This window comes from Bos indicus, chromosome 15 (genome assembly GCF_029378745.1).
Source record: "Bos indicus isolate NIAB-ARS_2022 breed Sahiwal x Tharparkar chromosome 15, NIAB-ARS_B.indTharparkar_mat_pri_1.0, whole genome shotgun sequence".
Lineage (NCBI taxonomy): Eukaryota > Metazoa > Chordata > Mammalia > Artiodactyla > Bovidae > Bos > Bos indicus.
In genome coordinates, this window is record NC_091774.1 from 50655872 (window position 1) to 50727960 (window position 72089).

General features: G+C 39.1%; 3 protein-coding genes and 1 pseudogene across 3 annotated transcripts; 1 reads left to right on the forward strand and 3 right to left on the reverse strand.

Annotated features, from left to right (window-relative positions):
- Positions 1–331: 331 nt before the first annotated feature.
- LOC139187165 (olfactory receptor 51H1-like) lies at positions 332–1288 on the reverse strand. Its single transcript, XM_070803175.1, has one exon. The coding sequence runs from the start codon at positions 1286–1288 to the stop codon at positions 332–334; it is 957 nt and encodes a 318-aa protein (XP_070659276.1).
- Positions 1289–27657: 26369 nt separating this feature from the next.
- On the forward strand, positions 27658–28626 carry LOC139187238 (olfactory receptor 51S1-like). The gene has a single exon (XM_070803250.1). The coding sequence runs from the start codon at positions 27658–27660 to the stop codon at positions 28624–28626; it is 969 nt and encodes a 322-aa protein (XP_070659351.1).
- A 6214-nt stretch (positions 28627–34840) lies between these two features.
- LOC139187166 (olfactory receptor 51A7-like) lies at positions 34841–35780 on the reverse strand (annotated as a pseudogene).
- A 10538-nt stretch (positions 35781–46318) lies between these two features.
- Positions 46319–47269, reverse strand: LOC139187167 (olfactory receptor 51F2-like). The gene has a single exon (XM_070803176.1). The coding sequence runs from the start codon at positions 47267–47269 to the stop codon at positions 46319–46321; it is 951 nt and encodes a 316-aa protein (XP_070659277.1).
- Between the last annotated feature and the right edge of the window lie 24820 nt (positions 47270–72089).

A 72089-nucleotide genomic window follows, 5' to 3' on the forward strand; every position in this document is an offset into this window, starting at 1 on the left:
TTTAATTTAAAAGACATTAAGCTTGTGGCTTATTTCTGCTCAGAAGAGTTATTACAGAATGGAATTAGTAATATTCCCCTTTCATTTGTTACGGGCCAACTCTAACGCAAGGCCACAGGAAAGTACATGGAATGGTTCTTATAAATGCCGCTCTTTATATACTGCACAAAGGATGATTTGGTGCAGGAAGAGGAAAGTATGTTCTGAGAGCAGGGAACTATCTCTGCCCAATTCAAATCACACTGAAAATGTGAAAAAATAAAAACTATTTTTTCCTAGTCATAATTGAGCCTTTACAGAAGAGATTTTTCCTCTCTTAAACTGGCAGACACTAACCCTCTGCAGTGACCTTGGCTGCAACAAACATCTGGATGAGTTTCCTCCGTATCTCTTTGGTCTTCATAGTATAGACAATGGGGTTTAGCACAGGGGGTATAAGAAGATAGGCATTAGCCATGAGGGCATGGGTCAGTGGTGAAACGTGCTTTCCAAAACGGTGAATGACAGACACCCCAATGAGCGGCACGTAGAAAATGAGAACAGCACAGATGTGGGAAACACAGGTGTTGAGTGCCTTCAGCCGGCCCTCCCCTGAGGCAATGGCCATCACTGTTCGAAGTAGGAATGCATAGGAGAGGAGGATGGAGAGGGAGTCAGAACCCTTGGTGAAGATAACCGCAATGAGGCCATAGAGACTGTTGACCTGGGTGCTGGCACAGGCAAGGCTCATGACATCTTGGTGGAGGCAGAAGGAGTGGGAGAGGATATTGGAGCGGTAGAAGGGGAGCCGCTTGATGAGGAAAGGCACTGGGAAGACCACACAGATGGCCCTTGTCCAGATGACTGCCCCTGTTCTGCAGACCACGCTATTGGTGAGGATGGTGCCGTACCTGAGGGGTTTCCAGATTGCCACAACCCGATCAAAGGCCATGGCCACCAGCACGCCAGATTCAATGGCTGAGAAGGTATGGATGAAGTACATCTGAACAAGGCAGGCATCAAAGGCGATGGACTTGTAGTTAAACCAAAATATGCCTAGCATGGAGGGCATAGTACAAAGGGCAAGTCCCGTGTCTGCCAGTGCCAGCATACACAGAAAGTAATACATGGGGATGTGCAGGGACAGTTCGGACTTAATGGTAGAGATGATGACACCATTGCCAAAGAGGGCAATGACATATATAGCACCCAGTGGGAATGCCATCCAGTAATACTTTAGTTCAAGCCCTGGAATCCCAGTTAAGACAAAGTAGAGGTGTTGGAAGTGAGAGTGGTTATTATCTGCCATGAAGTCAATGTAACACAGGAGGGAAAATTTGAGATCCTGATGTGTGTCTTCCTAAGAATGCAGTGACAAGTATTAACAATATATTAGAATCTGATCTTCCTCAGAGCAGAACCATTTTATTTTTACACGGATGAGAGAGAGTTTAAGGGAGGGCTGAGTCCCTGAAATTACTTTTCCAAGATATACCCTGTGGAGGAAACTTCTACTGTCCCAATGATAAAGTTTCACCAAGTCAAATAAGTCACATTCAGTTTAAAACACACTGCATTAGATAACATATTTTGCCTTCTCCAGTCCATTTCTCCCTCTTTCTCATCCATATCTTACAAGCTGTTGAGTCAGAGGCTGAGGACACAATAACTAAGACAGAATCGGTATAAAACAAAAATTAGTTGACTGCTCACAAAGGATGTCATTTCCACCCATCACTCTCCTTATTCCCAGTACTGGAACTCTCATGAAGGCAAAGGGTCTTGTATGTAAGGCAGGGATGGACATGCCCACGGCACATGCCTGTGCTTGCATCTGAGCATGACCACCTTCATTTCCCCTGAGCCTGGATGTGGACTCCATCATTCTCAACCCAGGAACCTCAGACAGCAACTTCTGATCATAGAAAATGAAATGTATTTGTCATCTCTAATCTAATGAAATCTAGAAAGGGGAGTAAGTTATATTTAGGAAAGCAAGAGCAGCAATTCTTTTTTAAGACTAACTCATTTTGTCCAAAAGGAAGTGAGGCTCCTCTGAAGCCTTTTTTAGAATCAGGATCATCTGGAAATTGTATTACTAAAGGCACAGTGATCATTCACATAATGCCATTTACTCTCTCAGAGAACCAGTATAGACGTCCTAGTAGAGATCTGGAAGAAACATGCTGATATTTCCGGAATCAGTAACTATGTTTTTTCTAAAATGCCTCCTGATGGGGTCATTCAACTTTAGACATGAATGCCAGATAGAGGTACTGCATACTTTCTTTGAGAAGCTCTCTCAACCTTAAGATGCACATCAGATGCCTTCATCAATTGAAGAGAACCAAGGTGACTAAAGGCAAGGTGATGTAAACTCCAGATCCACACATCTAATCAGATTCTGTTTTCCCTTGCTCCTCATATATGGCCTTATATACGTAGCACACGGACAATAATGCCTATGCTAACGGGCAGTGTCAGGCTTACAAAAGATCTTTCCATTCATAAAAAAGCAAAATATGTGCTTTTAATTATGAGAACTTGGAATAAAAAAGTTATCTTCACATGTTCTCAATATCAGTGTTGATATTGAGTTTTTTTAAAATTTTATTTTATTTTTAAACTTTACATAATTGTATTAGTTTTGCCAAATATCAAAATGAATCCACCACAGGTATACATGTGTTCCCCATCCTGAACCTTCCTCCCTCCTCCCTCCCCATACCATCCCTCTGGGTCGTCCCAGGTTTTTTTTTTTTTCGCTTGTTTTTTGTTTTGTCTCTCTGATTTGGATTTTTCAGCCAGAGATCTTTGCAGCTGATGGAAGTGAAATTGACAGATGCTCTTCTATCAGCAAGAATCACATTTAATTTTGTGTCTTTTATAGTCTTTGAATAATTTACCCTCTAACTCTGCAAACAGGTGTCTGAACCCCAGGCTATGCATACATCTCTGACTGATGCATACTCCTGATGAATCAAAAACATATTGTAGAGTTTTAAAATCTCTCTCCTCAAAGATCTTCTTTGAAAGATTTCTGACACAGATTCCCCCAGCCTTATTTAGGGAATATCCTCTGTTTCTGTAAAATATTCATGTCTTTTATTTTTTTCATTCATTTTTCCATTGCTCCTATGAAAGAAAGCTAGCATTTTGTTCAAAAGACTCTGGCTTTTTAGATAGCATATATTTTCTACTCTTTCAACAACCTTATTTTAGTTTTTTGTTTTTGGACTTTTGAGAAAGAAAATATTTATTAAGTTTTTCAAATAATTGTAATAGAATGGAAATTAAAGGAATTTTTAAGAGGTAAACGAAAGGAATAGAATATAAGATGAGAGAAAGAAGGTGAGAAAAGGAATGAAAAAAGAAAAGCATAAATCCAAAGAACAGCAGGCGCTTCCCAGGTGGCGCTAGTGGCAAACAGCCCACCTGCCAAAGCAGGAGACATAGGAGATGTGGGTTTGATCCCTGGGTTGAAAAGATCACCTGGAAGAGAGTATGGCAACCCACTCCAGTATTCTTACCTTGAGAAACCCATGGACTGAGGAACCTGGTGGGCCTAAGTCCATAGGGACACACAGATTTGGACACAACTGAAGTGATTTACACACACAAAGAAGAGCAGAAGTAAATGTTGAACTATTTCACATTTTACTATTAAAGAAATTGAAGCACAGATAAAGAAAATAACTTGCCCTGAGTTGAACACATAGTCAGTGGGAAAAAAAAAAAGAAACAGATGAGAAAAGGAGGGAAAGAAAGTTATAACTAAATATACTGGAAGCTTGAGGGTTTAGCTAGCAAAGACAAAGTTAAAAAGGCATCTCTTGGCTAGGTTGCTTATTCCTTAAAATGTGTCCTTGATTTTGTCCATAATTATATTTCCCAGGATGTACTAAACAGGTGAAGATCAGTTTCTTAGATCCCAAGTTCTTCTGAAAGTTTCACCTAACCTGACCCTCTGCTGCTGCTGCTGCTGCTAAGTCGCTTCAGTCGTGTCCGACTCTGTGCGACCCCATAGACAGCAGCCCACCAAGCTCCCCTATCCCTGGGATTCTCCAGGCAGGAACACTGGAGTGGGTTGCCATTTCCTTCTCCAATGTGCAAAAGTGAAAAGTGAAAGTGAAGTCGCTCATTCGTTTCCGACTCTTAGCGACCTCATGGCCTGCAGCCTACCAGGATCCTCCGTCCATGGGATTTTCCAGGCAAGAGCACTGGAGTGGGGTGCCATTACTGACCATGGAAGCTGCCTCATTTATGGAAAAAGATTGTGTAAGTGTTTTATATCTGCCCCTTAGGCTGCCACAAGTTATATGATCTCATTAGAGATCTTTGACTAGTGGACAATAAAATTGCAAAATTTCTCTATTGTGTGAGTAACAGCAGAAAAACAAAAACACTTCCATTTCACTAAGTACTAGAAAGTGGTTGGGGGACAATTGGAAACTTTAGTAACATTATCATAAGATATTCTGTTGATAGCACAACTTTAGCCTCTGATTTTGCTCTAAAACTTACCTTGTTGCTTAGGGTACCCCTAGCTGGAAGAGGATTCTCCAGCTGCCTGAGGCTCACTTGGCAAAACCATTTCTACTCACAAGAAGATTTTTATTTCCTGAGCTGCTCCCAAACTCCTCCCCATACCAGACCATGGAGAGTTTCACAGATCAGTAAACAGGGTTGTTCCCTGGGGCTCCCAAGATTGAGGTGGTCTCTCCAGGATTGTGAAATCAAGCCCTAGATTCTCATGTCTGAAAAATGAGATGGTATTGAGGATATTTTCAAAAAGTGCATGTGTGTGTGTATATTTGGGGTGGAGGATTCAGAGGCTGGTCAGTATTCAATCACATTCTCTTAGAGCCATCTTGGGTACCTCACTCTTCCATGCCCTGAAATGAATACTACTTGCCTTTATTTTTCTCAAAACACAGCAAAACTAATAAAACTCTCCCAAAGAAATATGGTTCTAAAGTTGAAATGATTCTCTAATGAATAAATTTTTCTTCATAATTCATCTGCATTTTTCAGTTTTCAATATCAAACTTATCATGCTCTGTGCAAAAGGAAAGCAAGAAGCCCTTCAGGGAGTCATTAATAAATGCAGGAGGCAATGAATATTCCAAAGTATGCAATTATCATCTTTAGAAAATGTTACTGTCTTTACCTGCCTCTGAATAACAATAATAGTATCATAAGTGGCATTAATAATAGTGATAATAGCATCTAATATTAATTCTGAGGATTATCAGTTGTATAATTTTATCACATTTTATCACATTTGCTTTACACTTCACCATTATAATCCTCATGACCTTAATACTCCTTTGAAAGGAGGCTCACACTGGGAATTGGCCCAGTAAGAATTTAACTGTAGAAATTACTCAGGTTAGAAATAACAGGGCAGGGACTCCTCACTGCCCCAGGTGATTCTGGACTTCCTGGATCCTGGAGGACAGCAGGACTAGGTAAGGGAGAAATGCTCATAGAGAACAAGATCAGGTACTAAGCTCTCAGTCACTGAACATATATCTACATGATAATCCTGGACTAAGTTAATATCAGTGCAGATTACTCTTCTAATACTATAGACTCTAAAAGTACTGAGTTCCTTGCTAAGTCGCTTCAGTCATGTCCGACTCTGTGTGACCCCCTAGACGGCATCCCATCAGGCTCCCCCATCCCTGGGATTCTCCAGGCAAGAACACTGGAGTGAGTTGCCATTTACTTCTCCAATGCATGAAAGTGAAAAGTCAAAGTAAAGTCTCTCAGTCGTGTCCAACTCTTAGCGACCCCATGGACTGCAGCCCACCAGGCTCCTCCATCCATGGGGATTTTCCAGACAAAAGTGGGGGTGCCATTGAGTTCCTTAACTCAGGTGAAATTCACCTCTAATTCATAATCATTCTTTTAATACTTTTGAAGTAGTTAAAATGTGAAATTGCTCTACTTTCAATAGCTTAACCTCCTCTTTAACCTTACTCCAGTGCTCACTATAAATGTTTCATCTTGCAGCTCAGTTTTTCTCCTATTTGTAATTTTCTTTCATATTGACAAATAGGGTTTTTGAGTAATTGAATCACTATAATTTCATTCCAGGTCCTCAGGTAACAGATTTTTGTTGTTGTTTTTGTTACTTATGCAGGTTGAATATTTACATTCCACATAGATTCTGATTTTCTGTCATAAACTGCCAGTGTGAGTATAAAACTAAACAAATGATACTATCTTTTTTTTTTAACATAAAAATAAAAGTATCTGACTCTTGTGGACTGTAGCCTGCCAGGCTCCTCTGTCCATGGGATTCTCCAGGCAAGAATACTGGAGTGGGTTGCCACTTCCTTCTCCAGGGAATCGTCCAGACCCAGGAATCAAACTCAAGTCTCCTGCATTGCAGGCATGTTCTTTACCAACTGAGCTCTGAGGGAAGCCCTATTTTTTAACATCAGATCAGATCAGTCGCTCAGTCGTGTCCAACTCTTTGCGACCCCATGAATCGCAGAAACCAGGCCTCCCTGTCCATCACCAACTCCCGGAGTTCACTGAGACTCACGTCCATCGAGTCAGTGATGCCATCCAGCCATCTCATCCTCTGTCGTCCCCTTCTCCTCCTGCCCCCAATCCCTCCCAGCATCAGAGTCTTTTCCAATGAGTCAACTCTTTGCATGAGGTGGCCAAAGTACTGGAGTTTCAGCTTTAGCATCATTCCTTCCAAAGAAATCCCAGGGCTGATCTCCTTCTGAATGGACTGGTTGGATCTCCTTGCAGTCCAAGGGACTCTCAAGAGTCTTCTCCAACACCACAGTTCAAAAGCATCAATTCTTCAGCGCTCAGCCTTCTTCACAGTCCAACTCTCACATCCATACATGACCACAGGAAAAACCATAGCCTTGACTAGACGAATCTTTGTTGGCAAAGTAATGTCTCTGCTTTTGAATATGCTATCTAGGTTGGTCATAACTTTCCTTCCAAGGAGTAAACGTCTTTTAATTTCATGGGTGCAGTCACCATCTGCAGTGATTTTGGAGCCCAGAAAAATAAAGTCTGACACTGTTTCCACTATTTCCCCATCTATTTCCCATGAAGTGATGGGACCAGATGCCATGATCTTCATTTTCTGAATGTTGAGCTTTAAGCCAACTTTTTCACTCTCCACTTTCACTTTCATCAAGAGGCTTTTGAGTTCCTCTTCACTTTCTGCCACAAGGGTGGTGTCATCTGCATATCTGAGGTTATTGATATTTCTCCCGGCAATCTTGATTCCAGCTTGTGTTTCTTCCAGTCCAGTGTTTCTCATGATGTACTCTGCATAGAAGTTAAATAAACAGGGTGACAATATACAGCCTTGACGTACTCCTTTTCCTATTTGGAACCAGTCTGTTGTTCCATGTCCAGTTCTAACTGTTGCTTCCTGACCTGCATACAGATTTCTCAAGAGGCAGGTCAGGTGGTCTGGTATTCCCATCTCTTTCAGAATTTTCCACAGTTTATTGTGATCCACACAGTCAAAGGCTGTGGCATAGTCAATAAAGCAGAAGTAGATGTTTTTCTGGAACTCTCTTGCTTTTTCCATGATCCAGAGGATGTTGGCAATCTGATCTCTGGTCCCTCTGCCTTTTCTAAAACCAGCTTGAACATCAGGAAGTTCACGGTCCACATATTGCTGAAGCCTGGCTTGGAGAAGTTTGAGCATTACTTTACTAGCGTGTGAGAAGAGTGCAATTGTGCGGTAGTTTGAGCATTCTTTGGCATTGCCTTTCTTTGGGATTGGAATGAAAACTGACCTTTTCCAGTCCTGTGGCCACTGCTGAGTTTTCCAAATTTGCTGGCATATTGAGTGCAGCACTTTCACAGCATCATCTTTCAGGATTTGGAATAGAACTGGAATTCTATCACCTCCACTAGCTTTGTTTGTAGTGATGCTTTCTAAGGCGCACTTGACTTCACATTCCAGGATGTCTGGCTCTAGGTCAGTGATCACGCCATAGTGATTATCTGGGTCGTGAAGATCAATGCTAAAAATGCAGAGGAGATTGATTATACAATAGATCAGACTCTATTGTCCTATATATTTAGAGAATCTATTTTTAATTAGTTTATTTTCCCTTGATTGGATACTAACCCCATTTTTATCAAAAGTCCTCCTCTCTTAGTGACTTCTTTTAAATTAATTAGTTAATTTAATGGAAAAAATGGCAACCCACTCCAGTGTTCTTGCCTGGAGAATCCCAAGGAAGGGGGAGCCTGGTGGGCTGCTGTCTATGGGGTCACACAGAGTCGGACACGACTGAAGCAACTTAGCAGCAGCAGCATAGTTGATTTACAATAGTGTATTATTTTCAGGTGTACATCATAATAATTCAGTATTTTTGCAGATTGCACTCTAAGTTACTAAAAGATAATGATTATAGTTCCCTGTGCTATACAATATATCCTTGTTGTTTATCTCTTAGCTACTTCTTGAAGTACATCCACACCCATCCTTTCCTTCTTAACATTTCAGTAAATTACCCCTTCCCAGGTTCAATAGTACCCCCGCTCACCATTCCCAGTGAAGTGACTCTCTTTCTCTCTTTCTCTCTCTCTAGTCATCGTTCAGTTGGTTAGTCGTGCCCTCTTCTTTGCGACCCCATGGACTGAAGCATGCCAGGCTTCCCTGTCCTTCACCATCTCCGGGAGTTTGCTCAAACTTATGTCCATTGAGTCGGTAAGGCCATCCAACCATCTCATCCTCTGTCCTCCCCTTCTCCTCCTGCCTTCAGTCTTTCTGAGCATCGGGCTCTTTTCTAGATGCTGGGTCTCTCTCTCTCTCCTTTCAGATCTACATCTCTGATACTCAGCCTTATGATGAGTTCCAGATAATAATATGTTATCTGCATGGTGGCCATTGGAGGAGTGGAAAACTTTTCCCTTCTTCCCTTCTAGATTATTTCACTGGCCTAATAATTAAATTGACATAAAACAAATTAAGAAGAGAAAAACATTTAATCTGCATGTATAGGAGTTCATAAAATAATATGAGACTCAAAGAATTGACCAAAGCAGACAACCTTTGTACCTTTTAGACAAGGATACCATGCATTTGTGAAGAATTGACAATACAGAGGGGATTTGGGCTTGGGTTAGTAAATTAGTAAAGTAACAAGGTTTAGGAAAATATAATCATCCAATAAGTCATAAGTCCCAATGATTTGACCTCTTAAATATTTCTATTATTGCTCTTTTCTTTCCATATGTAACAATATTATACAATTCCAGGGTCTCTATTTTTGCTATGTGGACTTCCTCAGTAACATTTTAAGTTTCTTATTCACATAAAAATAAATTACTTTGCTTCTTCTTTTTTCCCCCTGTTCCTTCTTTGTTTTACTTGGAATGAGAAATCACTTTCTCTTATGTCTTGCCAGCTTCTTTAGAAAATATTAGTCTAATAATATTTAGCACTAACCAAATTTGAATTACACAGATCTCTTATTACCTCTAGTTAAATGATTTAATTGCCACATAAATTTGATATTTATGAAAGTCATATGAAAAATCATAATCATAAACAGCCAAAGGTACATTTGAAATAATTTGCAAGCCTGTATAATACACATTGTCTATCCTTAAGCAGTTTTAATACTGTCAAGATAATTTTCAGCATTCATGAGTATGTTTTTCCCAAAACATATTCTTTCTTATTGACTCACTCTTAATATGTTTCTGAGGCCTTTCAAAAACTGGATTATTACAATGTGTCAAATACAGATCCTTCAGATCATAACCCAGGGCTAATATATATTGTATGGTCAGGGTTGATCAAGAAATATTTGTTGTATAGAAAAATGGCAGGATGGAAGGATAGAAGAAAAAAGAAAGGAAAGAAGCAGAAAACTCAAGAAAGAAGATATTATAATGAAAAAATGGGAGAAAAGACAGGGAAGATATAAGAAAAGAAGAATGAGCCTCACATAGGTACATTTTAAAGAAGTGAAACTGCTAAATGTTCATATAAGAGTTTATAGTTTTCATTTTTTTTAATTTTATTTTATTTTTAAACTTTACAAATTGTATTAGTTTTGCCAAATATCAAAATGAATCTGCCACAGGTATACATGTGTTCTCCATCCTGAACCCTCCTCCCTCCTCCCTCCCCATACCATCCCTCTGGGTCGTCCCAGTGCACTAGCCCCAAGCACCCAGTATCGTGCATCGAACCTGGACTGGCATCTCATTTCATACATGATATTATACATGTTTCAATGCCATTCTCCCAAATCTTCCCACCGTCTCCCTCTGCAACAGAGTTTTCAGATGCTTTTTAAATTTATGGGATTTTCCTGGTGGCTCAGATGGTAAAGAATCTGCCTGCAATACAGGAGACCTGGGTTTGATCCCTGGGTTGAGAAGATCCCCTGGAAAAGGGAATGGCAACCCACTCCAGTATTCTTGCCTGGAGAATTTGATGGACAGAGGATCCTGACAAGATACGGTCCATAGAGTCACAAAGAGTCAAGCATGACTGTGCAACTAACACTTTAAAATTATACTGAAAGTCACTTTCTTTTGTACAATTCTATGACTTTTGACAAACACAAAACCCATAGTCATGTAATCACTACCCTAATCCAGATACAAAGAAGTTCTATCAACCCAAAGCCCATTCTCATGCTACCACCCCTGTAGTCAACCTCTTCACTCATCAAAAGACCTAAGGCAACCACTAATCTGTTGTCTAACTCAATAATTATGGCTCATTATACAGTAACTAATCTTTCAAACTGAATTCTTTACTTAACATAATGTATTTGATATTTATCCTGTTATTGTTGTACAGTATTCCTTTGTATGGACATCCACTCTGTGGATATAGATGATGTTCTGTTTACCCATTCAGTAGTTGAAAGAACTTTAGTGTAGGTAAAGTTGCTGTAAGCTTTCAAGTATAGGATTTTATATGTTCATGTTTCATTTATTAGTTAAATACCTAGAAGTGAATTGCCCAGTCATATGTTAAGTATATGTTTAACTTCCTAAGAAAATAGCAAATTGTTTTTCAATGTATTTGTGCTATGTAGCATTTCCACTGTATGAACATTCTAGCTGTTTTGTATTCTGACCTCAAATTATCTTCTTATCATTCTAATAGGTATATAGTGGCATCTCATCATGGTACTTTTAATTTGTATCTCTGCAATGACTAACATGTAATGTTGAGCTTCTTATTTGCCATGCATACCTCTTCTTTGGTGAAGTTTTTGTCCATATTTCTTATTGGATTACTATTCTTTTCTTATTGTTAAATTTATAATGTTTTTATTTTAATACACATTCTGGATAAAAAACCTTTGTTAGTAATATTTTCTCTTAGTCTGTGTCTTGTCTTTTCATTCTATTAACAATGTCTTTCATCAAACATTAAAAAATATCTTTTGATGAAATCTAATTTATCTTTCTTATCCTTTTGTATGTTATGTTTTTGGTGTCTAAGAATTATTTGTATAACAAAAATTTTCAAAGACATTCTCATATGTTCTCATCTAAAAGTTTTATAGTATCATGATTTACTTTTACGTTTATGTGTTTTTTGGTTCAAAAATCATCTGGACATACTTATGTAGGTTTATTTCTAGATACAGATTTATGCATCTATCCCCTTGCAAAAACCATATCCTCTTGATTAGTGTAGCTTTCTAAGAAATCTAAAAGTCATTTATTGTGGGCCTTTGAAATTTACTCATCTATTTCAAAATTGTTTTGTCTGTATTAGTTCCTTTGGCTTTTCATATACATTTTAGAATTGGCTAGTCTATATCTACAAAAAAGAACTGCAGGAATTTTGATTGAAATGGCATTAAATCTTTAGAACCACTTGGGTAGAACTGACATCTTAAGAATGAGTCATAATTCATTCTCTCCATTTTTAGATCATCTTTGATTTCTTTTAGAAATGCTTTATAGTTTTGACATAATAATCTGCACAAACTGTGTTAGATATATACCTGAATGACTCATTTTGATGCTCTTTTTTAAATGGTACTTTAAAAAATTTCCAGTTTCCAATTATCCATTGCTAAGGTATAGAAATATCACAGATTTTTGTATATTGACTTTGTTTCCTATGATCTTGCCAAGATCACCTTTAAATTCTAAGAACATTTTGTAGATTTCTTGGAACTTTCTGCATAGACTCTCATGCTAATTGTGAACAGACAGTTCAATTTCTTTCATTTCAATCTATATCAATATGTCTCCATCTTCTTTTTTTTTTTTTTCTACTTTCACTGACTAAGACTTTTGGTACAATGTTGTATAAGAGTGTTGAAAGACAGGCTCTTGCCTTTTTTTCCTAATCTCAAAGAGAAAGCATAAGTCTTTCATCATTAAGAAAGATGTTACAGGAAGCTTTCTGCAGATGTCCTTTATGAAATTAGGAAAATTCCTGTTGTATTCCTAATGTCCTGGGAACTTTTGCCATGAATGCCAACGTGTCATTGCTGGATTTGAAGATGAAGGAGACTACCTGCAGGGGTCTAGGATACGATAGTGATCCCCAACCACTAGCTAACAATAAATTGGGGAGCATGCAGACTGAGTCTGGTTTGCCCTTTCTATCATGAAGCTCTCTTAGCTTAAAAGAAGCTCTTTTATGAGCAGAAATATTGAATTCCATTGCCATACATATTTCAGGGGATATTAGCTAGTAGGGAACTAGAAAAATTACCAATAGTGTATACCAACATATTTTCTCACTCTTGTATTGGTGTATTCTAAATCTAAGGATATACAATGAAACCTGGAGTGAATCATTCCTCTCAGTGCTATGTTTCTAAAACAACATTGGCAGCGGGCAAAAATGACATTTACTGAATCTTTCTATTTTGGGGGGTGGGGGGGAACAATTTTCTAGTCAAATCTTCAAGTTGCTTCACAAATTGGAAATTTCCTTCTTGAGTTTCAGCCTAGGGAGTTTAGAGTAAATATTGTTTCAAAAGAAGAGAGAATGGTATCCAGATTGCTTAGGCAGCATTGTCTGTCATGGTCATACCCACTTTAACTCCATCGTTTTTCTTCTTCTGGGGTTATTCTTTCTTTCTCATTGTTATTCTGGGGAATTTCACACAGAACATCCCTGAATGGAAGAAAGACTCCAAATTCTCAAGAAAGGTAATTGTAACTTCTCTTTTCTTTTTCTTTTCCTTTCATTTTGAATTTGACTTTTGTCCCTTTTCTTGGGGGTCTTTCACTCCTAGTATGCACAAGATGCAAATTTTGTTTGTTACCTAGCTGTTAATTCTCCTTTAAAATAATTTTCAACCATTTTGTTTGCATTTAAAGCATTTAAGCATTTAAGCAGCATTTAAAGGCAAAGTGACAGGCACTCTGACTTCTGTTGTGAGTCACACTTTCCCTATCTGACGATCTGATATAACCAACCTGCCAACAAAAGCAGCAATTGCTTTCCCACCATCTTCCTCCCAGAGAGCAAAAAGCCATGTTGAAGGAAAAGGTGAAGTCAATGTTCTAGAACAGAAAGGCAAAACTGTACTTTATATCCTTTCTTCTGTATTTTCATCTGGAAATATTTAATGACTCTGCCAAATCCCCTAACTGGATTGTTCTTTACTATTAGGTAAGGAGACAGTTTGTAGTCAAAAGGAACATACACTCCAAAGAGTAAATATTAAGCTACTTTATCTTTTATGAATACTTTTGCTAAATTGAAATGATTTGTTTTTCTGACTTGCAGTTATCTTGCTTAAAATGCTTGAATGATAAATTTTAGGTATGTCTTTCTGTCATTATTTAGCATCTGCATTGCATTATCAGGTCTATATTGGTCAAAAACACTGAAAAACAAGATATATTAAACTTGTGGGTTATCTAGTTATTAATATCTCTGTCCCATTGCACTGAGAAATTAAAGATAATAATCCTGTGTATAAATAGACTATACTATTTCTTTTTCATTAATACTGACTCCACTGTGTGGGTACCAATGGAATAAAAACAGAACTTTGTGTTTTTGCAACTATATCATATGTTTGTTTTGTTTGTTCAGTTTTGATTTATTTTAGCAGATATTTTTCCAAGCTCTTCATTTCATTTGTGTAAAACAAATTAACATTGGGTTAAATTTTGTTTTCAAAAGCTTTCTATATAACCATGTGTAACTTGACCTTTCATCCACCAAATTGTTTAAGACTTTTTAAAAGATATGTATATATAGAAAAAAATATGATCAAGAGTAACTATTGATCTCTTTAAGGATAAAATCTTTATCTTTGAGTATCTATATGGAATATGTCATGAGTTTCTTCTTAAATCAGTGACTAAACTTCAGATATTTAATCCTATAATTTTCATTTCTCAGGAAAAAGATGCATTTTAATGTATTGTTAATAAACATGAACATCACTAAAAATACTAGCCCTTTTAATACTGTAATTCTCATATGAGGTATCAAAAGTAGTCAAAATCATATAAACAGAAAGTAGAATGGTGCTTACCTGGAGCTTTAGGAGAGGAAAAATGAAGCTACTGTTTAATGGTTATAGAGTTTCATATTCAGAAGACAAAATGTTATGGAAATCTATTTCACAACAATGGGAATATACTTAGTATCACTAAATTATACACTTAAAAGTGGTTAGCATGGTAGATTTCCTTATATGTTTTCTATCAAAATAATAGATTTAGAAATGAAATATTGAAATACATATAAGAAAAGTTAAATGTGTTATGTACTGTAGAAGGAGCGCAAACCAAGATAAGGCATTTAAAATCATGAGGATCACTGTTAGTTGGTAGGGAGTGGGGAAGACAGAGAAAATTTAATGTATGAAGCAAAATTTAATTTAATAGTGGGTGTATGTTAACCCCCAAACTCCTAATTTATCTCTCCCCCAACATTTTTCCCTTTGGTAAACAAATATATATATATATGTATCAGATCAGATGAGTCGCTCAGTCGTGTCCGACTCTTTGTGACCCCATGAATCGCAGCACACCAGACCTCCCTGTCCATCACCAACTCCTGGAGTTCACTCAGACTCATGTTCATGTCCATCGAGTCAGTGATGCCATCCAGCCATCTCATCCTCTGTCGTCCACTTCTCCTCCTGCCCCCAATCCCTCCCAGCATCAGAGTCTTTTCCAATGAGTCAACTCTTTGCATGAGGTGGCCAAAGTACTGGAGTTTCAGCTTTAGCATCATTTCTTCCAAAGAAATCCCAGGGCTGATCTCCTTCACAATGGACTGGTTAGATCTCCTTGCAGTCTAAGGGACTCTCAAGAGTCTTCTCCAACATCACAGTTCAAAAGCATCAATTCTTCGGCGCTCAGCCTTCTTCACAGTCCAACTCTCACATCCATACCTGACCACAGGAAAAACCATACCCTTGACTAGATGAACCTTTGTTGGCAATGTCTCTGCTTTTGAACATGCTGTCTAGGTTAGTCATAACTTTCTTTCCAAGGAGTAAGCGTCTTTTAATTTCATGGCTGCAGTCACCATCTGCAGTGATTTTGGAGCCCAGAAAAATAAAGTCTGACACTGTTTCCCCATCTATTTCCCAAGAGGTGATGGGACCGGACGCCATGATCTTCGTTTTCTGAATGTTAAGCTTTAAGCCAACTTTTTCACTCTCCACTTTCACTTTCATCAAGAGGCTTTTGAGTTCCTCTTCACTTTCTGCCATAAGGTGGTGTCATCTGCATGTCTGAGGTTATTGATATTTCTCCCGGCAATCTTGATTCTAGCTTGTGTTTCTTCCAGTCCAGCGTTTCTCATGATGTACTCTGCATATAAGTTAAATAAACAGGGTGACAATATACAGCCTTGACGTACTCCTTTTCCTATTTGGAACCAATCTGTTGTTCCATGTCCAGTTCTAACTGTTGCTCCCTGACCTGCATACAAATTTCTCAAGAGACAGGTCAGGTGGTCTGGTATTCCAATCTCTTTCAGAATTTTGCACAGTTTATTGTGATCCACACAGTCAAAGGCTTTGGCATAGTCAATAAAGCAGAAATAGATACTTTTCTGGAACTCTCTTGCTTTTTCTATGATCCAGAGGATGTTGGCAATTTGATCTCTGGTTCCTCTGCCTTTTCGAAAACCAGCTTGAACATCAGGAAGTTCATGGTTCACATATTGCTGAAGCCTGGCTTGGAGAATTTTGAGCATTACTTTACCAGCGTGTGAGATGAGTGCAATTGTGCAGTAGTTTGAGCATTCTTTGCATTGTCTTTCTTTGGGATTGGAATGAAAACTGACCTTTTCCAGTCCTGTGGCCACTGCTGAGTTTTCCAAATTTGCTGGCATATTGAGTGCAGCACTTTCACAACATCATCTTTCAGGATTTGGAATAGTTCAACTGGAATTCTGTCACCTCCACTAGCTTTGTTCATAGTGATGCTTTCTAAGGCCCACTTGACTTCACATTCCAGGATATCTTGCTTTAGGTCAGTGATCACACCATTGTGATTATCTGGGTCGTGAAGATCTTTTTTGTACATTTTTTCTGTGTATCCTTGCCATCTCTTCTTAATATCTTCTGCTTCTGTTAGGTCCATACCATTTCTATCCTTTATCAAGCTCATCTTTGCATGAAACATTCCTTTGGTATCTCTGATTTTCTTGAAGAGATCCCTAGTCTTTCCCATTCTGTTGTTTTCCTCTATTTCTTTGCATTGATCTCTGAGGAAGGCTTTCTTATCTCTTCTTGCTATTCTTTGGAACTCTGCATTCAGATGTTTATATCTTTCCTTTTCTCCTTTGCTTTTCACTTCTCTTCTTTTCACAGCTATTTGTAAGGCCTCCCCAGACAGCCATTTTGCTTTTTTGCATTTCTTTTCTATGGGAATGATCTTGATCCTTGTCTCCTGTACAATGTCATGAACCTCATCCCATAGTATCCAGGAATGGTTTAATTCTGTCCCTTCCTCCAACCTATTAGGTGAGAGTCACTTATCACATTAGAAAATAGTTATCCTGAACATTAGGAAGACCAGAGTACAGAGGTATGGGACCATTTCTATGGTTTAGAGATGAGAGAAGAGACAACCCTGGATCCCAAAGGCATGAAAGTATAGGGAATGGCACATTGAATTGAACAGGGAACCTATTACAGGACTGGCTATGGGACTGTGGGTGTTCTGAGGAGGTAAAACTGACTTTATCAAGGTCCTAGTTCCAATCCCCAGGGATTAAAAAAAAGCTTCAGTCCGGAGAGTTTGAGGGCAGCCTCCAGGTCCAATAGATCATACCTACTGGAATTTTCTGGAAGAAAATTAGAGGAAGGATGCAGTAACTTGAGTCTAGAAGAAATTTAGTTGTACCTTGGGGATAAAGACATTAACGTACAATATCTTCAAGAGGAGTAAAAGTAACAAGGATGAGCCAGTATAAACCCATAAGCTGGAATCTGGTTACCCAGGTCTGCCTTAAGGATTATAGGAACAAAAACATCCCTGAAAGTCCTCAGGTAGGGGAGGAGCAGTGGGTGGCATGACACACATGAGTCCCTAGGTTCTTTACAGAGATTTGGGCTAATTATGTCCAAGGTGTGAAGGAAAAGCCACAAGCTGGTGTGGGGAGTGGGAGTGTCTGATACTTGATCCACCAGACAACAGGACATTTGTGAAGAATGAGAAATGGCAGAGAGAATGAGAAAGGGCAAATATAGGGAAGAGAGTGTAAAAGAGTGAGCCCAAATGACTTGATTTGGGCCAGAGGAGGGGGATCCAGTCAAACTCACTGCTGTATTTCAGAGAGATCTGACTTTATGTGTAGCAGAGTGAGTGTGGTTGGGGACGAGCATCAAACCATAACAAGGATAAAAGGTCATTCAACAGCCCTCTTTGAATGGATTATTTGAATTGATTCAGCCCTTAGCCTGAAGTTACAAAGCAAAGTAAGTTATCTTTGTAGAGATGGAATCTGTACAGCCATTAGCACCCTGTGGTACTCCACTGAGCTCATGGCAATTAGTAAAAACAAAGACAAGCAACAAATCCAGAAGGTGCCCCTATGGACTAAACCTGGGATACTCTCTGGGGCTCATTATCTGCTCTTTGAAAAAAAAAAGCTTGGGAGAGGTTGTAAACTGCCAAAGAGCAGAAAGGCCAGGACAAAATAGGGCATCAGAACCTAGTGGGTCTATGAGCTCAGAGTTAGTGTGAGGTGGGAAGAGACTTGTTTTACAGGCTGTGAGAGCAGGACTTGATGCTGGGGATGGAAGGATTCTTCCATTCCAGCTACAGTTCAAAAGTTATCATGATACTTCCTCTAGACAGAACCACAGACCCTTAACTAACTACAGCATTCTCAGGATCCCCATGGGGCTCTGGCAACAACAGACTGGACACTTGTGCTCTACTTTCCTGTACCCCACATGCCACCCACTCCTCCAGAAGCTGTACAACAAGGACAGTATAAAGAATACATCTGAGGCCATCCAATAGAACCCCAAAGTGTATGAGGGTCACTGGGAGGACCAAGTGAGTGAACTGCACAAAGGGAGAAGCAGGTGTGAAAAAGGACCATAAGGCTCGAGGTAAGAGTGATAAAGTAAATGGGGAGAGGGTAGTAACTGGGGAGATGAAACAAGAATGAGGAAAGCAGAAGGAGAAATAGGTGTGAAAGTTACTGTTTCTGAGCCTGAGAGGGCAAAAAGAAGATAGCTTAAAGAATTTGACCACTTGTAGAAAGTCACTTTCATATTTGGAGCATGGAAATGTAGATTTGGGTTGGAGAATTGGAATGGAACAGTAGAAAGGTTAGAAAAGCACAATGGCATTTATAAGGAGCTATGGGCTCAGAATCTGGACAATGAGAGCAATTTTTATATAAGCAGACTGTAAAACAGCTCATGGAATTCAACAAATATATTTCATGTATAATGGAAAGATACCATTATTATAGGAGTGAAAAACATAAAAGATGATATGTCTTTATACAGCTCACAGAGTAGCAGGAAGGCATGGAAAGTGTTATAATAGTGCACTAGTTTATGCTAGAGGGATGAGTAAAGTTAAGAGAATAATAAGTGATTTGTTTGCAGTGAGTAATATATTAACATTAGCAGGTCTATGGGAACTGGTAGCAGATGAGTTCTTGTAAGAATAAATTGTTTCCTGAGATGGATAATGGAATGAAGATAGAAATCACTGTCCATGCATAGACATGGATTCTGAACCAGCATGCAGTATTCAGGATTGGGTTAAAGTCTTGGAGACTAGGCATAAAGGACTCTAACAGTTACCACCATACTTTAGAGATAGGAAGTCACTTGAAGCAGACTTTGAAGACCAAATATATCACTGAGAGATGTCTTAAAATTAATATAGTATAGTTCTTAAAATGTATAACCCACAAGGACCTACTATACAACACAGGAAACTCTGCTCAATATTATGTGTCAGGCTGGATGGGAGGGGAGTTTGGGGGAAAATGGATACCTGTACAGGTATGGCTGAGTCTCTTTGCTATCCACCTGAAACTATCACAACATTGTTAATCAGCTATACTCCAATAGAAACTAAAAAGTTATTGCAAAAATTAATGTGGTATAGTTCTAAGCTTACTGGTGGCCAAAATCTGGATGGTGGAGCTTGGGGAATCTTGAAAATTCAGTAGTAGTATCTACTATTCCCTATATGTGGGCTGGCTTTCTGCCTACCTTACACTCCTGATAAGATTTGCAGGGGTCCTTTTCCCCAGATTCTTCAGAGCAAAGCTAAATCCCATGGGTGTCCTCATAAAGACATAGTGTGAGAAAGAATCTGAATATAGTCTGAATATACGGAGTAGCAGAACTGATCCCCGCCTTCTATTCCAACTAGCCACAGATTTGAGACCAAAAACAGAGAGCTTATTACTAAAAGTTAGACCCTATAATTTACCAAATCATTTTTGTTCCCTGGACTGTTTTATTTCTCAATCCCACATGTGACACCCTTTTTAAAATGTTTCTTATATGCCTAGGTCTCTTGCATATTCAAATTTCATAACGTATCTGATTTGATCTCTTACTTTGTCATACGGATATACCACCAGCCTCCAGCAGATTCATTAGTTCTTGGCCCTGAAAATATCTCTTTCAGTACAGTCAAGGTTAATATGGAGACAAAGGGAGGTCTCTCAGGAAATGGAGGGACAATCATCACCTTGGAGAAAAGTCCAATCCCTTAGCCATTTCTTCCTACTGTGATTTATCCCCTGTTACCTAACTTAACAGTTTCTCAAATTGGCCACTTCTAATTCTGTAGCATTCATCTGCAACTGAAGACCCTGTCTGACATAAATTTTTCAATACTGGCCTGGTAAGTAGCAAGGAGAATTTTACTGAGAACCCTATAGCCAGTCTTGGTCTGGATGCAACTGTAAATTGAGAAGATTTGTTCATAATACTCTGCCATCTCTGTATGGCTGTGCCAATCTCTCCATTGGGCCAGCCTCAAATCTCCCCTATAACCAAATATCCCATACTCTATCTCTTTAGTAGCCTGCTGCTGCTGCTGCTGCTGCCAAGTCGCTCCAGTCATGTCCAACTCTGTGCGACCCTATAGACAGCAGCCCATCAGGCTCCACTGTCCCTGGGATTTTCCAGGCAAGAACACTGGAGCGGGTTGCCATGTCCTTCTCCAATGCATGAAAGTGAAAAGTAAAAGTGAAGTCACTCAGTCGTGTCCGACTCTTAGCGACCCCATGGACTGCAGCCTACCAGGCTCCTCCATCCATGGGATTTTCCAGGCAAAAGTACTGGAGTGGGGTGCCATTGCCTTCTCCGTTAGTAGCCTGAGCCACTTGTATTTCAAATGGCAGGGAACTAAGCTGGTAATGAGTGAAACTTGTCCTCTCCCAGAAAACATCGTTAAGTATTTATACACGTCTTTTGTTGATAATGTCCCCACTTTCAGTTTTGAATCACAGAAATAAATCTATAGAAAGCAAGATTTCAGTATGAGAAAAATGGAACTTATACTTGTCTTTGTAGTAATCTATCAGATATTTGAAGTAAAATATGGATAAAAAATGCCCTAAGTAAAATATTTATAAAAATGAGTGATGTGAGATGTGATTATTAGATACGTGTTTATGACACTGCATTTCTGATGGGTGCAGATGTTTGTTTGTGTGCTGCATACTAAGGGAAGTTTCTGAACATCTGAGGAATATGTGTATGTGAAGAGGTAGACTTATTCATTGTCTGCAGATGTGTTTATGGAAAATGATTGAGTCTTTGTATTTACTTGGCTCTGATGGTGTAAAGCAGCAAAAGATTGGTTAAGGGCACTTGCCATTCACAATCTGTGGAGATGAGTGTATGTATGATAACAATATACTAATATGTGGATGTACGGGTGCTTTTGTTCCACATGTATTTTCATGTGAATATGTGTATACATATCAGTACATATTCAGAAGTGCTTCCATCTTAGGGAATGAGCATTTTGTATATCTCTTCATTGTTGAGTGTTTGCATGAGTATGCATTACATTTTGTTTAAATATCTGCTAATTTAATATGCATCAGCCTCAAAAATACCTCTGTCCATGAATAAACTTTTTTTTACATGAGTATATGAAAGTGTATGTGTTTCCGTATATCAGTATGAATAAACATGTATGAGTGCATGTGTATATGTCTGTGTTATGTGGGGGCATGCACATTGATTACCAGATGTGAGTGTCCTTTTGTGTGTGAATAGTGTAAATGGGAGATGATATAAGTGCTTCTTGTATACTTGCTAGGTATGTATGAGAAGACTTTCACAATTCTGAAAAGTTCAGCTGGTAAAGAATTCGCCTGCAATATGGGAGACCTGGGTTCAACCCCTGGGTTGGAAAGATCCCCTGGAGAAGGGAACAGCTTCCCACTCCAGTATTCTGGCCTGGAGAATTCCATGGACTATATATAAAGTCCATGGGGTGGCAAAGAGTCGAACACGACTGAGCAACTTTCACTTACTTTCATTCCTCAGTGGATTTGACAAATATGGTGACTTAAATATCCCCACAACAGAAACATGTCCCAAGCATATTTCTACCTTACATCTATCAAGTGTTACCCATTACCTGAACTGTTTTAATGAACAGGGATGTTCCGTAAAATGTATGGTATATATCAGGAAGCTTCATTCTCCTGATTGCAAGCCGTGATACTTGGAAGCTCCATCTAGTGGATAGAGAGGCAGAGAACCCAAGAAACAGGAAGGGAAGGTGTGAACTAGAAATAGGTTGGGAAGAAAGCACTCCACTGCAGGAAAGAATAACATTTTGGAGAAACTTAGTTCTGCATGAGGAGTGGATAGGAAGATTTTGAGAAAGATGATAATTATGGAATAATAAAATCAAGTGGGCATTTCAGAAAGAGTGATCAAATCCAGAAGAAAATTTAGAGAAACAGAATTGCAGAAGTGCAAAATAGTAGTATAAGACTTATGAATCAAATTTATTTGCAGCTTAATATAAACTATTAATAGAAGGGCTCCATAGGTGGCACAGTGGTAAAGAATTCACCTGTCAATGCAGGAGACACTAGAGATGTGGGTTTGATCCCTTAGTTGTGAAGATCCCCTGGAGGAGGAAATGACAGAAGCCTACTCCAGTATTCCTGCCTGTAAAATTCCATGGACAAAGGAGCCTGGTAAGCTACAGTCCATGGGGTCGCAGAGTTGGACACGATTGAGTACACTGAACACCCACAAGTAAGTTAGAAACTGGAATTGCTATAATGAATAAAATAACCAGATTATCTTGAGGAAGTAAGGGTTCATTGAGAAGGAAAGCATAGAAAGAAATATTAATAACTGAGAATGTTGGGAATACCAGACCACCTGACCTGCCTCTTGAGAAACCTATATGCAGGTCAGGAAGCAACAGTTAGAACTGGACATGGAACAACAAACTGGTTCCAGATAGAAAAAGGAGTACGTCAAGGCTGTATATTGTCACCCTGCTTATTTAACTTCTATGCAGAGTACATCATGAGAAATGCTGGGCTGCAAGAAGCACAAGCTGGAATCAAGATTACCAGGAGAAATATCAATAACCACAGATATGCAGATGACACCACCCTTATGGCAGAAAGTGAAGAGGAACTAAAGAGCCTCTTGATAAAAATGAGAGAGGAGAGTGAAAAAGTCGGCTTAAAGCTCAACATTCAGAAAACGAAGATCATGGCATCTGATCCCGTCACTTCATGGGAAATAGATGGGGAAACAGTGGAAACAGTGTCAGACTTTATTTTTCTGGGCTCCAAAATCACTGCAGATGGTAATTGCAGTTCTGAAATTAAAAGATGCTTACTCCTTGGAAGGAAAGTTATGACCAACCTAGATAGTATATTCAAAAGCAGAGACATTACTTTGCCAACAAAGGTCCATCTAGTCAAGGCTATGGTTTTCCCAGTAGTCATGTATGGATGTGAGAGTTGGACTGTGAAGAAAGCTGAGCACCGAAGAATTGATGCTTTTGAACTGTGGTGTTGGAGAAGACTCTTAAGAGTCCCCTGGACTGCAAGGAGATCCAACCAGTCCATTCTAAAGGAGATCAGTCCTGTGTGTTCTTTGGAAGGACTGATGCTGAAGCTGAAACTCCAGTACTTTGGCCACTTAATGCAAAGAGTTGACTCATTGGAAAAGACTCTGATGGTGGGAGAGATTGGGGGCAGGAGGAGAAGTGGACGACAGAGGATGAGATGGCTGGATGGCATCACCGACCTGACTGATGGACATGAGTTTGAGTGAAGTCCTGGAGTTGGTGATGGACAGGGAGGCCTGGCATGCTGCAATTCATGGGGTCACCAAGAATTGGATACGACTGAGCAACTCAACTGAACTGAACTGAGAATGTTAGAGACTGTATTAGGAAATGTGCCAGAGTGTGACAGGAGAGGGTAAGTAATCTATCCCGGATCCTGGGAGAAAAGGTGGTCTCCAGGGTTCCAGGGGAGAGAGGAACAGTATCTGTGTTGGAACTTCATGATATATATGAGGCATGATGATAGAGAGAGAGAAGAAAATTGCACTTATGTATTGTATTTTTGAAGGTGTGAAAGTCAGTGACATACCTGAGGAGTCCCAGTAGGGCTGGAAGGCTAAAACGGATGAGTAGAAATAGAATTGGATTAAACAGTAAACGTTGTTTGGGGCCAGATGGTAAAGCAGTTTTGGACTCTGTTTGAAAGCAGGAGAAAACCAGATGGATTTGAGGAAAGACATCACAGCCACATTATCAGACAGCAAATTGGAAATAACACTGTGGGATTTGTATGGTGGAAGGATTAAAAAGAAGAATTGGTAGTAGGGAAACCAATGGAGATAATGCAAATATAAGCCTCAGCAAAGACCACAACATTGTTGATGAGTGAATGAATTGGATTAGGGAGAAATATTTGATATGAAACAATGGAGCTTGCCGAGTAATTGACACTCATTTGATAAAAGAATCTATCTGAAAAAATAAAATATTAGGCTTAAGGCCAAAGTCATCTTTGAATTCCTATCCTCCATCCAGTATTAGTCCCCTTTCCACAGCTGTTACTACTCTAATCAAATCAATTGAATGCAAATCCTTCCACAGCTTCTAGGCATTTAAGTACAAATGTAGCTATCAGGGAGACAGAGTACTTTAAGAGGGTTTTAAACTGATGCCATTGTATAGAAATCACTATACATTTTTTAACTCAACAATATATTTTCTTTCTTAACTATTAAGATTATTACTCACCATGACCATCTCCCTGATTAATTAGTTATCGGAACTAAGTAATTAAAGAATTATAAAGAACTCTGCTTTTTTCCTTTTGCAAACAAAAATCTTTTTTATGCCTCCTTATGCATATGAGAGTTGTTCTGTCTGGTTAGTATATCAAAAACTAGAACTGCCAAATAAAGTTCTTGTTTTAATGAATTCTGCCAAATTGCTCTCAAAAGGGCTACACAGTTTTACAGTCTTACAGCCTTGATTAAGAGCCAGGCCCTTAATCTTTTCCAGAATATAATTTTATCAGATTTTATGATTTATTCCATGTGATGTGTAGGAAAAGTTTTATTATTTTGAAAATGTGTATTATTTTTGTGACCACTGGGACTGATTTTATTGTACATTTGTTCGGCATTCGTATTTATTTTTATAAGAAAAAAATCATATTTTGCCAAATTTGGAGTTAGATTACTCATCTCTCTTATTTATTTGTAGTTTTTTAATGTATTTCAAATTCTAAACCTCATTCAGTAATGTAAGCTGCAAATATTGTTCCATTTAGGGACACTCTGTTCCATTGTTCCCCTAATCTTTTAACCTCATATAAAATACCATGGTTATATTAGATTTTGTTGTTGTTGTTGTTGTGGAATTTTTTATTTTAAGATGAATCATGACATCTAACCTCTTGAAATTTTAAGTTGGTAACTGTAGGCACAATGTTGTACAGAAGATTTCCAGAACCTGTCATCTTGCATAACTGAAACTTTTTATTCATTAAACAGAATTTTGCCCCTCTCCCAGCAACCACCGTTCTCCTCTTTGTTTCTATGAGTTTGACTACTTATATACTTCGTATAAGTGGACTCATGCAGTATTTGTCCTTCTGTGACAGGCTTATTTCACTTAGCATACTGTCTCCAGGTCCATCCATGTTGTTGTATATAGCAAGTCATCCTTCATTCTTAAGGCTGAATAGCCTTCCTTGTGGGCTTCCCTAATGACCCAGTGGTTAAAAAAAAAATCTGCCTGCTATGCAGGAGACACAGGGTTCCATCCCTGCATCAAGAAAATCCCCTGGAGAAGGAAATGGTTAACTGCTCCAGTATTCTTGCCTGGGAAAACCCATGGACAGAGGAACCTGGCCGGCTACAGTCCACGGGGTCGCAAAAAGTCAGACACGACTCAGTGACTAAATAACAACAATGGAAACAGCCTTCCTTGCGTGTTTACCATATTTTCTTTATTCATTTATCCACTGATTGACATTTAGGTTGTTTCCAATATATTGACTATTGTGAATAGTGCTCCAAGGAACATGGGGATGCAGATATCCTTTGAGATTCTGATCTCAATATTTTTGAATGTATACCCCAAAACAGATTTATGGATCATTTAGCAATTTTATTTCTAATTTTTTGAGGAACACTGTACTGTTTTCCTTGGTGACTGCACCATTTCACATTCCCAGTAACAGTGTACAGGGTTTTCAATTTCTTCATATACTTACCAACTCCTATCTTTTTTTAAAAAAATTATAGTCATCTTAACAAGTGTGAGGTTATTATATAATTAAGATTTTATTTACATTTCCTTGATTATTACTGATGTTGAGTATCTTTTCATGTACCTGTTGACCATTTGTATGTAATCTTGGGAGACTCATTTCCCGTTTTTAAAATGGAGTTATTCCTTTTTTTCTGTTGAGCTGTAGAAACTATGTATTTTAGATATCAGATATATCAGATATATGGTTTAAAAATACCCTCTTCCATTTTATAGGTTACCTTTCTACCCCACTGATTGTTTCCTTCACTACACGGGAGTTTTTCAGTTAACGTAATGCCGCTTTTCAATTTTGCTTTTGTCACATGTGCTTTCAGTGTCATACTCAAGAAATTATCACCAATTCCTATGTCATGAAGCTTTCCCCTTATATTTTCATCTAGTAGTTCCAGGTCTTACGTTTAAATCTCTAAACCTTTGTGAGTTGATTTTTGTTTGTAGTATAAAAACCAAGTACAATTTAATATTTTGTATCTGAATACATTTGTTAAGATCTGATTTGGATTATTTGAATTTAAAATGCTTATGACATCTAAGTAGAGATTTGGGTGAGTAAATATAGAATGATCTGGGGATATATTTATGATTCATCAATTTATAAAATTTAGTTGAAGTCCGGAGGAATGTCACTGAGGAAAAAGGAAATAGCCAAATAAAGATTCTCAAAAATACCAGTGTATAAATTGGATGGGAAAGGGCATGGAGAACTAAGAATATAATTTCTGAGAGGTAGAATTAAAAAGAAAAGGAAAAAGTGTTTCATAAGAGCCAAAGCTCATTGAGAAATACATCAGTTTAGGAAATTTAAGTGCCCCTAGATTTAGTAACAAAGGAGTAATGGATGACTAATGAGAGCAGTTAAAGTGAATTGAAATGTGTGTTGAGGCAGCACAGAAGTCAGATTGCCTGGGCCTCGGAGGAGTAGAATACATGTTTAGGGACTTCCCTGGTGTCCAGTGGCTAACACTCCATACTCACAATGCAGGGAGCCTGGGGTTCAATCCCTGGTCAGAGAACTAGATCCCACACGCTGCAACTAAGATCCTGCATAGCCGAATGTATTTAAAAAGGAAAAAAAGAAAACGTGCTCATAGGAGTATAGACCCCCCTTATGGGTGTTTTCCGTTAAAGGAGGGAGCAAATTAGGAAAAAAGCTACAGTGAAAAACAGAGTTGAGGAAAATGGGAAAATAATTTAAAGAGAGAATCAGAGCTTTGTGGACAGCTATAGAAAACGCTCCAAGGCAAGGGATGACTGTGGCATAGATACTAGAATGAGTATGTGTACGTGTGCCTGGGGCAGGAGAGGGAGGGCCAGGCAGTTTTAGAAAGCCTTATGCAAATGTGTCATAAGGTTAAATAAATCTTTCTAATCCGTTTTCAGTTTCCAGAGTTCAAAGTGGGATCCTGAAGTATGTCAACATTCCTCACCCACTCAACTCTGAATGCCAGCACTTCGATGGCCCCCACCTTCCTGTTGGTGGGACTGCCAGGCCTATCAGCTGTACCTTCCTGGTGGGCAGTACCCCTCATCACTGTCTACCTTCTGTCTGCCCTGGGCAATGGTGCTATCCTCTGGATCATTGCCCTGGAGCCCACATTGCACCGCCCAATGTACTTCTTCCTCTTCCTGCTCAGCGTGTCTGATGTTGGCTTGTCCACAGCCCTGATGCCCACCCTGCTGGGTCTTGCCTTTGCAAATACTCATGCTGTCTCTGCCTCTGCCTGCCTCCTCCAGATGTTCTTTGTCCATGTCTTTTCTGTCATGGAGTCCTCTGTCTTACTCGCCATGGCCTTGGATCGGGCACTGGCCATTTGCTTCCCTCTCCACTACCCAACACTCCTCACCAATGGTGTCATCAGCAAGATCTGTGTGGCCATTGCTTTCCGATGCCTGGGTCTCCACCTGCCCCTGCCATTCCTCCTGGCCCACATGCCTTACTGCCGTCCACAGGTCCTGACCCATTCTTACTGCTTGCACCCGGATATAGCCCGTTTGGCCTGCCCTGGAGGTGGGGGAGCAGTCTACAGCCTCTTTGTGGTCCTGTCTGCCATGGGCTTGGATCCTCTGCTTATTTTATTCTCCTATGGCCTAATTGGCAGGGTGTTGCAAGGTTTGGGATCCAGTGAGAATCGCTGGAAGGCTGGCCAAACCTGTGCTGCCCACTTCTCTGCTGTGCTTCTCTTCTATGTGCCAATGGTCCTCCTGGCTCTCATTGATCATCTCAGGATGCCAATCCCTCAGCCTGCCCGTACTCTTCTCTCCTATGTCCACTTCCTGCTTCCCCCATTGATAAACCCTATTCTCTATAGTGTCAAGATGAAGGAGATTAGAGAGAGAATCCACAAGAGATTGAAGCCCAGGAAGGTGGGTTGTGCTTAGTGAGAAGGATGTGTCCTCCATATTTGTTGGTTACCTGACACAAAGGTTTCCATGACTGAGAACTCAGTTTATCATGCATAAAATGTCATTCAGGTACACAAAAGTCCATGTACATGGATGTACATTTCTGTCCCTTGAAGTGTTCATGTGCATATTGATCAAAGTTTATGAGCCCTAGAGAAGGGGAGTGGTCTATTGTGAGCCCCTATTAACATCACATCCATGGCCCAGAAACAGTCAGAATCTAAGTCTTGTCACAACCATTCAGGTTGTTAGGAGTGTACGTTTTCTGCATGTCCACCAGAATTCCGTTACCATTATTCTCAAATTTTCATCAATTTTATTAGTGATGAATTTTACTTTACATCAGATTTTCCTAATAGAAACAGTGTCTTTCACATATCTGTAGGCTATTTTGTTTCTTCCTCTATGAATAGTCTCTTTAAATAGCCTTCATCCATTTTTCTACTGGATTGTTTATGGTTTTAAAAACAAATGTGCAAGAAATCCTTCATATAAAATCCTTTTTATACCTTTGCCAATATAATATTTGCCTTTTTCATTATTTAAGCAACCAAATCTCAAGTAAATACAGTTTTACATGATCAAATCCACTTTTATATATCTTTATAATTTTTGTTTTTCATGTGTTGCTTTTAAAACAAGTGTCTTTAACTTGTTCTGCACATATTCTCTTAAGCCTGTTTTAAAAGAACTGTTATAATGACTTTTCTTTCTAAGTCCAATTTTATGTTAACAAGGTAATTATGTACTCGTAGTAGCATCATCTATTACATACATTCTCTTTTTCTCACTGAAATAAAAAACTATGTATGTCATATTTTTGGATTCCCTGGTGGGTCAGATGGTAAAGAATCTACCTGTAGTGCAGGTGAGCTGGTTCGATCCCTGGATTGGGAATATTCCCTGGTAAAGGGAATGGCAACCCACTCCAGGATTCTTGCCTAGAGAATCCCATGAATAGAGGAGCTTAGAAGACTATAGTCCATGGGGTCGCAAAGACTCAGACATGACTGACTAAGCAGCATATATGTCATATTTTAGGTGTGTGTATGGATATGGACTTTGCTTTAGAAATCTTCTTATGGAGTATGATATATATATGTGAAAAAGCTGGCTTAAAACTCAACATTCAAAAAAATGAAGATCTTGGCATCTGGTCCCTTCACTTCTTGGCAAATAGATGGGGAAACAATGGAAACAGTGAGAGACTTTCTTTCCTTGGGCTCCAAAATCACTGCAGATGTGACTGCAGCTATGAAATTATAAGACGCTTGCTCTTTGGAAGAAAAGCTATGGCAAACCTAAACAGCATATTACAAAGCAGAGACACCACTTTGCTGACAAGGGTCTATATAGTCAAAGCTATTGTTTTTCCAGTATCATGTATGGATGTGAGAGTTGGACCATAAAGAAGGCTGAGCACTAAAAAATGGATGCTTTCAAACCGTGGTGCTAGAGAAGACTCTTGAGAGTCCCTCAGACAGCAAAGGAGGTCAAACCAGTCAATTTTAAAGGAAATCAACCCTGAATATTCATTGGAAGGACTGATGCTGAAGCTCCAGTACTTTGGCCACCTGATGCAAAGAGCTGACTCTTTGAAAAAGACTCTGATACTGAGAAAGGGATGACAGAGGATGAGATGGTTGGATGGCATCATCAACTCAATGGACATGAGTTTGAGCAAACTCTAGGAGTTGGTGATGGACAGGGAGGCCTGGTGTGCTGCAGTCCATGGGGTCACAGAGTCGGACAAACCTGAGCAACTGAACAACAATATATATATATATGTGTCAAATATGTTCACATATCACTGATCTATTAGACCAGCCTCATAGTGTGATTTGGTTAATATGTGGTGTAAAGTGATCCTCTTTCAAAAGCAATTAAAAACTCTGAAATTCTAACAAGAACTACATTTTTAGTAGATTAAATATAAACAAATCAGCATTCATGATTAATTTCCACATCCAACAATTTATGTATTTCATTTATTAAGAACATTTCTACACTTTTCAATAAAATTATTCACTTTATTTAAGTCTATTTCTATGTAGTTTTTAAAATGTATGATTGTGTTGCTATTATAAATAAAACATTACCCCATTTCTCTGTGTGTGTGTGTGTGTGTGTGTGTGCTCAGTCATACTCAAGGACTATAGCCTGCCAGGCTTCTCTCTCCATGGGTTTCCCCAGGCAGGAATACTGGAGTGGGTTGTCATTTCCTTCTCCAGGGGATCTTCCCCACCCAGGAATCAAACCCATGTCTCTCGAGTCTCCTCCATTGGCAAGCAGGTTCTTTACCACTAGCACCACCTAGGAAGCCCTTAATATATAATCACCTTGGGTAGTAAGGAGGAAAACTTTCTGTGGCCTGCACGGGGATTGAACCCAGGACCTCGGTGTTAATAGCACCAAACTCTAATCAACTGAGATAACCGGCCATTTCTATCTCCACATATATATTGCTAGATTTAGAAAAACATTTTTTTATCTTGCATTAGTATGTACTTTACCAAATTATCACAAAATTTTAGGACCATTTAAAAATTTTTGTATTTTATTTGTATTTATTAATAGCATTCATAAGTAAAAATAGATGATAGGTAATGTTCCCCTAATATTCATATAAATTATTTTATTTTCTTATTTTATTAAATTCATTGGAATCTCCAACCTGTTATGAAAGTTTAAGAGTGAACAAAAAATGTTGTTTCTCATTTTATTTAAATGGCATTAGTGTTTCACTTACTGGCACTGCTAGATGGTTGACTGCTAGATCTTTGAATAAACTTTATAACACTTAAATAGTTCATTTATGTTGCATTTTTAAAAAATTTTTAATAAGCTTACTTAATGAATCCTATCGGAGAAGGCAATGGCATCCCACTCCAGTACTCTTTCCTAGAAAATGGATGGAGGAAATGAAAATGCTCCTCCTGCCATGAATGGAGGAGCCTGGTAGGCTGCAGTCCATGGGGTTGCTAAGAGTCAGACACGACTGAGCGACTTCACTTTCACTTTTCACTTTCATGCATTGGAGGAGGAAATGGCAACCCACTCCAGTGTTCTTGCCTGGAGAATCCCAGGGACGGGGGAGCCTGGTGCGCTGCCGTTTATGGGGTCGCACAAAGTTGGACGCGACTGAATCGACTTAGCAGCAGCAGTAGTAGCAATGAATCCTATTAAATGCATTTTCAGCATTCACTAACACAATAATAATTCTCTACTTTAATATGTTGAGCAGTTGAAACATCCTTGTTACTTGTGATTACAGAAGAACACGTTTTAAATGAAAAGTGAAAAAATCAAATTTTCAGATCAAATCCATTTAGTAACAAGATAAGAATACACAGTGATATATTAGAACATATTTTAGGAATACAGAAACAGTTTATAGCCTCATATTTTATCAAACTATTCTTTAAGATATACTATATATTCTCTTAGTAAACTAATTAGATGTCAGTCTCTCAATTTCATGGAGAAGGCAATGGCACCCCACTCCAGTACTCTCGCCTGGAAAATCCCGTGGACGGAGGAGCCTGGTAGGCTACAGTCCACGGGGTCACAAAGAGTTGGGCACAACTGAGCGACTTCACTTTCACGTTTCACTTTCATACATTGGAGAAGGAAATGGCAACCCACTCCAGTATTCTTGCCTGGAAAGTCCCAGGGACAGAGGAGCCTGGTGGGCTGCCATCTCTGGGGTCGCACAGAGTCAGACACGACTGATACGACCTAGCAGCAGCAGCAGCAGCAGCTCTCAATTTCATGAATGAGAATACTGAGGGTGAGATTTTAAGAATGCCCCAGGTCTATAAAATTAGTTACTAAACAGAATTTATTTTCAGATTTGCCTTAATTCAAAACCCTTGCTACAAAATACTCTTTTAAAATTATTGAATGGAGAAATAGCTTGGTCTTGAAGAACAATGATGAGGTCTCTGAGAAACTTTTTTTTTTTTCCCCCAAAGCCCATTCTTTCCTCCTCCCTGGAACACCAACCTCCATCTTCCCATTTCTTTACCGAGAGTAGAATGTTGGATATAAAGAATGTGGAGTCACATTGGCCTGGCTGAGTCCTCAGTCCATTATTCCTGAGTGATTTGGCACTAGCTGTTCCATGTTTGTAAAAGAGGTGCAATAAGGATTTCATGCAGTCCAGTCTCTTTATCATAGTGTCTGAACATATAAAATATTCAATAAATGATAGTTTTGTGGAATTAATCATGGAAATTAAAATAACTATATTTAAACTTCGTATGAATATTTAATCTGAATAAAGAACTTTACAGTTGGAAGTTTCTTTAAGTTCCTACCACCTCATTGTATACACGAAACTACTGAAAGCATTTGAATGGCCTTTTGTAACTTGGTGGTAGATGAGCTAAATGCAGAATCACTGACTGCCTCCATGTTTTTATTACTTTACTAAGAGATGGATAGAACAGGCTTTGGACTCTGTGGGAGAGGGAGAGGGTGGGAAGATTTGGGAGAATGGCATTGAAACATGTGAAATGTCATGTATGAAACGAGATGCCAGTCCAGGTTCAAGCACGATGCTGGATGCTTGGGGCTGGTGCACTGGGACGACCCAGAGGGATGGTATGGGGAGGGAGGAGGGAGGAGGGTTCAGGATGGGGAACACATGTTTTAAAATTATTAAATTAAAAAGAAAAAGAAAAAGAAAAAAAAGAGATGGGACGGAGAAGGCAATGGCACCCCACTCCAGTACTCTTGCCTGAAAAATCCCATGGATGGAGGAGCCTGGTAGGCTGCAGTCCATGGGGTGGCTAAGAGTTGGACACAACTGAGCAACTTCACTTTCACTTTTCACTTTCACGCATTGGAGAAGGAAATGGCAACCCACTCCAGTGTTCTTGCCTGGAGAATCCCAGGGATGGCAGAGCCTGGTGGGCTGCCATCTATGGAGTCGCACAGTCGGACACGACTGAAGCAACTTAGAGAGAGAGAGAAGAGATGGGAGCAAAGAGCTCTTCATTTCACAGCAGGGCCTCAACTGCTGTCCCCTGGCTCTCACTCTCTCCTCACCACTGGCCACACCCACATCAATCCTGTAACATCTTTGGTTTTCAGGGCTCACTATTACTGTTCATAGCACCGTTCTCTCTCTGAAAATCATTCCACACCAACCTGAATGATAAGTTTCAGGAAGAACTTAAATGTTCTTTGTCCTCTCAACAGCACATATGGGGATAGAGATATTAATAACTTCTGGAACCATAATTTGTTCTCTAATGTTTATTACACTTCTTATGCTAGCCATTTTACCCACACCCTTCCATTTAGATGATTCTTTTAGTTCAAATTGAGATACACCTGCCAAGCATATACAATGGATGAAGTATGTCATCTTGAAGAGACTTTTAAATTTGAATCATTCATAACTCTTTCCTTGTGTAAATTCACAAGGCATCAATGAGAGAGACGTATGAATGTTGATGATGTATATAGGTCTCCATCTTTTGTGCCCCAAGGATTTCCTCCTATACTTTCCCTCCAAATTGGCTTTGGCAAAAGACACACTCTCTAGGTTTCCTTTTCACATTATCCCAGGAAAGTATTTTGTATTTTTCAGTCATTAATGTACACACCAACCACCTAGAATCTTGTTAAAAGACAGATTCTGACTTAGTAGGCTTGAAGAAGGATGAGATCCTATGATTCTTATTATTTCCCAGATGCTGCTGAGGCATATCAGTGCACCACCCTTTGGTTAGCAAGGAAGAAAACTTACTTAGACAAACCTAATCACATTGGAAAGGATTTAATGTAAATCACAAGGAGGAATCAAATGCCAAGAGGCAAATATAAAGATGCTAAATGGTCCAGAACCTTGCAGAATTCTCCCAATTATAGTTGAACTCCTACTTACAAGCTTCTCTGAGGTTAGATGTCTTCTTTACTCTTTTACCTGAGGATAGATGGCCTCAGTCTCCCCCAACAACAACAACAGGATCACTACCTACTTTATAAATTGTAAGCCTCTTCTTCCTTAATATCAGAAGCTGTGGTGTGTGATATCCATGATAGATATTAATTGATTACTTAATTAATTAACTAATTAAGGACTCTAAAGTAAATGGAAGCAGCTCCTATTTGAAAGAAACATTGTCCTACTCCTGAGACAATTTGATGTAGAGAAAATGGAACTTCCACCTTTGCCTCATCATTTAGACTTCAGACCCAGTTTTTCCAATTTTTCCAGAACCTTCACTCTAATCTGCTGAGTTTTTACACAATACAAGATGGGATTCATCAAGGGTGGTACCAGCAAGAATGCATCAGCCATCAGAATCATAGCCACAGGGGGTGTATGCTTGGGAAAGCGATGCATGAGAGCCAAGGTGATGATGGGCACATAGAAGATGAGCACAGCGCAGATGTGGGACACACAGGTGTTAAGAGCTTTAAGCCATTCCCTGTGAGATGCAATACCCAGTACAGTCTTCAGAATAAACACATAGGAGACAACAATTAACATACTGTCTGACATCATACAGAGCGCAACAAACAGACCGTAGTAGAAGTTAACTCTATTGTTAGAGCATGCCAGCTTCATGACGTCCTGGTGGAGGCAGTAGGAGTGGGATAACAGGCGTTTATTACAGTATCTGAGTCTCTTTAAAGTGAAAGGGAGGGGAAGAACTAGGAGAATGCTTTTAAAAGCAAATGCTAACCCAATGTGCAAAACTCTGGAGCTAGTAAGGATGGAGCGGTATCTCAGGGGGTTGCAAATTGCTACAAAGCGATCAAAAGACATGATCAGGAGTACCGAGGACTCCATGTCTGTGAATCCATGGATGAAAAATTCTTGAGCAATGCAGGCATCAACAGAAATCCCCATGGCATTGAACAAAAAGATCCTCAGCATGGTGGGAAGAGAAGAGAAGGACAGGCCCAGGTCCGATAATGCCAGCATGGAGAGGAAATGGTACATGGGCTCATGCAGAGAAGGCTCTGTCCTGATGACAAATAGAATGGTGGTTTCCCAGGATAGCCATGAGGTACATGAGGCAGATAGGGATGGAGATCCAAATGTGCACACCCTCAAGCCCTGGGATCCCAATCAACAGGAATGTGGAGACTGCAGCTTCTGAGGCATTGAGAGGAAGCATCATAAATAGGTCTCTTACATACTGCTCCTGGTAGATAAATAATCAAATTATTATTCTCAGTTATGTTTACTGAACACAACTCACTTTAGTTGTCAGTTAAATTAAACACAGTTCACATTTAGGTATCAAGAAATAATGTTATATAACTTTTTCTATATAAAGAAAAATAAGGAGTAAATTTAAATAGATTCATTTTTATCTAAGACCTTTATACCCTTCAAGTTTATCTTTATTCCTTATATACTTATAAACAACTCTATAGAAGTGTGTCTGTGCACGCTAGGTCTCTTCAGTCATGTCCGACTCTTGGCAACCCTATGGACAGTAGCATGCCAGGGTCCTCTGTCCATGGAATTCTCCAGGTAAGAATACTGGAGTGGGTTACCATGCCCTTCTCCAGAGGATCTTCCCAATCCAAGGACTAAACCAGAGGGTCTTCTGTCTCTTTCATTGGCAGGTGGGTTCTTTACCACTAGTGCCATCTAGGAAGCCGGTCTATAGAACTAGTAGAGTGCTTTAATAACTTTTCTTTTTTCTTCTTTTTAAGCCACCATGTTTGGAGGCTTATGAATCAAGTAAACTAAATTGTGGAAAATTGTGAAAGAGATGGGAATACCAGACCACCTGACCTTCCTCTTGAGAAATCTGTATGCAGGTCAGGAAGCAACAGTTAGAACTGGACATTGAACAGACTGGTTCCAAATAGGAAAAGGAGTACATCAAGGCTGGATATTGTCACCCTGCTTATTTAACTTCTATGCAGAGTACATCATGAGAAACGCTGGGCTGGAAGAAGCACAAGCTGGAATCAAGATTGCTGGGAGAAATATCAATAACTGCAGATATGCAGATGACACCACCCTTATGGCAGAAAGTGAAGAAGAACTAAAGAGCCTCTTGATGAAAGTGAAAAGGGGTAGTGAAAAAACTGGCTTCAAGCTCAACATTCAGAAAACTAAGATCATGGCATCCAGTCCCATCACTTCATGGAAAATAGATGGGGAAACAATGGAAACAGTGGCTGACTTTATTTTGGGGGGCTCTAAAATCACTGCAGATGGTGACTGCAGCCATGAAATTGAAAGACGCTTACTCCTTGGAAGGAAAGTTATGACCAACCTAGATAGCACATTCAAAAGCAGAGACATTACTTTGCCAACAAAGGTCTGTCTGGTCAAGACTATGATTTTTCCAGTAGTCATGTATGGATGTGAGAGTTGGACTATAAAAAAAAGCTGAGCACTGAAGAATTGATGCTTTTGAATTGTGATATTGGAGAAGACTCTTGAGAGTCCCTTGGACTGCAAGGATATTCAACCAGTCCATCCTAAAGGAGATCAGTCCTGGGTGTTCATTGGAGGGACTGATGTTGAAGCTGAAACTCCAATACTTTGGCCACCTCATGCAAAAAGTTGACTCATTTGAAAAGACTCTGATGCTGGGAAAGATTGAGGGCAGGAGGAAAAGGGGAGGACAACAGAGGTGGTTCGATGGCGTCACTGACTCAATGGACATGAGTTTGGATGAACTCCAGGTGTTGGTGAGGGACAGGGAGGCCTGGCATGCTGTGGTTCATGGGGTCGCAAAGAGTCAGACATGACTGAGTGACTGAACTGAATTGAAAACTAAATTGGAATATATTGCAATCTGGAAAAGCTATAACATCATGGATGTGGTCAATGGTCATGTACTCAAACAAACCACAGATGTTATAGTAACAGGAGTTAAAGGAGACCTAAATCTTATAGTACTGTTCATGGAACATGTGTATGAAAATATAAAATCAATCTACCACAGTCCTGAGTGTGCACTGTATCTCAGCCTTTCTGGTGTGGTTAGTGTTCCCTTGGCATGCAGCACATACCACAGTCGTTATTTGTTATTGCCTAAAGCCTCACATCCTCTCATGCAATTGCTACTGGTCCTGCTCGTAAAAGCCACAGATACTGCTCTTTTCTCCCTCTTCCAAGTTCTTTTCCCATTGTTATTGGCTTTTCTGTGAATGCCCTTAGATTGGTGACTTGAAACTCAGGTTCTTATCTCTGCTATTTAGACTTGGCCCTGCTCACACCCCTGGCATCAACATCACCAAAACCTTGGGTGACTCTCCTTTTAACAACTCTATACCAGAGAAGCCCCAGTGGTGCCGCTGACAGTCTGTCTTTGTGGGTGAATGAAATTCAGAGCCAGAGAAAAAAAGATAACCCCTTGTCCATTCTTACTCAATGAGTCCCTTCAAAATGGGTCATTTCCAAAGTTCCATGTCTGAGGTTTTTATTGACAAGCTTCCAACCTAATTCAGGTAACTAAATAAATGAGCTACTGTTGATAATATCATTTTTTCAACTCTTCATAATGCAAATACAAAAATGTACCCTGTCCCACTTATAGACCCTAATCTTTTCAGCCATCAACACTGTCCCAAACATAGCTTGATCCCTTGGCTGGAGAACCTATGAAACATGTTTATCTCTAGCCCTCTGAAAGGTATTGGGTTGATACCTATAAATTGCAGAGTTTTCCTTGGAAAACATAAAATCATCTTAAGGAAGTTTAGTTTGAGTCTTCAGGACACCTACCAGGCTCCTGGTCACCTTATCCCAGAACAAGGGTGGCAAGGTTTCAGATTATTCAGGTTCGGCAGCTTCTTTGCTCCAGCGCCTGCTGGGAATTGCATCCTTTTTTATGCTCTCATATACATCTCTAGGAAGCACAGGCACATCCTCATGAGAATGAACAGATACTATGCCCCTGGGAATACTGACTTCACTCGCTTGATCACTGTCTGTCAATAATGACCTCTCCTAAGAAAATGCAGAGAGCAAGTTTCTGTCTCACAGTCAGATTTAACTCCTGTTAAATCTGTGACCCTGTTCCCACATCAGGTGCAGGCTTTGGGAATGCCAGTCTCAGATGTTGGTAAGGCAGCCCATATCCAGCTGTAGCTCCAAGATAAAGTATGTACCTTAGCAGACTCAATGTGAGACTATTACAGACCTTATGTAGAGTTCTGTCCACAAAACTCTATTTGGTCATCACAATGTTTAGTTTTAATGCTAATGCATTTAAGTAGCTTATGAACTCTCAAATTTATCACAGATTCCCCCTTTTTTCATTGTCTTTACATTTACTGGCAACCAAAGGCATTTAATCTCACAGAGCAGAAAGCCAAGGGTCACAAGTAGTCCTGGTATCTTGGACCCTCAAATTTAGAAGAGAAAATCAATTTTTATCAAGCCCTCAACTTTGAAGATTGAAAGTAAATAAAAGGTGTAATTTTGATAATATTTTATGGGATGACATGATTTTTCAGGCAGAGAGTAAAAAATAAGATCTAGTAAAACATCTTACTCTTGAAAAAGTAAGAAGAGATAAATGAATCGGTTTTGATGAGCCAACAATGATGACCCTGTCTCCAGGTTAGTAGAAGAGGGAATGTGCTGGGGATGGGGCTACAGTCATCAAATCAGGTCAGGAAGGAAACTGAAGAAAAGATGCCTATAGACTAGTAATCTTGGTTTTCCACTCCCCTCCAAAAATGCTTACTCCAGTTAAAGTACTAAATAAAGTAATATAAATGTCTAACCTTGATATACATATCACTCTAGGATCATAATGCAATTATACAGCTCAAGTTCAACTATGTTACTTCTTCCATCACTTTTTGTCAGGTATCTGCATTGTTTTGAGTTGAAAATCCATTGGTGTCCAGATAACAAAATGGGATCAGGAGGAAAAGCAGCTGGAACCAAAAAAAAAGGAAAAAAATGTGTTTTGTTTACTTGTTTGTTTTTTCAGGAAGGAAGGCAGGAGAACTCTGGACCTATAGGGTCTATATTTAAGTAAAAGGTACATTTATCTAAGTAAATTTAGGTAAAGTCAGGTAAAATATAAAATAAAATATTATTTTCTTCTTCCAATTCAAATTGCTGCCTAATCTCTGCCACTTTCATTTATTTTCCCCTTGTTCCTTTTTTTCTTATTGTTAATATTATTATTTTAACGGAAAAGGCCATGAATTTAACAACAAATATTTTTGATAAAAGGGATTGCTCTGAGTGGTCTTTCTGAGACCACTTCTGTCTACATCATGTACTCATTGCACTTTCCCCATTGCCCTGGAGCTACTTTCATTCTTTTTAAAGCATGTTGCCTATGAAAACCTTTTTCTGGATCATTTTTCTTCTCTGAGGTTTAAAATATAAAGGAACAGAGTTTATAACTATATGACCCTAACTGACTTATAGGGCTTCCCTGGTGACTTAGCGATAAATAATCTTCCTGCCAATACAGGAGACAAGGGTTTGATCCCTGGGTCAGGAAAATCCACTGGAGGAGGAAATGGCAACCCACTCCATTATTTTTGCCTGGAAAATCCTATGGAAAGAGGAGCCTGGAGGGCTCATACAGGACTGAGCAACAAAACAACAATTGACTTATGGGGATTTAAAGGGGAAATACAACTTGCACAAAAAAAAAAAAAAAATGATTAAGGGTAACTTTACAGTACAACAGGCAGGATGGCCCAAACCTTACTCTGAGACAACCACATCTTTCAACCTACGAACTCTCCAGGCTAGAATATCACGATCTGAGTTTGCCTTAGAAGTCGGTTTTTTACAGTGTACCATTCAAATCATTCAGCCCCATTGTCTAGTCACTGGTGCAGTAAGCAGCCCCATCATTCATTTATTTCACACAGAGAAAACAAGATATTAGACAGCTTTAGGCCTGCACCATGCACCTCTTGCTTCTTGCCCCAGGGCTGACACTGAGGAGTGAGACTTTCACAAGTACTATTAGGTGTTCATGCTGCAGTCCATAAGGTCACAAAGAGTCATACATGACTGAGTGACTGAGCTGAACTGAACTAGGTGTTCATGAGGGCTTCCCTGGTGGCTCAGCAGTAAAGACTCTGCCTGCTAATGCAGGAGATGCAGGTTTGATCCCTGGGTCCAGAAGATCCCCTGGAGAAGGAAATGGCAACCCACTCCAGTATTCTTGCCTGGGAAATCCCATGGACAGAGGAGCCTGGAAGGCTATAGCCCATGGGGTCACAAAAGAGTTTAACACAACTTAGCAACTAAACCACAACAATAACTAAGTGTTCACGAATCTGCAACCCAGAAGTACGGGACAATCAACAACAAATAGGGTCAGTTTTGACCAAATAGGATCCAATGGAGAAATCTTCCCCACTTTATTTTCCTGGATAGAGTATCATAAGGCTTATTTGATAAGGCTTCAGAGATGGATCTGCAGGATTTGCAATAGTCACCCATAATGGTATCTGGCTTATTACTGATTCATCATCTCTCAGCTCCAGATTTCTTTTTGCCTGCTCCATGATGACGGTGTTGGATTCTGTGACTATTTCTCTTCTGTCACTTGGCACAATGTTAAGACTTGTCACTAGAGGGTGGTAGGAGAACACCAGAGCAAGAGGGGTTTTCTCTCCCTGCTTTCTGTGTTGCTTGCAGGCCAGACTCACAGAACATGTCATTTCCCCATTGCCTGGCACCGTGCGGTTTCTTCAGTGCTCAGCTCCAGCAGTGCATAGCTCCCTCCAGCATTCACACACTGAGCTTGTTCTCCAGCTCTCCAGTGGAACAGCAAGGGTATAACCAGGGGCCCAGCCAGAATGGACCAGCACCCCAGCTGAAACAGCTTCCCTACATCTTCTCCTTAGCCTTGGCTATGTGGCTGTACAGGGTGAGCTGTCTAACAACCTTGACATCGAAACCTCCTCCCAGAAAGCCAGCCTGGAACTACCTCAGGCTGAGCCTTAGGCAGCCTCCCCATATTCTAGTTCAAGTGGCACCTAACAGTTATAGGCTTCTCTGGCATCTAGAGTTCGGAGTGTCAACTAAAAAAAAATATATAACAATCTAAAAGTTTGAGAGTTGTGGGGATTTTTTCAGCAGACATACTGAGGACTTCAAACCCATGAGACAGCATCTCAAGTAATAGAAAACTGCTCTGAGGAGTTGTGGAGGGGTACCTAGGATATATAGGAATTTTGCAACAAAGGCAGGTAGTCAGATCAAAAGATTACTGTTAAAAACAGACTAGTTATCTCAAGTTACAGAATTTAATAGTTTTCTATATACAGGAAGATACAAGAGTCCGGGTATGTACATCTCAAGTATCTGGGACCATGTCTTGGGTTTTCTCATCCTGAATTCCCTTAGGGCTCACCCCTGTGAGTGGCTGTGAGTGGCTGCAGTGTGGTAGCTGCTAGATGGCAAGTATTCTTTGTTTCCTTTCTGAGTTCTCACTGCTGACTGTGAAATCCTTTGTTTGCTGTTCTGGCAGGAAATATTTTATTTTTCAAGAGGCTTGGCAACTTCCTATAGAAGCCCTTCCTTGACCTTCCCAGAGGGCAGATTTTTGGCAAGGCTCCCAAATAAGTCACTTTAGTAAACTCACAGGCTTAAATAAAAGAGAGGAAGGTTCTTCCTTGGATGCCCCACCTCAATTCTAGAAGTAGTGATTACTCTTTATATCTTCTCTCATAAGTTCTTTATATTTCTCTTTTAACTTTTACTAGCCAATTTCCCCACTAGTATACTTTTTAATAGCAGAATTCTTTATATTAAATTTTCCCTTTTCAAATCATTATGTGGTCTCTGTCTCCTGTTGGATCCTTAACAACACAGCATTCAATTTAAAATAAATTTATTACCCTTCTCTTTGACTTCAGTTGTTTCTCATGTATGTTTGCTGACATCACATTATCAATAACATGGTCAGTTTATAACCAAGAATCTATTGCCGGTGGTCAATGGACTGACAATGATTTCCGAAATGCAACAGTATCACCATTACTAAGACTCTCACTCGTGGTTGATTGGATGAGATTCAGGTGGAAGGTGCAATGTTAAGTTACATGGTGACTGTAGTCTCCCATTTTTATCAAAAAACATTTGCTATCAAGATTATGGAATGAACTGACTGTTGTATCTTCACTGAAAACCTTAGGTAGGAAAATTATTCAATTAGGACAGCCACTGACAATTCAAGACGTGTGGAAGTCAGAGGGCTGCTATAGGAACCTTTAAGCTTCCTTTATCTTATCTCCTTAATCTCCTGCACCCAAAGATCATAAGTTCTAAAAATATCCAGCAGATGATGTAACTGAAAGAGTAACAGAATTTCAAGGCAGCCTGAATGTTCACTTTTGATACATTGTCTTTCATTAAGTCAGAACACTGAAAAATACAGGGAATTAAAAACTGAGGAAGTAATATGATCTTCACTCCCAGAATGTGGACCTTTGCATGAATAAGCCCCAAAATCTCAAAATCTTTTAAGATTTCACACCAGAAGAAAGAATTCTATTCTCATTTTACAGAGGATAATTATTTTATCATGTCTGGACACCTCACAAAACCAAGCCTGAGTACAGTGCCTTACAACATGGTGCTTCTCCCATGCAAGGTCTGCCCCCATCATTTCTCACTGTACCCAAGCCAATAAGCAATCATATCTCAGCAAAGCATGAACAGGGTAATGTTATTGAAGTTTTGGGAGAAAATGGCTTAACCACTGACGTCACTACAGAATCTACCTAAACGTACTAGCTGAAACACTTGTAAACCTGGATCTTGAAAGTGTTAGATTTGAGACAGCAGAGGAAGTGACTGGTGACATAAGTTGACATAGAGAATAATTTATTGACATGAGGACACTCATACATGATTGGAGTTCACCATTACATCAAAGAAGCCTGCACACTATCATAATGCACTGCTGAGATGGTTGTTTGAAACTTTAACATGATGATTTATCTATAGAAAATTTGGTAGAGATGCCATATCTGCTTGGCAAAATATATAGATATCTAAAGGAGGTGAAAATATTAGAATGGATTTATCATGTAGGACCAGATAATTTATCACATGATTATTTTCTCTGGGAGGAAAGAAAGGATATTCCCTCACTGAGGCAATAAAGAATGTGTCTGCAAGAGAGTATCTGGTGTCTTTGAATAGTTCAGTAGTTGCTGTGCTCTGTAGCCTGGACTTGGTAGTGAAAGCTGCTTCTGTGGAGCAACTCCCCACTAACAATGAGAATAGGGAGATTTTGAGACCACATGGCAGTACTTAACAATCAGAAGTAAGCTAAATAACTGCAGTAGAGAGTAGCAAGTCTTGAATGACAATCAGGGTGGCAGCACCCATAATGATCGGTTGCATTAGAGGATGGCATTGAAGACAAGCTAAGTAGACAGTGACTAGGCATTACTTGAAATACACTTAAAACAGAGAATTTCTGACCATCAGACTGGCGTCAACCACTCTAACAGGAAGCTGTGACTCCTCAGATTATCTGAAAGACTTAAGTCACTTCACATACCGGGTGGTCATCAACTGGATGTGAGTCTTGGTTCCCTAGATGAAATAACCTGCCATGCCATTAGAAGTACGCAACTACAACAGCAAAAAATACCCAGGTCTTTCCCCAAGTAGACATATGTCCATTTACAAAAGTTCTTGTTCACTGGGGAAAGACAAATACCCAGATTCTTTGAGGACTATTGATATAGGATACAATATCTCACTGATATGGGAAACCAAATATACCATCATGTTCTTGTTTGGTTAAAGTATGAGATTATTGAAGCAAGATGATTTATGGAATTCTGGACCAAGTTTATCTCATAGCGAACTTGATGATTTTCAGTTCTACCTGTGTAGAGATACACAGCTGTATATACAGATGCCTGAGTATATACCTGGCAAGATTACATTTAGTAGCTGGTGAAATCTCATGTTATTACTCTATCTGGGATGTTTAAACCATCATGGTGGGAAAGACAAAGTGCAAGGTCCCATTCACATAATTTATTTATACAAAGCACAAACAAATTATGTGAATGAATGGTTGTCCTAGAATCCTATGGAATCTATCACTGGTTTTATGGGTGGATTGGTGGACAATTTGGTGCTAAAAGAAAAGTATAGCCGCTCGGTCATGCCTGACTCTTTGTGACCCTATGGACTGTAGCCTGCCAGGCTCCTCTGTTCCTAAGATTTTCCAAGTAAGAATACTAGAGTGGGTTGCCATTTCCTTCTCCAGGGGATCTTCCAGACCCAAGGATAGAACTTGGGCCTCCTGCATTGCAATCAGACTCTTTATGGTCTGAGCCACAAAATATAATACAACAGCAAAACAGTCCCACACATGGTGGTCATAAAAGAAAATGATGAAGAAAAATTCTCACAATATGCAGTTCTCTTGGTTGTCAACATTGTGTAGAAAGAGAGGTTATCTGACTTACGTGGATATACATGGACTTCTGTACTTTTCTGAAAGGTGTGGCTAGTTGGTCATGGGATAGAATAAGATCATCTCTCTTCTCTTTGAAAGAAGAGAAAAAAGGAAGTCTGTAGAAGATGTATGTGAAGTACATATTGAAGAGGTCATAAAGAGTGAAAATCTTTTATCTCATGCTGAAAGTTAAAGAGTTAATCAGTCAGTCATGTCTGACTCTTTGTGACCCCATGGACTGTAGCCCGCCAGGCTCCTCTGCCCATAGTATTCTCCAGGGAAGAATATTGGGGTGCGTTGACATTCTCTTCTCCAGGATATCTTCCTGACCTGAGGATCAAACCTGGGTCTCCAGCATTGCAGACAGATTCTTTACCGTCTGAGCCATAAGGGAAGGTCCTTACCTCATGCTACCAGCCACCAAATCTCATGCTACTACCCACCAAACAGTACACACCTCAGTGGAGGAATTCAATAACCAAGTGGAGAGAACCTACATAGAAATATCACTGGGCCTTAGCTCCACTGATGCTGGTCCAGTGGGCCCATAGATGGAGTCGTAATGGCAGAGTTAGAAATAAAGCATGAGCCAAAAGTATGAGCTCTCTTTTCTCAAGGCTGATCATGGGGAAACAGTACAATCCTCATTCCTGGGATGTTACAAATGTTATTACAAGTGTTTAATGTTCAGCTAACAGCAGCAAAACTGATCCAGAGCACTTGATATGACATTTTACATTCACACTGGGTATGCCCCTATAACATAATAAAGGAAAAAAATAAATTTACCTACATAAGATCCAATGTTAGGTTACACTGACGTATATTTTAGGATCCACTCTCTATATATATCTGTTTTGGAAGCATGCAGAGAATTGAGAGTTTTAAGAAAAAAAGTTCAATTATTAGAAGTGTTTTTTGTATATCATTCAGAAAAGAACTGGCTTATTAATAAAGTTTCCTACATAAATCTGAGCTTTTATTGTTGCAGAGTCTGGTGAATATTTTATTCAGGCATCCTACTACTTTCAAATATAAATATTTGCTTACATACATTATTTCACTTTATCTTAAAAACAAAAATAATTTTGGTGTTATTAATATGAACTTACTGAATAAGAAAGCTAAGCAAATATCATACAACCTATAAGTTGAATAGTTTGTACTGTTGGAGGCATATCTAGGCATTTGGTGGACAGTTACACCTTTCTACCAAAGCATTCATTCAAAGCACTTAACTCTGAGACAGCTAAAGATTAGATTTGGAGTCGCTTCTGAATTAAGACCTTGATAACAGCCTTTTGAATCTGCTTAGTCTTCACACTGTAGATGATAGGGTTGAGTACAGGAGGAATAAGCAGGAAGATATTGGCCATGATGGTGTGGACAAAGGGAGGTGCTGAATGGCCATAGCGATGGACAAGAGACAGGCTAATGAGAGGGATGGAGAAGATGGCAACAGCACTGATGTGGGAAATGCAGGTGTTGAAGGCTTTCTGCCTGCCCTCTATGGAGGCGATGCTGAGGACAGATCGGATGATCAGGACATAGGAGAGCAAGATACAAGGACAGTCAAACCCTGTCGTGGAGAAGAGTGCAAACAGACCAAGGATGCTGTTGATTCTGTTGTCTGTGCATGAGAGTTGAATGAGATCAACATGGTAGCAGTAAGAATGTGAGAGGACCATAGAACTGCAGAAGGACAGCCTCTTGACAAAAAGCACAACTGGCAACATCACAGCAACATTTCTTGTCAACATGCTCATCCCAATCTGGGCGATCCTGGCATTGGTGAGGATGGTGGTGTATCTCAGTGGATCACAGATGGCCACAAAACGGTCAAAGGCCATGGCCAGCAAAACCCCAGACTCCATGCAAGTAAATCCATGGAGAAAGAACATCTGAGCAACACAGGCATTTAAGTTGATCTCTCGGGCTTCAAACCAGAAGACACCAAGGGTAGTGGAAAGTGTGCACAGGGATAAGCTCAGGTCTGTGGCTGAAAGCCTAGAGAGGAAATAATACATGGGCTCATGAAGGCTCTGTTCACGGAGGACCACAAACAGGATCATACTGTTTCCAGAGAGGGTGCCGGCATACAGGAGGCAAACAGGGATGGAGACCCAGATCTGGGCCACTCTCAGTCCTGGAATACCCATCAAGAGGAGGGTCAGAGGCTGAGCGCTGGTATTGTTGAGGACCCACATAATGAGGGGCTGAGAAGACAGGGATATTTGAATAATTAAACATAACATATGATAAAAATATAGCTTATCATTAGACACTCTGAGAGTCACTAAATTACTATTGCTGATCTAGGAATTTTAGTATTTTATGAGTTTTATAGAGCCACAAGTTTCTTTCCCTGACTCTCAGTATTTCTCATTTTTGAGAATTGAAGATTCCCTGAATTATTTTACATCAAATTTTCTTAAGTCTATAATTGTCTTTGGTGGCAACAATAACACAGTTCAATTTTTCTTAACTATAAAAGTCCCCAGTAGAATACCTAAACAATATGCTGATAAATCTGGTTTCCAGGATATTTTTAATAATGTACTGATCCTAGAATAAAGAACCAAAAAAATCAGTTCATAATTGAAATGTGGATATTACTAGGTTTTCCTGGGATATATCCAGAAGTATGTAAAGAATCTGACCGTAATGCAGGAGACCTGGGTTCAATCCCTGGGTAGAGAAAATCCCCTGGAGAAGGGAATGGCAACCTACTCTAGTACTCTTGCCTGGAGATTTCCATGGACAGAGGAGCCTGGAAGGCTATAGTCAGTGGGATCACAAGAGTTGGATACAACTGACTAACACACACATGTCTAAGGCATCTCCAAGACTCAGATGTTTATATATATGATGATGGGCCAAAGAATCACACTAAGAAAAATCAGCATATTTCTCATTCGTTGAAATTTCCCTGTGTTGTTGACAAATACTAGTAAGAACTATATGATTTTACCCATACACTAACTCTAGAAGGTAGGTAGTATGTATAAATGTATATATGGCATATGAGGAAATGAAGACTTAATTAAATAATCCCCAGGTTGATCTTTAAAGATAAAGATAACAATTGTTGAGAGAAACCACATATTTAGCAAAGGTGAAGGAAAGAAGGAAAGTATAAAAGGAAGGAAGGAAGAAAAAAAGACAAAACTTGCCATTATTTTAACACAGTCCAGTAACACCTCATTTTGATAAATTTGCCAAGCTACTGCTAAAATGGCTTCCTTGGTAGCTCAGTGGTAAAGAATCCTCCTGCAAGGCAAGAGACATGGGTTCTATCCCTGGGTCAGGAAGATCTCCTGGAGAAGGAAAGGGCAACCCACTCCAGGATTCTTGCCTGGGAAATCCCATGGACAGAGGAACCTGGTGGACTACAGTTCATGGGGTCACCAAAGAGTTGGGCATGACTTAGCGACTAAACAATTACTGAACCACAAAGGCTAGCATTTCTTAAATACAAACCATGTGACAGATGTTATTACCTTCATATCCATAATCTGATCTAATAATCATAACTATCCAATCAAGTACCAAAAAATGTTATCTCTAATATATAAATGGGGAAACTGATGTTTAAAGTGGTTAAGTTAATTTGCCCCAAATTATGGAGTTAGATATAGAAGAGCTGAAGTTGGAACTTTCAAGTATGACCCCAGTGCGCGTATGACCTCATTCAGTGAGGCTGAGGCACATAGAGAAGTGGTCTCTAACATAGTCCGACAAATGTCCATGACAAATATTTTTTAGATGTTTACTTTCAGACACCTAAAATGTTAATTCCATGCCAGTTGTGTGGGTATGATGCTGCTTAGGCTTCTCAAGAAAAGAATCTCATCATGAATAGTTTTGTGTGCAAAGGGCCCAGAGAATTAGATGTTGAGGATATACCCAGTATGGAAAACAATGCCAAAGTATAATAGAACAACCAAATTCAGTTGAATCATTTTGGTGACCATCTCATTTATCTACCTCTTACATATTATTCTGATGACCCCTTCTTTCTGGAAATTTCCTTTCTATATATATATATTATATGGCATAACTATATGCCACTCAGCAACTTCCCCCTGAACCCCCACCAAAGGATTCTGCATCAATAGCAACACTCATTTATTAAAAATCTTTTCTATGATAGAAAAATATAAATGAAAAAAATAATACTTTAAGCTGAATAAAAATTAGAAAAACACATATCAGAACCTGTGAGGCAATGCACTGGAGTGCAGTATATTAACCTGAAAAATATACATTTATTAGAAAACAATGATGGGCTTCCCTGGTGGCTCAAATGGTAAAGAATCCACTTGCAAGGAGAGACCTGGGTTTGATCCCTGGGTTAGGAAGATTCCCTGGAGGAGGGAACGGCAACCCATTCCAGTATTCTTGCCTGAAGAATCCCCATGGACAGAGGAGCCTGGAGGGCTACAGTCCATGGGGTCGCAAAGAGTCGGACACAACTGAGCAACTAAGCACAGCTCATATTGGTCACAACCTCATTGTTTTAATGAAACTTTCTTTTATTCAACACAGAAAGCGACGATATAAAACATTTTTTGTTTTCAGCTTAAGATGTTAGGAAAATACTTAAATAAAAGTCAAAAAATGAGCACAAATTCATGCATTAACAATAAAACCAAAGTAGATTATTTAAAAAGAAAATATGTGAACTTTTTCAAGAAAATTTTAGAAAAAGCATGACTAACTGGATGAGAAATGATAAGAACAGAGAAGTAAAACTTTATAATAGAATAGTATGCATAAGTATAATACTATATTTGGCAACAGATACAAAATAGATAACATTTATAGAAAAACAATCACCAAATGGGCCCATGCTATCCATGCAATGACTATACCAACAGAGCAAGGGAAGCAAATGATGATTTTTTCAAAAGATGAGGAAGAAATCAGAAAATTCAGTGGCAATCTATGATAAAATTCTTAATATATAAAATGCAAATAGTGTTCCAAATGAAAGGTATCTTTCCGAAATTTGGAGCAAATGTATTTACCAGTGACCTGTGAAAAGCAGATCTGTTAAAGTTAGTGACTGCTGCTGCTGCTACTAAGTCGTTTCAGTCGTGTCCAACTCTGTGTGACCCCATAGATGGCAGCGCACTAGGCTCCGTCTCCAGGCAAGAACACTAGAGTGGGTTGCCATTTCCTTCTCCAGTGCATGAAAGTGAAAAGTGAAAGGGAAGTCTCTCAGTCGTGTCCGACTCTAGTGACCCCATGGACTGCAGCCTGCCAGGCTCCTCTGTCCATGGGAATTTTCCAGGCAAGAGTACTGGAGTGGGGTGCCAATGCCTTCTCCAAAGTTAGTGACAAGATAAAGATATTGTTAGGGAGGGGAAAATTTCCCCCCTACCCATACTTAGTTTTTGGCTAATCTACTAATTAAATTGACACCAGGCAGATTATCAGGTGAAGCTCACACACACACACCCCCACACACATATTAAATTTGATTTCTACATGTGGAGTGTGGAGGTCTCATAGAAATGGAACATAAGAAGTGGCCAAAGCTGGCAGCTTTATACTCTTAAGACAAAGAAACAGCATATTTGTGAGGAAATGACCAGACAAAGAAACTTAGGCTTGGGTGCTTAATTAGTGACACATCTAAACAGAGTTTTGGTTTGGTAAAGAAGTAGCGAGGTCTGTCTGTACAGCCCTCTGGGCTCTGAATTCGCTGTCTCTGATGATAAGGTCCTTTCTTTACCCTACAGTACAGGGAAGGTTTCACGTGGGAGATTTATTTCCTACTTTAAGAAAGAGAGAAGACAGTCAGAGTGTCCTTCTTGCAAAAGGTTGTTTCTAAAGTAACTTTAAATTCAAAATAATCAACATGCCATTTGGGATGGGCTGCCCTGAGCCCCAACGATATTTATTAACACAACTACTATTCAACATTTAATGGAACAGTCTTCATAAATGAAAAAACAAGTAAATAAAAGGAGATAGTGTTATCTTTGAGACAAAACAAAAATGTCTTTATTTAAGTTTTAATTAATCGTTTAAAAGAATAGACTGAAAACTCTTAAAAACAGAATCTGCCAAAGTGATGGTATAGACGATCAATATCACAAATTAATAGCTTTTTCTGCCACAGAAATTAACCACTGAGAGTAAAGTCACAGATGTAGAAAACAAACTTGTTACCAGAGGCTAAAGGTGGGGTGGGGAAGGGATAAACTGGAAGATCGAGACTGACAAACTATCATGTGTGAAATAGATAACTATTAAGAACCTGTTGTACAGCTCGGGGAACTCCACTCAATGTTCTATAATGGCCTATATGAGAAAAGAAATTTAAAAAGTGTGGATATATGTATATGTATAACTGATTCACTTTGCTGTACACCTGAAAATAACACAACATTGTAAACCAACTATACTCCAATAAAAATTTTTTTTAAAAAGAAATTAACTGCTGAGGAAATTTTATAAAAGTAATGATTTATTTATTATAGCTACAAAGCTATAAAATGCATTCATATGACAGAAGTTTGTGTTTGGCAGAGATAGGGGAGGTCTGTAAAAATTTACTGAAGAACATTAAGTCCTTTATTCCTTTCCTAAAAGTAAGAATGAATATTCAACAGTGAAAAGATGTGAATTTTCCCATTAACACTCCCATAAATTCAAAGTGTTATCAGTCAATAACACAAAAGTTTTTAATGGATAGTGACAGATGCATTATAAAATGTATTAGGTACTACAAATGTGCAAATATATTTGGTATAATATTAAAGCAACAAAGATGGGGTATCCTTTGATATGTCAAAATGTAATTGAAAGTTATTATCATTAAAAAAATGTACTGGTCAAGGTTTAAAAATATATACTCCCAGAACAGAAGAGTATTTCCAAAAAATGTTTAAATGAAGATAAAGAATATAATGGCAGTGGCATGTTACCAGGAAAAATTTGATATGGTAAATAATACTTGGGCAGTTGGTTAACAATTTATAATAATATGAAAGGATCCCTATTTCACACATCTCTGCACTTGGGTTAAAAATTTCAAGGCCAAAAAAAGCTATAATAATTACTATTAGAATAAATAAGGGAAAATGCATATTTTTTAGGGAGTGCCTTCTTAAATAAGATGAAATGAAAACAGTTAAGTAAAATACCAATACAGAACACAGTATGTCAAACTTAAATACAACTGGTTACGAAAGATACGTGTAAGTAAAATAAGTTGTACAGCAAATATACACATTATAATGCCAAAGCCAAAGAATATTGTTGCATCTGATTTAAAGTAGATTGTGTATGTGTTATTTATTTGATGACGGTCTGTGGTTAGATACATGGTAAGAGAGTTTGGAACAGGAACAATAACACTTAACAAATTTTTGTGTCCAGAGGTTTTGATCATGGATGTTGGGATGTATTATTCTGGCCCACTACAATAATAAAGATGAAGGTACGAGTCCTTGCTCCTTCATTGACATTGGTGAGAGGTAGACCTTGGTAACCCATTCCCATCTAAGATTCCTTACCCATAAACCTTGGACTTAAATATCCATGGTTCCAAACTCCTAATTTATCTCATATACACACTACTATATATAATATAACTAACCAACAATGACCTACTGTATAGCACAGAGAACTATACTCAATTTCTTACAATGGAAAAGAATCTGAAATACTTATACATATGAGTATAACTGAATTATTTGCTGTACACTAGAAACTGATACAAACATTGTGAATTAACTATATTTCAATTAAAAAATAAAATCCCTGGTCTGCCAATATCCAGTTGTTTCTATAATGATCAAATGCCAAGATGTATTTGAAGTACTTCTTTCTAAACATAAAAGGTTTCTTAGAAGCTCAGACTGTGAGGATCCTGTAAAAAAGGTGGAACTGATGCCAAGTGAAAGAATTCAAAAAACTTACTTTCTAACAAATAGGGAGACAGAAATCAAAATTAAAAGCTGTGTGAAATAACAATAAAACATATGATAAATATCAAATTGGGGCTGCAGAGAAGTACAATTCACTCAATTTCTTGATAGAACTGAATTTAATGCTTTTCCTGTAGACATATATGTGCTTGCAAACGTGTCACTTAACTTTCACAAGCTCTAGCTTTGGGGATGTCACTGTGATCACTCTACTCTCCCTTTTCAGGTGTGCAGTCTTTTGCCTCCCCTCTCCCCATCCCTCCCTCTGCTCTGTCCTTTGCCCTTCTGATGAGCTTTCAACACTCCCTCTTCTTGGTCTGCACGTTCTGGTCCTAGCATCTTACCTGGTTCCCAACAGAGGGGTAGCTGCCTTTTCCTTTACTGCTCAGCCAGTTGTACAGTATAGCTCTCAGACCCAGCCTTCTGAGGAGCCCAGCATGTGACTCAGCCCTACTGCCAAGAGACCCTTGTGGCTTGGAGTGAGTAAAATTAGATGAGCAGCATAATCCTAGGTGGAAGACTAGAATTTCCCAGGAGGCTCACCTGGAAAATACTAAATAGTATGTTTCAGACTGAAGAAAATCTAAATAATATGTTTGCCATCTCCCTTTTAGTTATTTCACTATCTTTACAAAATGTTCCATAAATTTAAACAGTCTTTTTTTTCCTCCATTAATTTTCAATTTTGTTTAGTGCTGTGCAGGTTGCAGACAAGAAATGCCCTTATCATTATCTCCTTTCTTCATTCCCAGATATTAATATAATCACCTACACCATAATATTTTACTGAATATTTATATAAATTTATATATGGCAGTGGAGAAGGCAGTGGCACCCCACTCCAGTACTCTTGCCTGGAAAATCCCATGGATGGAGGAGCCTGATTGGCTGCATGCAGTCCATGGGGTCGCTAAGAGTCGGACATGACTGAGCGACTTCACTTTCACTTTTCACTTTTCACTTTCATGCACTGGAGAAGGAAATGGCAACCCACTCCAGTGTTCTTGCCTGGAAAATCCCAAGGAAGGGGGAGCCTGGTGGGCTGCCGTCTATGGGGTCACACAGAGTTGGACACGACTGAAGCAACTTAGCAGCAGCAGCAGCAGCATATATGGCAGAGGCTTTACCGTCTGAGCCACCAGGGAAGTCTGTATGGTCTTAGCAGTTCAGTTCAGTTCAGTTGCTCAGTTATGTCCCACTCTTTGCAACCCCATGACTCACAACACGCCAGGCCTCCCTGTCCATCACCATCTCCCGGAGATCACTCAAACTCACCTCCATCGAGTCATTGATGCCATCCAAGCATCTCATCCTCTGTCGTCCCCTTCTCCTCCTGCCCCCAATCCCTCCCAGCATAAGAGTCTTTTCCAATGAGTCAACTCTTCACATGAGGTGGCCAAAATACTGGATTTTGAGCTTTAGCATCATTCCTTCCAAAGAACACCCAGGGCTAATTCCTTCAGAATGGACTGGTTGGATCTCCTTGCAGTCCAAGGGACTCTCAAGAGTCTTCTCCAACACCACAGTTCAAAAGCATCACTTCTTCAGCGCTCAGCTTTCTTCACAGTCCAACTCTCACATCCATACATGACCACAGGAAAAACCAGAGCCTTGAGTAGATGGACCTTTGTTGGCAAAGTAATGTCTCTGCTTTTGAATATGCTATCTAGGTTGGTCATAACTTTCCTTCCAAGGAGCAAGTGTCTTTTAATTTCATGGCTGCAGTCACCATCTGTAGTGATTTTGGAGCCCAGAAAAATAAAGTCTGACACTGTTTCCATTGTTTCCCCATCTATTTCCCATGAAGTGATGGGACAGGATGCCATGATCTTCGTTTTCTGAATGTTGAGCTTTAAGCCAACTTTTTCACTCTCCACTTTCACTTTCATCAAGAGGCTTTTGAGTTCCTCTTCACTTTCTGCCATAAGGGTGGTGTCATCTGCATATCTGAGGTTATTGATATTTCTCCCAGCCATCTTGACTCCAGCTTGTGTTTCTTCCAGTCCAGCGTTTCTCATGATGTACTCTGCATATAAGTTAAATAAGCAGGATGACAATATCCAGCCTTGACGTACTCCTTTTCCTATTTGGAACCAGTCTGTTGTTCCATGTTCAGTTCTAACTGTTGATTCCTGACCTGCATACAAATTTCTCAAGAGGCAGGTCAGGTGGTCCGGTATTCCCATCTCTTTCAGAATTTTCCACAGTTTATTGTGATCCACACAGCCAAAGGCTTTGGCATAGTCAATAAAGCAGAAATAGATGTTTTTCTGAAACTGTCTTGCTTTTTCCATGATCCAGCAGATGTTGGCAATCTGATCTCTGGTTCCTCTGCCTTTTCTAAAACCAGCTTGCACAGCAGGAAGTTCACAGTTCACACATTGCTGAAGCCTGGCTTGGAGAATTTTGAGCATTACTTTACTGCGTGTGAGATGAGTTCAGTTGTGTGATAGTTTGAGCATTCTTTGGCATTGCCTTTCTTTGGGATGGGAATGAAAACTGACCTTTTCCAGTCCTGTGGCCACTGCTGAGTTTTCCAAATTTGCTGGCATATTGAGTGCAGCACTTTCACAGCATTATCTTTCAGGATTTGGAATAGCTCAACTGGAATTCCATCACCTCCACTGGCTTTGCTCATAGTGATGCTTTCTAAGGCCCACTTGAGTTCACATTCCAGGATGTCTGGCTCTAGGTCAGTGATCACACCATCGTGATTATCTGGGTTGTGAAGATCTTTTTTGTACAGTTCTTCTGTGTATTCTTGCCATCTCTGCCTAATATCTTCTGCTTCTGTTAGGTCCATACCATTACTGTCCTTTATCAAGCCCATCTTTGCATGAAATTTTCCTTTGATAATGAGTGTGTATTTCTGAATGTCACTATAAGCCAGATAGGAGTATATGTTTTGAGCAACCTATAGTTATTACCTAGGTGGGATGGTAAAGTTTCCAGATTATAGAGTAAAACCTATAAGGTAGGCCCCAATTCTCTCACAATGTTACCAATCTAGAGAAAATCAGAAAGAGGCTCGGTTTATTTCAGATCTTGCAGAAACCCTTTTGAAGAACATTTCGGGCTGGCTGACACATTTGTCCGTAGGTTGTTAAAGGAACGTTGAAAAGATGTTATTCTTGCCCATATGTTTCTGCTATAAAAGCAGGTAAAAATCAATGCTTTCAAGCAAAGACTCAGGTCAAGTGAGATTAAATACTGAAAAGGTGTTGGGTAGATAAGAACCAGATGAGTTTTTGTGTCATTGACTCTTAGGTGGTGGTCACCAGAGGGATCAAGGTGTATGAACCTGCAGAATACCAGCAGTGTGAGGTACACACAATCCTTCCATAGCCAGCAGGGCAACCACTAGTATGAGAAGAGGATGTAAGTGTCTCGTGAGTCTGGTGATAAAGTAAACCTTTCTGTTAGAACATTTTAAGGTATGGTTAATTGCTTAGTGATTCCATAGCTACTGAATAATGACCTGTATTTGTTTATTGAATACCTTTTCTGTGCCATGCCAGGTGCTAGGAAAATCTAGCACCAAATCCATCTTGCAGCCTATTTTTATAAATAAACTTTTATTGGAACACAGCCATATGTACATATTTATATATTGACTATGTCTGCTTTTATGCCATAATGACTAAGCTGAAGTTGCAACAGAGATTATATAGCCAACAAAGCCTAAAATGTTTATGATTTTTTTTCAGAAAAAAATTTACTGATCCTCCAAATAAGAAGAGTCACACCCTAAATGCATTACAAATGCACAATTGGTCAGTCAGCTATCTTCCAGCCCAACTTCTCATGGTAATTGTCATAGGGTCAAAACTAACTCGGTATCTGTAAGTACACTGCTATGGGGCTTTAAGCCTCTCTTCCTCCCCTGAAAAGTGGCCCAAGTGTTGTGTTGTTTTAATTCAAAAGCAGGGGGCTACAAGATAGAGCCCATTATTTATAGACCTCTGCCTGTCTCATTGGATATCTGTCTGTCCATATATCTGAATATTTCTACAGAAGGAAAAAATGGTTTGTGAAACTGTTAATTGCTCAGTTGTATCCGACTCTTTCCGATGCCATGGACTGTAGCTCACTAGACTCTTTGACCATGGAATTTTACAGGCAAGAATGCTCAAGTGTGTAGCCATTCCCTTCTTCAGGGGATCTTTCTGACTCAGGAATAGAACTCAGATCTCCTGCATTGAAGGCAGATTCTTTACCATCTGAGCCACCTACATATCTTTGTACAACATTTTCTAAAATTCTATAAGTAAATTCCAAAGTTGAGGACAATACAGGACTTTTAAACAGTTTGCAGGGAAATTTTAAACTCCTTTGTAACAAGGTATACCAATTTATACTTCTACCAGCCATGTAAAAGGAATTTTCACCTCGGGGTCTGTGAAGATGATATTCTTTTTAGATGTTCACTAATTTGATAACTGAACATTTTTTTTTTTACTGTTTCTTCAGATGATGAACATAGGCCAACCTTGTGGCTGTTATCAATCACTTCTTTCTGAGAGTTCTTATCCAGGGTATCCTGAAAATTGTCCCTCTTCATGAGGATGTCAGTCCTCTGAGCCAACTGTTCACAGCCATGACTTTGTGACAATTTGTGACATCCTGGGAAAATATATGTATTTATATCATCAATGCCTTAACAGTGGGGACCTTGGGATGGTTAAAACCCTATGCTTTGAGTTGGGAGTATTTTCTACAACATCCTTGAATAACCCTGTCCCTGATCTGTTTGGTTCTAACTCTACAGATGATGGGGTTGAGCATGGGAGGTACCAGGAGATAGAGAATAGCAAACATAACATGTACTACTCAGGGCACATGATGTCCAAAGTGGTGGGTAAGGAAAGTAAAGAGCAGAGGTGTAAAAAGCCAAGATGACACAGATACAGAAGGCACATGTGCCAAAAGCCTTGAGCCGGGCTTCACTGGAGGGTAATCCCAGCACAGCTCTCCAAATCATCACATAGGATACACTCATGACAATAACGTCAAAGTCCTAACATCAAACCTACTCATACGGCTGATGCCAATTCTTAAAGGTAATATATATGTATAGGAAAGGATTCAGGAAATACATGCAAATGATATAACATTTAAGAATAACAGTGAGATTTGTGGTATTTTGATTTTTTTTGGGGGGGGGGCACCTTTAGGTATTTTTTAAAATTATCGATGATTGAGGAAGTTTAATTTCAGTATGAGGAAAAAAGTAATTGAAATAACAACAAAAGTGTACAGAAGTTCATTTAGTGCCAAAGCCTACATAAATGCAATGGACAATCTGAGAACATGAGGAACTTTGGAATAAAATCCAGAAAATTTGAAAGTCTACGTATAACATTGTTGCCAGAAATCACAACTTATTGAGACTCCTAACAATAAGAATTAGGTAGACTAAAAGCTGGTCTCTCTTACCAAAATTTGCTGATTCCCTAATGACAATGGATTTCAAATGAAGAAGTTCTGGGAAAGAAGAAGGAAGAAGAATCTCTTTGAACATAGCTATGATGTAGGGTTCGTAGTAGCAAGAAAGTACCTAGAAATTTAATTATTTGTTAATATTCAATTCCCTTTTAAATTAAAATTTTAAACTAGCTTAGAAAACTACATGTCCTGTATTGTTTTCTTATTTTTAACTTTATTGAGCCACATGTAATATACAAATAGTTGCACATATTTAAGGCATACATTTTTACATAAGGGATTTGGACATAGACATATATCAGTGATGCCATCACCACAATTAAAGTAATGAATACATTTATCACATTTACCGCATTTGTATTTTTGTCCACACTCACTACTCTCTTGTCAAAGTCAGTGATGAAGAAGGTTCTAAAATCCAGGCTCTTAATTTACTAAAACCAATGTCAGATGAAGGTGCTTTAAGAGAAATCAGGAGTATGTTTGCTTTCTCAGAAGAAGCAGCTATTGGAGCCTAAAAGTACCTCCAGAAATAAATGGGTATTCTGAAGGACCTTTGTCAAAATTCCCAAATTTTAGAGCTGTAAGGAATCATGATTCCATTATCAGTAAATCGGTTAATGAATGTGTGTCTATATTTCATTTTAAAATTAGCTTTATGGCTGCATAAGTGGGGCAATAACATGCAAATATTTAATACATAGTTTAGTGATTTCTGACACATGTAAATGTCTGTGTTATTACCCACGCAATTAAGATATAGAAATTTTCCATCACTTCATAAAGAGTTTCAATAGGGACAGAGTGAAGGGATAAAGTAGGTCATTAAGTAGTTAATCCCACTAAGGGATTGTAAGTAGAAAAAAATATGGGAGATCCCTGTAAGTTAATGATTACTCAAGAAATCAGGTTTACTTAGCCACAAAATCATGCAGGCTTATTTAGCAACAAAACCATGTGACAGAAGCATGAGACTTGTCCCCAAAACAGTAAAGCAGCAGTGACATGAGGCCCACATCCTGCCCAGTCAGCTCAGTAAGTTAGGACATGCTTTCTGCACACATAAAAAGCAATAATTTGTGGACCTAACTTGACCATGTAGGTATAAGAAAACTCCTCTGCTCAACCTGGAGAAGGAACTGATGATGGAAGCATGGCGTCAACTCAAGAAAGGCAAAGATGTTCTCCCCTCCTCACTTGTTCTTTGATTATAAAACTATAGGCCAGTAAGTTTCAGGGTTATGGATTTTTGAGTTTTACCAAGAGAATGCACTGGTTATACCAAACATCCTCTTCCAACAACACAAGAGAAGACTCTACACATGGACATCACCAGATGGTCACTATCAAAATCAGATTGATTATACTCTTTGCAGCCAAAGATAGAGAGGTTCTATCAAGTCAGCCAAAACAAGACCAGGAGCTGATTGTGGCTCAGATCATGAATTTCTTATTACCAAATTCAGACTTAAGTTGAAGAAAGTAGGGAAAACCACTAGACCATTCAGGTATGACCTAAATCAAATCCCTTACAATTATATAGTGGAATTGACAAACTCAAGGGATAAGATCTGTTAGACAGAGTGCCTGAAAATCTATGGATGGAGGTTTGTGACATTGTACGGGAAGCAGTGATCAAGACCATCCCTAAGAAAAAGAAATGCAAAAAGGCAAAATGGTTGCCTGAGGAGGTCTTACAAATAGCTGAGAAAAGAAGTGAAGCAAAAGGCAAAGGATAAAAGGAAAGATATACCCATGTGAATCCAGAATTCCAAAGAATAGCAAGGAGAGATAAGAAAGCCTTTATCAGTGATCAATGCAAAGAAATAGAGGAAAACAGTAAAATGGGAAAGACTAGAGATCTCTTCAAGAAAATTAGAGATACCAAGGGAACATTTCATGCAAAGATGGGCACAATAAAGGACAGAAATGGTATGGACCCAACAGGAGCAGAAGATATTGAGAAGAGGTGGCAAGAATACAAGGAAGAACTATACAAAAAAGATCTTCATGACCCAGATAATCATGATGGTGTGATCACTCACCTAGAGCCAGACATCCTGGAATGCGAAGTCAAGTGAGCATTAGGAAGCATCACTACAAACAAAGCTGGTGGAGGTGATGGAATTCCAGTTGAGCTATATCAAGTCCTAAAAGATGATGCTGTGAAAGTGCTGCACTCAATATGCCAGCAAATTCAGATACTCAGCAATGGCCACAGGCCTGGAAAAGGTCAGTTTTCATTCCAATGCCTAAGAAAGGCAATGCTGAAGAGTGTTCAAACTACCGCACAACTGCACTCATCTCACAGCTAGCAAAGTAATGCTCAAAATCTCCAAGCTAAGTTTCTGAACTGTGAACTTCCACATGTTCAAGCTGGATTTGGAAAAGGCAGAGGAACCAGAGATCAAAGTGCTAACATCTGTTGGATCTTTGAAAAAACAAGAAAGTTCCAGAAAAACATCTACTTCTGCTTTATTGACTAGACTAAAGCCTTTGACCATGTGGATTACAACAAAATGTGGAAAATTCTCAAAGATATGGGAATACCAGACCACCTTACCTGCCTCCTGAGAAATCTGTATGCAGGTCAAGAAGCAACAGTTAGTACCAGACATGGAAAAACAGATTGGTTCCAAATCGGGAAAGGAGTACTTCAAGGCTGTATATTGTGACCCTGCCACTCATGGCAGAAAGCGAAGAAGAACTAAAGAGCCTCTTGATAAAAGAGAAAGAGCAAAGTGAACAAGTTGACTTAAAAGTCAACATTCAAAAAGCTAAGATCATGGCATCTGATCCCATCACATCATGGCCAATAGAAGGGGAAACAATTGAAACAGTGACAGACTTTATTTTCTTGGACTCCAAAATCACTGCAGATGGAGACTGCAGTCATGAAATTAAAAGACGCTTGCTCTTTGGATGAAAAGCTATGACCAACCTAGACAGCATATTAAAAAGCAGAGACATTACTTTGCCAGCAAAGTAATGTCAAAGCTGTGTCCGTCTAGTCAAAGCTATGGTTTTTCAAGTAGTCATGTATGGATGTGACAGTTGGAATATAAAGAATATGAGCGCTGAAGAATTGGTGCTTCTGAACTGTGGTTTTGGAGAAGACTCTTGAGAGTCCCTTGGACTGCAAGAAGATGCAACCTGTCAATCCTAAAAGAAATCAGTCCTGAATATTCATTGGAAGGAGTGATGCTGAAGCTGAAGCTCCAATACTTTGGCCACCTGATGTGAAGAACTGATTCATTGGAAAAGATCTTGATGCTGGGAAAAGTTGAAGGCAGAAGAAGGGGATGACAGAGGATGAGATGGTTGGATGGCACTACTCAATGGACATGAGTTTGAGCAAGCTCCGGGAGTTTGTGATGGACAGGAAAGCCTGGACTGCTGCAGTCCTGGAGTCACAAAGAGTTGTCCATGATTGAGCAACTGAGCGACTGAACTAAACTGAACTGAAAGTTTCAGGGTAAGGCGTTTCTTGCCCACCCAGCTGTAAACTTCATAAATGTCATATTCTAGTAAATCACTTCTCATCCATCACTTTGACTCTTGCTGAATTCTTTTCTACACTGAGATGTAAAAATCAGTAATACTGGAGCTCTTTAGAGCCCTGCTGAATAGTAACCAGTTTCAGTTTTGTTGCCTCTTTGCAGTCAAACTCTCCCATCCATTCTAAACACACAAATTCTGATCTGATTTCTTTCTTGACATTTTTCTCTCTCACTAAAACTTGCATCTTGTGTCTTGCTCAATATAAAACTCTTCAGATTCATCCATACTGTTGTGTGTATGAGTGATTCATTTCCTATTATTGCTCAGTAGTATGCTTGGTTTTTCCTCTGTACCTCAGTTGGAATATTGTTACCCTTTCTTCTTTGCTTCAGTGCAAGTTTACATACAGTCTGGTAAATATATAAAATATGATATATTTATGTTTCAGTTGTTGGAACTTTTAAGCAAATCAACTTTGATTGAAATATTAAATAATGCTATTCAACAAGAATCTGGAATACATGGTATGTCTAAAAAATAAAAAGAGTGACATGTTACTCTCTAACTAAACACCTATTGCTATAAAAGAAGGCACTCGTTCAACAAAATAAAGTCAATTCTTTTCTTTGACTCTGATTCAACTGACCATAATTATGTCACATTTCTATTTAATTTGCATCAGGCCATAGATTTATTGGATAGCTTTCTGTTTTTTCTGGAATTCAAATTATCTTCCATTTTTCCCACTTGCAGGATAAAGACAAGCTTTCAGTATCATCTCACTTAGTGACTTTCTGTTAATTATTCATAATGGTACTAAATTTTAAGATTTCATTATCATACAAACATCTTCAAGATCTTGTTAAAATGGAAATTCTGATTCAATAGATCTGGAGTGGGCCCTAAGTCAAGAATTTCTGACAACACTTCTGTTCTGAGGCCGTATTATTTTGTGCAAGACTTTAATACATTCTGCATTTTTAAAGGCATGTTGGAGTGCTGCTTCCCTGAGATTACTCTCCATGGCGCCCTTGAGTAATTTCTACTTGGTTATCAGCTGTTGATCTCTATTGGATATATGTCTCATTTTGCTGAAGTACATAATCCAGTTTTATTCAGAAAAATATAGATGTGATGCATAAATGATAACTTTTCTGTGTGTTCTCGCCTGTTTAAAATCTCTTTCTTTTTTCCTCTTGCACTTCATTGATAGATTGACTATACAGAATCATTAGGCTTTAAATAATTTTCTTTGAACATTTAAGGTTTAGCCTAATATAGTAACTAAAAATAGAGATAAAAATTTGGTTCTGTATGTCTGCACTGTAAAATGTTAACCTGTCTGTGTCTTAGCTTCTTTACCTATACAATGAGGATGTTGATACCTATTTCATTCAGTCTTATAGAGAATTCATGACCACATAGTTTATAAACCTCTAGAGTGCAACCTGGCATATAGAAACTACTAAACTAATTTCACCCATTCATTACTAAGCCTGGGTAGACTAAAATTAAACTTGTTGACTTTTCTTTGTAGGTGATTTTTTTCCATTTATTTTAAAGCATTAGGCTCCATTCTTTATCTTGACAGTTTGAAATTCCACTGCATTATTTTTCAAATGCTTTTTTGGTTCTTTTTTTTTTTTTCTTCATTGCCGAGTATGTTACAAAATTTTTATTATGTTGCAAAATTTGTTTAGTCTTCAATTGACAGATATTTAGGTTTCCACATTTTAGCTGTTCTGTATACAACTACTCTAAACATACTCTTAACATTTTCTAAATTTAAGTATGGTTGATTTACAATGTTCTGATACTCTGACATTTTTGATGTAAATATAAACTAGTTATGTGGGGAATACAACTTGAAGTGGAACTGCTTGGTCAAAAAGATGCAAAACATTGTTAGAAATAGTTAAAAACACTTCCTGATGGGATGTACTCAGGACCTGAGTGCCCCCAAGTGCCCCACAGTTTTGCCAACACTTAGTGATGTCAGTGTATTTCATTTTAGTTATTCTGATGACTTTGTACTGGCAATTCTTTCTGGTTTGTATTTTCATCTTCCTAATGAATAATAATTTGAGCACATATTCATTCATGCTGTTAGAGGTTCATTTACATTCCTTTAGCATAAAATTTTAATGAGATTTTTTTTCTCTATTGATTGTGGCATTTTGTTTCTCAGATATATGCACTGTGAATATTTTATTCATCTGTGGACTTCCTTTTCACTTATATCTTTTTCAGTAAGTAAATTTGTTTTTATTTTCATGAAGTTCAATTTTTTTTAATCCACTTGTGTGCTGAGAAATTTTTTCCTTTCCTCAAGTTCATGACAATGTTATCCTATATAATTTTTTTTTAGAATCTTTATAGTTTCAGCTTTCAAATTTAGGTTTATATTATATTGCAAATAAAGATGTTTTACACTGTGGTAAGAATTAAGGTTCGTTTTAGTTTTCATACAGATATCCATCCAGTTGTTCTATCCACATAAAGATATTTTTATATCACTGAAGTTCATTGATTTCTCTGATTAAAGTCAATTATGTTTTTAATTATGTTTGGGGCTATTACTGACCTCATGATTTTCCTTCACAATGTATTGATCTATTTTTATATAAATACAAGATCACTCCTAGGATATGTGGAACACTAAGCAAATATGTTCTGTAGGGTCTTAACTCAGGAAAAAAAATTTCCTTAGAATTCTATTTAAAAAACCACTGGCTTGTGTTAAATGAAGTATTCATAGATGATGACTTAGAATAATGGATAAAAATGCATTTATTTTTGTGTTAGTTTTCTAGGGTTATCATTGCAAAGTACCACAAACTGAGTTGCTTGAACCCAGAAATTGGTCATGTTAGAAGTTCCAGAGCTTAGAAGTCCCCGATTAAGGTATCAGAGGACTGATTCCCTCTGTTGGCTGTGTAGAAGAAACTGTCCCTTGCCTCTCTTCTAGCATCTGTTGGCTTGCTGGAAACCTTGGTGTGTAAACGTATTATCTTGATCTTTTTTTCATGTCTATTTGACATTCTCTTTGTGTGTATGTCTCAGTGTACAAATTTTCTTTTTTTTTTTTTTAATAAGAACACTAATCATATTGGATTAGGAACCCACTTTACTTCAGCATGACCTCATCTTAACTAATGACATTTACAATGCTCTTATTTCCAAATGAGGTCACATTCTGAGGTACTAAATGTTAGAACCTTGCTATCTGAGTTCAAGTTCTTACTGATGAAGCCAAATCCAGCCTCTGTACCCAAATATCAAATTAATTTTGAGACAGAGTTTGGGGTGAAATAGAAAAGAATACCTTTATTGCTCTGCCAGGCAAACGGGGTCACAGTGGGGTAATGTCCTCAAAAACTGTGTGTCCAAATTTGGAGAGGTTAGTGAGTAATGATTATAGTGATGGTTCAAAGAGGTCATGATCAGCTTGTGGACATTCTTCTGATTGGTTGGTGATGTGGTAAGTGGGAGTCAGAATCACCATGCTTCAGGTTCCAACAGGCCTGGGGTCTCTGTGTTTGTGAGCAGCATACCATTAATTTCTCCAACCTGGTAGGAGTTTCAGTATCTGTAAAACAGCTCAAACATATTGTTACATATATATGTATGTATGTATACCTATTCACTAGAACTCAGACAAGGTCAAGGAGGCTGAATGAAGCCTATTTCCTGTAACCAAGATGTGATGGTGCAAGAAGGAGGAACCCTTTCCAGGGCCCAAGAGTGGGCTCTTGTCTAACACTGGTACAAATACACAATGGAGTATTACTCAGCCATTAAAAAGAATACATTTGAATCAATTCTAATGAGGTGGATGAAACTGGAGCCTATTATACAGAGTGAAGTAAGCCAGAAGGAAAAACACCAATACAGTATACTAACGCATATACATGGAATTTAGAAAGATGGTAACAATAACCCTGTGCACGAGACAGCAAAAGAGACACTGATGTATAGAACAGTCTTATGGACTCTGTGGGAGAGGGAGAGGGTGGGAAGATTTGGGAGAATGACATTGAAACATGTAAAATATCATATAAGAAACGAGTTGCCAATCCAGGTTCGATGCACGATACTGGATGCTTGGGGCTAGTGCACTGGGACGACCCAGAGGGATGGTATGGGGAGGGAGGAGGGAGGAGGGTTCAGGATGGGGAACACATGTATACCTGTGGTGGATTCATTTTGATATTTGGCAAGACTAATACAATTATGTAAAGTTTAAAAATAAAATAAAATTTTAAAAAAATAAATAAATATTAGTGGAAGAGGAAAAAAAAAAAAAGAAATGAATTATCTAAGGAGACAAATGTGCTGACAAAGCAAAAGACTTCACTGGGAACTGGTGCCTGGGTGGAGAGCAGCAGCATGGTGAACCCAGAAGAACTGCTCTGTCACATGGCTTGCACACTCAGGTTTTATGGTAATAGAGTTAGTTTCTGGCTTGTCCCTGGCAAATCATTCTGACTCAGGGACAGAGCACCACCATGCCCCTTCCTCGTAAAGCATTCACTGCTCAGCCGAGATGGATTCCAGGGAAAAGGATTCTGGGAGGATGCTATGACATATAGTCTGGTGTCCCATCTCTTCTTTTGACTTTTCTCAAGTTCTTTTGCTTGGTGGTAGATTGTTAGTTCTGAGTTCTTTACCAGGACCTCCTGTTGTGAGATAACTCATGCAGGTGGTTACTATCAGGCCTGGCCAGGGTGGGCAGCTTGGGTCTGTAGTTCCCAAACCTTTCTGGTCACAGAAAGTTTTTTATGCCCAGGAGCTCCACAGGGTCATGGAAGGTACTAATGAGTACTGTAGCTTGGATATTGCCTCTCAGCTCTGAAAAACTGTTCCAAAGAGATAAGAGAGGAGACGGGATATATAGGACTTTTGCTGAAGGAAAAACAAACATGTACTTGAGCATCACAAGATTATTGCTAGCATACAAAAATGAGACATCTCAAGTTAATAATTTTGGTGCCTTTCCAAGAGTCTGGAATCATTAAATTGATTACTTTGACAATGTATCTTAACTATCTAGGACCAATATTTGGTTTTTCTCTCTCTTGAATTCCCCTCACGGCACGTGGAGAGAATAGGGGACTGCACTGGCTGATGGCATCATGGCTTAATGTCAGGCTGCATTTTTTGCTTACTGATATGACAGGGGACATTTTTTATCCACAGGTGTCAGTTACCTTGACTTCACAAAGCCCTACTATCACACTAAACATGGATACTTCTCCAAATGATTATTCATAGCTGCATACAAGATTATACACACATAAATTAGTAAGCAACTCCACTCCTTTACACGTGTATTTATTTCTATCTCTCAGATATACACATCAACATACAAAATGAATAAGCATACTTTCACATTGCACAAAATATCCCTTCAGGTCTAAATATATATATACTCTGCCTGCACACGTCCTCAGTCATGTCTGACTCTTTGTGACCCTATGGACTGTGGCCCTCCAGTCTCCTCCATACATGGAATTTTACAGGGAAAAATACTAGAGTGGGTTGCCATTTCCTACTCCAGGGGATCTACTCAACCCAGGGATTGAACCCATGTCTCTTGTGTCTTCTGCAATGCCAGGCAGTTTCTATACCACTATGCCATCTGGGAAGCCCATACATAATCTGACTAACAATAAATTACAGTAATACAGATAAATTCACACTCATGTAATCTCAACACACATTCTTTTATGTGCGTTCAAATCCCATGTCTTTGGATTTGTGTGTACATGGGAGAAAGGAGAATTAGGGGTTAATGCTTTCAGCTTTAGTCTCCAGTCTCAGAGGAAGCCAGTGTGGGTAAGAGGCAGTGGGACCCAGGATGGGTTCAGAGAATTAGTGTCTAGGGGAAGGAAAAGGCTACACTTTCATAGGTTTTTAAATAGGCTCTAGCAGGTGGTCTCTGTTAAAAGCTGATTTCCAGAAGCCATTTAGAGCTACTCTGGTCACATTGGAGTTGATGAGTACCAAAGCGGATCTCAGTGCCCAGAGCCCCATTCATCTCTGTCCATCCCTGGGAGCAGCAGGACTCACAGAGGCTAAAAGGAGCTAGAGGCACGATGTGCACTGTGCAGAATGGCTGAACTCACTGGGGGCTCCAGATCCACAGACCATGACTGCTAATCTCCAGCCTGATATGGGAAGAAGACTTGCTGCTTGTTCTGCGTCCTCCAGGGACACTCTAGAAAAGTAGGAAGACTTCCTCCAAACACAGTCCCTCCAGGAAGGAGATTGGATCTGAACCCCATACCGCTCCAGCTTTATTGTCCTTGGTCTTAGTTTAAATACCCCAATGTAGGAAAGCAGAGTGTAAATTTTTCTGAAGCTATTCCTTAGCAAGTTCTCAACTCATTTTAGTCTATCCATTCAGGTTTGAACAACATGGATTCAACTGATACTTTTCCAAGTTAATGATAGTGAAAGTATCAGGTTCATTAGGAATGGAGCAGAAAGTGCAGAGAGGAAAGAGAAGTGCCTCTCAAGGGCTCCCATTTGTCACCTCAGACTTGGGTCACAGGTCGGTTCTGTTCCTACAGTGTTCACCCAAGAAACAAAATCTGACAGTGAGAAGTCAGAGCCAATAGAATCACATGAGGAAGCTGAGAGGCATCGCTTATGAGGGAAATTTGATCTGTGAAAAGGTCATTGGAGAGTCTGGGAAATAGATGAATCAGAGGATAAAAACTGGCTTTTCAAAGTGGCTACAGTATATGAGTAGCTGAACCTTGGCTGAGAAGAGAGTCACCATCCCTAAATGAGTTGTGCAACAGGTGAGTTATCTGTTAAGGATCATGGGCAGAAGTCAGTAAAGATGCCATCCTAGAGAATGCAGCTTATACCCAGAGATGCCAGACAATTGATCAGAAACCTGTTCTAAAGGCAACCAATCCAATGATATAGCAGGATTTCTGGTTTCAAATACAGATCTTTCTGTAACTCAGAATTGTAGACAACTGTATACAATTTCACCTGGTGGCTCAGATGGTAAAGAATCTGCCTGCAATGCAGAAGACCTGGGTTTGATCCTTGGGTTGGGAAGATCCCCTGGAGGAGGGCATGGCAACCCACTCCAGTATTCTTGCCTGGAGAATCTCTAAGGACAGAGGAGCCTGGCAGGCTACAGTCCATGGGGTTGCAAAGAGTCAGACATGACTTAGCGACTAAGCACTGCACAGCACATACAATTTCACAGGTTCCCTTTGTATCTGACTTTTTCATGACAGGCCAACAATCTCTGCTGTATCCTACCAGAGTAGTTTCTCCAATCAATCACTACCTACAGAGGCAGTGGTGTGAACCACCAAGATCATTGGTTGTGAGATATGCATTTGGCACGGAATTATTGTGTAGTCTTTGATAAATCATGTAATTACCCTGAGCTCTATTTTTCTTATTGTAAATAGAGATGCAAACTGTGTGTGAGAAAAATAATAAAGTGCAAAAGCGTATAGCGTTATATCTGCAAAAAATAGCAATGCCTTCTACAATTAATCAAAGCAATTAATACTCACTTTGAAAAATTGCATTTTTAGTCAGCATCTTCGCCAGTGACCAGTGCGAGAGTGCGATGGCTCAAGCATTCTTCTCCAGGTGACCTTCAATGTCAGTGACTATGTCCATACAAGTGGAGGGTGACACACAAGCGGTAAACAGAAGGGAAGGAGGGAGCCTCTAGCTCAAAGAGAATATATGACTGTTTGGGAAGGTCAGGCCAGGAAGATGGGGATAAAACAAAACCTAAGTGCCCAGATAATGTGTATGTATTTCTAAATTTTCTTTCTTTTTTAGTGATCTGTGATTTTGTTCTTAAACCTAAGCTATGATTAGATAATTTACAGATTTTGGGTAATTATATATCACTTCTAGTTGGACCCTTCTAATGAGTAGTCAAAAGCACCTTTATCAATCACATGTATACAGTGGTTCAACAGTTGTGTTACTGAACAGCGTCCTTGTTTGAAAGATAATCCCGAGTTATAACAGTCAGATTAGACCTTATAAAGAATTCACAAGCAAAGTTTGTAACATATTTTGTCTCAGTGAATTTAAAAGCTTCTGATCTTAAAGATCATCTATAAAATGTCAGTAGTGTTAAATGCTCTTTATTTGATGCTAAATATAAACCACACTAAAATGTCTTTCGCTAAGTAAAAGGAAAATTTTACATAGAAAATTTTAATTAAATTGGCATGTGTGTGCACTCTGCTGCTTAGGCATGTTGGACTCTTTGAGACCCCATGGACTACAGCCCACCTGTCTCCTCTATCTATGGGATTTCTCAGGCAAAATACTGGAGTGGGTTGCCATTTCCTATTCCAGAGTATTTTCCCAACCCACGGATTGAACCCCATGTCTCCTGCATCTCCTGCATTGGCAGAGGATTTTTTACCACTGAGCCACTTGCTGCTGCTGCTGCTAAGTCACTTCAGTCATGTCTGACTCTGCGCAACCCCATAGGTGGCAGCCCACCAGGCACCAGCATCCCTGGGATTCTCCAGGCAAGAACACTGGAGTGGTTGCCATTTCCTTCTCCAATACATGAAAGTCAAGTTGCTCAGTTGTGTCCGACTCTTCATGACCCCATGGACTGCAGCCTACCAGGCTCCTCTGTCCATGGGATTTTCCAGGCAAGAGTACTGGAGTGGGGTGCCATTGTCTTCTCCAACTGAGCCACCTGGGAAGCCCTTAAATTGGCACAATTTAAAAAAACAAAAAGATAAAGTGAACATTGTCAGTGTATCTTCAGCCCTTGCCTTGACAGGCTAATGAGCATAATTTGGAATCAGGTGAAGCTTACTCTGTTCTATGAGACAGTGAAGGGATCTTCTCAATATTTATATTAATATAGCCAATTATAGAAATCTGAATATAAAGTCAAAGTCAATCTCCCATAGGGTTTGAGATAGCATTCATCATTTCCCTGAAAAGCTTAGCATTCTTTAATCAAGTTCAATCATCTCTTTAGAAGGTGGAAACAGTGATAATACTTGCTGAACCAGAATTACTATCAAAATTTGAAAATCTGATCATATTCATTCAGCCACAAGCCTGTCTGATTTACTCATTAGTATCTTTTTTCGGATGAGCTATCCTGTTTTCCCTTTCTCCCTTCATAATGCCAGCAGAGATCTTTTTTGTTCCAGGGATGTATTTCTTGGAATTCACCAAGTACTCCATCAGCATCTCTCCCCAGGTTCTTGTTGGCATCTGTGTAAGATAACGCAACAGGCTGAATTGTCTTTCACCCAAGCAGATCATGGAGATTTGGCCTAGTCTTAGGCTTGCCTCCCTTTTCAGTATGGCACTGGGCACACTTCCGAAGAAAAATCTTGTTCTTCTCAACATCACCCATATTTAAGTTGTTCTGTCTCCTCATGTGACCAAGAGGTTTCTGCTCACAAGCAGAACATCCTTCTAAGTCTCTCTATTGTCACCCTATCATAGATAGGAGTGTTTGTTTTGAGTGAATCTATAACAATTATCAGGCTTTCCAGGTGGCTCAGTGGTAAAGACTCCACCTGCCAGTGCAAGAGATAAGTTTGATACCTGAATCAGTAAGATCTCCTGGAGAAGGAAATAGTAACCCATTCCAGTATTCTTGCCTGGAAAATCCCATGGACAGAGGAGCCTGGCAGGTTACATTCTATGGGGTCCCAAAAAAGTTGTACATGACTTAGCAACTAAACAACAATAGCTATTATCTATGAAGGATGGTAAAGTTTTCAAATTAGAGAAAGATAAGGTCTGAGCCCCACTTCTTTAATAATATTAAAAATCTAGAGAAGATCATAATTATTTTAGATCTTCCAGAAATCTTTTCTTTCTTTCTTTCTTTTTTTTTTTTTTTTTAACTACTGGATCTGGAATGAAACATTTGTCCATACCCAGAGTTGATTCATTAAAGGGAGTTTGAAAAGATACTCTTCTTGTCTATATACTTCTGTTATGAAGGAGGTAAGAGCTAATTCTTTCAAACAAAGGATAGGTCAACTGAGAGTAAATAGTGTGAGTGTGGTGGGTAAGAACCAGGTGAGTTTTTGTGTCACTTACTCTGAGTTAGGTACTGTTCACATGTGGGATGAAACAGTAAGATTACCCC

Coding starts and splice junctions, on each gene's coding strand:
- LOC139187165 (XM_070803175.1), bottom strand. CDS start 1,288: ATGGCAGATAATAACCACTCTCACTTCCAACACCTCTACTTTGTCTTA.
- LOC139187238 (XM_070803250.1), top strand. CDS start 27,658: ATGTCAACATTCCTCACCCACTCAACTCTGAATGCCAGCACTTCGATG.
- LOC139187167 (XM_070803176.1), bottom strand. CDS start 47,269: ATGTGGGTCCTCAACAATACCAGCGCTCAGCCTCTGACCCTCCTCTTG.